We start from the raw sequence: 72,089 nt of genomic DNA, 5'->3' as shown, positions 1-72,089 counted from the left end.
TGTAATGGCAGATCATTCTTCCGATTTAAAGTCAGAGGTTCATGCAGCGTGCTCTGCAGAATCGTTGCACTCAATGTGACCTCCGATTTCTGCTCCTCCTCCCTCTCTTTTTAAATAGGTTGCAGATAGCACCAACGGAAGGTGATACTGCCTGGTTTCTCAGGCGTGATTAGGGGTGGATGCTAACTGAGACGACCGCACCTAATTTTGCGACCGGGGCACGAACGGGTCATTGCACAACGACCGACGTCATGATGTATCTGAAAGTATACAGCGAGGCGGTAGCGTTTTGCGCTGCCACAAAACCAGCACCAAATTTCCCGGTGGGGCGCTGGAAGGTGCGTCGCCAGGTGGTAAGCAATTCCAGATGTATTACCACTCCTCCAGGGCACTCCAGGGCTACACCGCCCCCCGCCATTACTCCCCAAGCGCCATTCCCAGCTTCTGCTCTCCCCACCTACCTGAATCCATTCTGCTACTTGAAATGATTCCAGCCAGTGCATGCTGTGGTTATTTTTTGCCAGCAAATGCTGACATACAGACCGGATACCGAACACGGCATTAGCACGACTTGCTTACAGTTAGCATGCCTGCTGCACCTGCACTCCGGGGAGGGGGGGGGGGGGGGTGTGACCGAGCTGTGTGTCTGGGAGCCAACTTCATAAATTGTATGATCGTATAGTAATAAACTTTGAAAGATTAGGTAGAATTGTTTTTCTGTAATGTTCAAATTACTATCACGTATTTCCTTTCGGATTAGCTGGGAACTCAACTCCAATTCATTGACTGGTGGTAAGGATTAATTTTTCATTTTTTCAGATTTTAATCCACAGCGACTTTGTGTATAAAGATTAATCTCAGATTTGCATTCGTACCATCTGGAAAGTATGAAGCAAATCAATAGCCCAGATTTTCTGATCGGACATAAAACCAGCCATAATTGGAACTGTGTAAGAATTACCTGTAATAAAAATCTAATTTATTTATTCAGTCATTGTACATCTATAGCCCTGATAATATATTGCTCATTACATCGCATAAAACAATGGTTGGGAATTTCCTCCGAGCTAGTCCCGCTCCAGATTGGAGGCGGAAAGAGTGCCTTTGAGAAAGGATAGGAAATTGAATGGGCTACAGTGGCAGGAATATTCACTGTCCGATGCGATGGCAGCGGGGGAGCCCTGGAGTGCGGAACCCGGAAATTTCAGCAGTGCGTTTGTCAGTGGCTTTTTAACGAAGCCACTGCATTTGGATCTGACTTCCAGGTTTCTGAACTAATTAATGCTAACAGACGTGGTAATGTCACGCATGGATCCAATTTAGCTGAGGTATTTAAAGGAACACTGCAAAAATGACAGTTGAAGGTTTGTGGAGGTGGCAGAGAGATTGGTTGCAGAGAAAAATGGATTTTCAATGTACAAAAGCTGCCCCTCACTTCAGTGATGCCTCCCTGGACCTCCTGCTATGAGGTGTTTGGGCCTACAGGGACGTTTTACTTACTTCTGACAGGAGGAAGAAGACACCCTCAATTCCGAAAAAGGCATGGCTGGAGATAGAGGTGCAGGTCAGCAGCAGATGTGTGGTGGCACGCTCCTGGATACAATGCAGGAAGAGAGTTAATGACCTCATGAGGACAGGAAAGGCGAGTACAATGGCACATTCAGCTACGTCCTGATGTGTGTGTCAACCGAATCTCCTCACTCTGCCTTTACAAGCCTACTCCTGCACATCAGTCCTCACCAAAGTATATTGCAGGTGCATCCATCCCTCTCTGTCTATGCACTTCTTCACACCCCCATCTGATGATCCACCACTGACACGAACCCTCATCCTGTCACAGCTCTCCCATATAGTCACCCTCTACAGATGTTGCTCATCCATCCATTCTACTCATTCCATGACTCTCACTCAAAGGTCTCTTGTTTCCCTCTTTGCAGGAGAAGAGAGCACAGAAGACCCGAGAGAGGCAGCAAACTGGAGGTGGCCCTCCAGTCATAGCCACGCTCACAGCTGCAGAGGAGGAGGCACTTGAAATAAGTGGAATGTCGGCGTACATGGTGGGGGGAAATGGAGAGACAGGGAACTCCCAGCTACCTGGTGACAGAATTAAATATCACACAACCACATGGCATACAACAGTCACTCATGTTGACTTGAAGTCAGCGGCCTGTGAAATATGATCATGTGCATAATGTTCACTTGAAACATTCTCACCATGACAGTTCTAATTCATGTCTTTACTCTCCCATATTCCCAGCAAGTGTCCCAACAGGCGGTGGAGCCAGAGGAGGATGAAAACGCCTCAGTGGAGGTCGCTAACTATGAAGCCTCACCGCCATAGGATGCATGATGATGATGATGAGTCTCCGCCATTCTCTCTGCAAGCATGCACATCGCCGCTGGAAATCCTGCTAAAGCCTCCCACATTTTTTCCTATTCCTCTCGAATTAACCTCTTTGTTGATGGCACCTGAGGTTCAGCATCTCCGTCCAGCTGAACGAAGCTTGGAGTGTCCAGTGCCCTCTGACAAGGACTCTCCACAGCTGTCCCTGTCTCCATCATCTGCTCTTGGTCACCAGCAAGCACCAGCACAGGTATGTACACGTCGGTGGGACCACCAAATCAGATAGTTGTTTTGTCACCTGGTGTCACACAGATCACCTGTGACCAAGAGCAGATGATGGAGACAGGGACAGCTGTGGAGAGTCCTTGTAAGAAGGCACTGGACACTCCAAGCTTCATTCAGCTGGACGGAGATGCTGAGCCTCGGGTGCCATCAACAAAGAGGTTAATTCTGGAGGAAAAGGAAAAAATGTGGGAGGCTTTGGCAGGATTTCCAGCGGCGATGTGCATGCTTGCAGAGAGAATGGCGGAGACTCATCATCATCATCATAGGCAGTCCCTCGGAATCGAGGAAGACTTGCTTCCACTCTAAAAATGAGTCCATAGGTGGCTGAACAGTCCAATACGAGAGCCACGTCCCTGTCACAGGTGGAACAGATAGTCGTTGTGGGAAAGGGTGGGTGGGTCTGGTTTGCCGCACGCTCTTTCTGCTACCTGCGCTTGATTTCTGCATGCTCTTGCAGATGAGACTCGAGGTGCTCAGCACCCTCCCGGATGCACTTCCTCCACTTAGGGCAGTCTTTGGCCAAGGACTCCCAGGTGTCAGTGGGGATGTTGCACTTTATCAGGGAGGCTTTGAGGGTGACCTTGTGATGTTTCCTCTGTCCACCTTTGGCTCGTTTGCCGTGAAGGAGCTCCGCATAGAGCACGTGCTTTGAGAGTCTCGTGTCTGGCATGTGAACTATGTGGCCTGCCCAGCAGAGCTGATCGAGTGTGGTCAGTGCTTCCATGCTGGGGATGTTGGCCTGGTCGAGGACGCTAATGTTGGTGCGTCTGTCCTCCCAGGGGATTTGTAGGATCTTGCGGAGACATCGTTGGTGATATATCTCCAGCGACTTGAGGTGTCTACTGTACATGGTCCATGTCCCTGAGCCATACGGGAGGGCAGGTATTACTACAGCCCTGTAGACCATGAGTTTGGTGGCAGATTTGAGGGCCTGGTCTTCAAACACTCTTTTGCTCAGACGGCTGAAGGCTGCACTGGCGCACTGGAGGTGATGTTGAATCTCATTGTCAGTTTCTGCTCTTGTTGATAAGAGGCTCCCGAGGTATGGGAAATGGTCCACATTGTCCAAGGCCTCATCGTGGATCTTGATGACTGGGGGGCAGTGCTGTGCGGCGAGAATAGGCTGGTGGAGGACCTTTGTCTTACGGATGTTTCCCGTAAGGCCCATGCTTTCATACGCCTCAGTAAATATCTTGACTATGTCCTCGAGTTCAGCCTCTGTATGTGCGCAGACGCAGGCATCGCCAACTGGCATGATGTCGCAGGCCTTAGCTATGATGTCTTCCTCCATGGAAAAAGTGGCCACTTGTATGGAGAATCACATGCGGCAGTCAAACAAGTGCATGCTTCCTCTCACTAACATGATTAATGTCACCTTAACCAGGATGGATCAAAACCTAGCCTTGGCCGTTCATCGGCCGGATGTTGCAGCAAGGAGTTCTCCAGTTCATTGAGAGCAGCGAAGTGCGGGTGGACCATGAGAGGGATGATGGCGAAAGGAGACATGGAAGTGGGGACTCAGCTCAAAGCGCTTCCACTTCTCACCCGTTCCCCCACACCCCCTGAGTCAGAGCCCCACAGGCTGCCTCATGTCCTGATGCCCAAGTCTGCCCCTGCAGGGGGAAACATTTTTGACGAGACCATCACAGGCTCCAAAACCTAGAGGATAGCTGCCAAGAGCATCTGAGCAGTCAGGGCAGAGAAGTGAGCAGCCTGCCTCTATCTCTGTTGAAGCTGCAGAGGTTGCACATCGTAGAATCATAGAAATTCACGGCACAGGAGGCCATTTGGCCCATCGTGTTTGTGCCAGCCGAGAAAAAGAAATCCAGCTTAATCCCACTTTCCAGCACTTGGTCCATAGCCTCATAGGTTGCAGCACTTCAACTGCATATCCAAGTATTTTTTAAATGTGATTAGGGTTTCTGCCTCTACCACCCTTTCAGACAGTAAGTTCCAGACCTCCATCACCTTCTGGGTGAAAAAAGGTCTCCTCAACTCCCCTTTAATCCATCTATCAATCACTTTAAATCTATGCCTCCGGTTATTGGCATCTTTGCTGATGGAAATAGGTCCTACCCATCTACTCTATCTAGACCCCTCATGACTTTATACACCCCAATCAAGTTTCCCCTCAGCCTCCTCTGTTCCAAAGGAAACAACCCCAGCCTATTAAATCTTTCGTCATAGTTAAAATTCTCCAGTCCTGACAGCATCCTCGTAAGTCTCCTCTGTACCGTACCTCTGTAGTGCAATCGCATCTTTGCTGTAATGTGGTGACCAGAACTGTGTGCAGTATTTTAGCTGTGGCCTAACTAGTGTTTTATACAGTTCAAGCATAAGCTCCCTACTCTTATATTCTCATCATCATCATAGGCAATCGCTCAAAATCGAGGAAGTCTTGCTTCCACTCTTAAATTGAGTTCTTCGGTGGCTGAACATTCCAATACGAGAACCACAGACTCTGTCACATGTGGGACAGATAGTCGTTGAGGGAAAGGGTGGGTGGGACTGGTTTGCCGCACACTCTTTCAGCTGCCTGTGCTTGATTTCTGCATGCTCTCGCAGATGAGACTCGAGGTGCTCAGCGCCCTCCCAGGTGCACTTCCTCCACTTAGGTCTGTCTTTGGCCGGGGACTCCCAGGTGTCAGTGGGGATGTTGCACTTTATCAGGGAGGCTTTGAGGGTGTCCTTGTAATGTTTCCTCTACCCACCTTTGGCTTGTTTGCCATGAAGGAGTTCCGAGTAGAGCACTTGCTTTAGGAGTCTTGTGTCAGGCATGCGAACAATGTGGCCTGCCCAACGGAACTGATCAAGTGTGGTCAGTGCTTCCATGCTGGGGATGTTGGCCTGGTCGAAGACGCTAATGTTGGTGTGTCTGTCCTCCCAGAGGTTTTGTAGGATCTTGCGGAGACATCTTTGGTGGTATTTCTCCAGCGACTTGAGGTGTCTACTGTACATGGTCCATGTCTCTGAGCCATACAGGAGGGCGAGTATTACTACAGCCCTGTAGACCATGAGCTTGGTGCCAGATTTGAGGGCCTGGTCTTCAAACACTCTTTTCCTCAGGCGGCCGAAGGCTGCACTGGCGCACTGGAGGCGGTATTGAATCACATCGTCAATGCCTGCTCTTGTTGATAAGAGGCTCCTGATGTATGGGAAATGGTTCACATTGTCCAGGGCCTCACCGTGGATCTTGATGACTGCGGGCAGTGCTGTATGGCGAGGGCAGGCTGTTGGAGGACCTTTGTCTTATGGATGTTTAGCGTAAGGCCCATGCTTTCGTACGCCTCAGTAAATATGTCAACTATGTCCTGGAGTTCAGCCTCTGTATGCCTCGCCTAATAAAATAAATTATTCCGTATGTCCTCTTGATGTAAAAGATCCCATGGCACTATTTCGAAGAAGAGCAGAGGAGTTATCCCCATGTACTGGACAATATTTATCCGTCAATCAACATAACAAAAAAACAGATTATCTGGTCATTATCACATTGCTGTTTGTGGGAGCTTGCTTGTGCGCAAATTGGATGTCGCGTTTCCTACATTACAATGACTACACTCCAAGAAAGTACTTCATTGACTGTAAAGTGCTTTGAGACGTCCGGTGGTCGTGAAAGGCGCTATATAAAGTATTTCTTATCTACCTCTCCTGCCACCTTCAGGGATCTATGGATAGGCACTCCAAGGTCCTTCTGTTCCTCGACACTTCTCAGTATCCTACCATTTATTGTGTATTCGCTTGCCTTGTTAGCCCTCTTCAAATGCATTGTCTCACACTTCTCCGGATTGAACGCCATTTGTCACTTTTCTATAGGAGTTGTAGGAAAGGGAAGATGCAAGCTTATTAGATGTACATGGGTGTTTTAGACATGTCACAATATTAAGTTACTGTAAGTTTTGATGTACGTATAAAATTATTTCTTTGCACCACTTTCCAGTCTTGCCCATTCTTGCCTGCAACATGCAAACTGGCCTTTGCAGTTCTGATGAATGGTAGGACAATACTTAGCATGTCTGTGAAAAGGATGTTTTGTTGACCGCAGGACTTCTTTGTGCTGGGGTGGGATGGGGAGTTGTGGGGGGGGGTGGTGTTGGGGGGGGGGGCAAGTGTGTTCTGCATGTGGCTGCCAGATGGGTACAGTGGTGCAACCTAACTAAATGTTGCCATGATGAGTCCATCCTGGGCATCACAGGCAGCAATGTGTGTTGCTGCTGGTTCTGTTGATGCTCATCTTGGTCCTTATCTGAGGTCCAAGGTGAAACAGCATAAGTGGCACTCATGCTGATCTAATTTTTGACAGATTTAAAGTGGCAACCTCTAAAGTAGTGAGAGTGACCTCCAATATAATGAAAGTCATCTCCAAAGTTGTAGAAATCACCTGCAAAGTACTCAAAATAAACTCTCCGAACAATTGCTGTGAGCAAAAGCCTTTCACTTAGGCAAGGAAGCAGGTGCGTGGTCTCTTTTTGTTTGTCATGTTCTCAGCCCCTCAATGGCTACTGTGCTCTCGCCTTCTTTTCACTGGCGAGGTCCAGGAAGCTTGGGAAACCCTTGCCATAGAGGGAGTGAAATGAAGGTTCACCAGACTGATTCCTGGGATGGGGGATTGTCCTATGAGGAGAGATTAAGTAGACTAGGCCTATATTCTCTAGAGTTGAGAAGAATGAGAGGTGATCTTATTGAACTGTACAAAATTCTTACAGGGCTTGACAGGATAGATGCAGGGAGGATGTTTCCTCTGGCTGGGAAGTCTAGAACTAGGGGTCACAGTCTCAGAATTAGAGGTCGGCCATTTAGGGCCGAGATGAGGAGAAACTTCTTCACTCAGAGTTTGGTGAATCTTTGGAATTCTCTACCCCAGAGGGCTGTGGAGGCTCAGTCTTTGAGTATATTCAAGACTGAGATCGATAGATTTTTGGATATTAAGGGAATCAAGGGATATGGGGACAGTGCAGTGAAGTGGAGTTGAGATAAAAGATCAGCCATGATCTCATTGAATAGCAGAGCAGGTTCGAGGGGCTGAATGGCCTACTCCTGCTCCTAATTCTTATGTTCTTATGTTCTAAACCCCTGGACCCACAGTGAAAGTTGAAAACACCTGGTAAAAATCAGTTAACTACCTCTTAACTACCTCTTAGAACATAGGAACAGAAGAACATAAGAAATAGGAACAGGAACAGGCCATAAGGCCCCTCGAGCCTGCTCCGCCATTCAATAAGATCATGGCTGATCTGATCATGAACTCAGCTCCACTTCCCCGCACGCTCCCCCTAACCCCTTATCCCCCTATCGTTTAAGAAACTGTCTATCTTTGTCTTAAATTTATTCAATGTCCCAGCTTCCATAGCTCTCTGAGGCAACGAATTCCACAGATTTACAACCTACTGAGAGAAGAAATTTCTCCTCATCTCTGTTTTAAATGGGCGGCCCCTTATTCTAAGATCATGCCCTCTAGTTCTCGTCTCCCCCATCAGTGGAAACATTCTCTCTGCATCCACCTTGCCAAGCCCCCTCATAATCTTATACGTTTCGATAAGATCACCTCCCATTCTTCTGAATTCCAATGAGTAGAGGCCCAACCTACTCAACCTTTCCTCATAAGTCAACCCCCTCATCCCTGGAATCAACCTAGTGAATCTTCTCTGAACTGCCTCCAAAGCAAGCATATCCCTTCATAAATATGGAAACCAAAAGTGCACGCAGTATTCCAGGTGTTGCCTCACCAATACTTTATAGAGCTGTAGCAAGACTTCCCTGCTTTTATATTCCATCCCCTTTGCAATAAAGGCCAAGATCCCATTGGCTTTCCTGATCACTTGCTGTACCTGCATATTATCCTTTTGTGTTTCATGCACAAGTACCCCCAGGTCCCGCTGTACTGCGGCATTTTGCAATCTTTCTCCATTTAAATAATAACTTGCTCTTTGATTTTTTTTCTGCCAAAGTGCAGGACCTCACACTTTCCAACATTATACTCCATCTGCCAAATTTTTGCCCATTCACTTAGCCTGTCTATGTCCTTTTGCAGATTTTTTGTGTCCCCCTCACACATTGCTTTTCCTCCTATCTTTGTATCAACAAACTTGGCTACATTACACTCAGTCCCTTCTTCCAAGTCGTTAATATAAATTGTAAATAGTTGGGGTCCCAGCACTGATGCCTGCAACACCTCACTAGTTACTGATTGCCAACCTGAGAATGAACCATTTATCCCGACTCTCTGTTCTCTGTTAGTTAGCCAATCCTCTATCCATGCTAATATATTACCCCCAACCCCATGAACTTTTATCTTGTGCAGTAACCTTTTATGTGGCACCTTGTCAAATGCTTTCTGGAAGTCCAAATACATCATATCCACTGGTTCTCCTTTATCCACCCTGTTCGTTACATCCTCAAAATACTCCAGCAAATTTGTCAAACATGACTTCACCTTCATAAATCCATGCTGACTCTGCCTGACCGAATTTTGCTTTTCCAAATGTCCTGCTGCTGCTTCTTTAATAATGGACGGCAACATTTTCCAAACCACAAATGTTAGGCTAACTGGTCTATAGTTTCCTGCTTTTTGTCTGCCTCCTTTTTTAAATAGGGGCGTTACATTTGCAGTTTTCCAATCTGCTGGGACCTCCCCAGAATCCAGTGAATTTTGGTTAATTACAACCAATTGTTTTCAATTGCTAACCTGCCTCTCCCAAGGGCATTTCTCGCACGCTGCCAAACGTGCTCCAGTGAATTGCAGAAGTCAACGGGTTGGATCCAGGTTCCCGACATGCTATCAATTTCAGTGCTTTTTCCGACACACCTGCTCCCAAACCCACTCGCTGCTGCTAGTAAAAACTCCGCCCAATGTGTCTGAACTGGGTCAGCCCCTGTGAACTGGGGTGAGGGGCTCCACAAGAGAAATGACTGTTGAGTTACTTTTGGAGCAGTGATGGTCCAGTAGGTTTGGTGAAAATTCTAATATCACTTTATTTTTCAGCCACCCTACCTCTCAGTGACCCTCCCGCACCATCCCGCTGCCCCCCCCTCCCCCATCCCAGCCCACCTATTCCCTGGTGACCTACCCGACCATCCTGTCCCCTCATGCCCTCCCATTTGAATTTTCGAAGCCCACATTTTGAATTGCTGGTAAAATTTTATTTTTACATTTGCTCAATGCATCAGTTGCTTTTCCTCTACCATTTTTGCATTAAAAAAAAAAAATTCTGCCAATGCGCTCCTTCATTATTCTTGTTTTCTGCTGCCATTTAAATCACGCCATATAAAGTAGTGCAGATGGGAATTCCTTTGAGGGTTCCCAAAGCCTTGCGTGATTCAGAAAAGAAGACAAGTTCATGAAGAAACAACAAGTACAGGTGCCATGACACCTAAGGTGTTTTGACTCCATCCATCATTAACCTGTGACCTACAATTATAGACCTCTCCATGTGCACCTGAACATGGCAGAGGAGACCTGTCATTCCCGCCTCCACTTCAGAAGACAGGCTGTCACAACGTGTTACCATCTGCCGCACAATGACCTGCAGAACAACATCTGGAACAGAGACAGCTCTTCTCTTAGAAATAAAGGTTAACACAGCCACCCCAGGGGACTTCTGCCTGCAAAGCACATATGGATCAAGCAAATTGATATGTATGGTGCTTACATATAGTTAACTGAACACCTGAACACCTAATGGGTGTTAGCACATTGCAGCAATTACACTCCAAAACTCTCTTGTGTTATTTTTTGATGGAATATTGTAGAGTCTGAAAATAAAGCAGTTAGTTATTACCACATCAATTTGCGTGCTTTGTTGGACTTTGTTGTCTACTTCTGTCTCTCACCAAGACATGCATACCCATCATTTATGTTATTACTGATTTGTATTGTCTTCCTCTACCCAAACACATTAAACCTCGTCATGATTGCATCCTTCCTTGCCTTTGGAACTTCCAGCCATACACTCCTGCCTATATCTTTCAGTCCTCCGACTCTGACCCTGGTGCATCCCACTTTCCCTTCATTCGATGAGGATAGGATAATCGGATTCCCTAGCTGAAATTTTTGTTGGTGGATGATTCAGCCAACCGACAGAGAGACTTTGAGAGGTTCTTTATTTAGCAGTACAGCTAAAAATCTGAGGTAAATTACAAGCACACTTGTCCGAACTGTGGACATTGCTAGAGTCCAGTTGGCCGTGCCTATGGGAATAATAGGGTGCTTGTGTGAGTTCCATCGCGACCAAGACTTTTGGAGTGTATGTGGAGCGGCTAGAAATGATTTTCACTGTGAATAGTATCGTCAAAGTTCCCGATAATGAAAACCATAAGCGGAGGTTTCAGAAAGAAAATGGGCTATTTTCTTGACTGAAGCAGGCCGCCAGGTGTATGAAACCCTGAAAAATTTGCTTGTTCCTGTCAAGCCAAAGGACACTGATGGAGATTCTAACCAAGTTAGAACAGCATTACAGTCCTGAGACCCTGGAAATTGCTGAAAGTTATTGTTTTGAAATACGAAATCAATGAACTGACGAGAGTATCAATGAGTACATTGTAGCTTTAAAGAAACTATCCATTCAGTCATTTCAGAAACTTTCAGAACCGAGCATTGTATGACCACTTTGTTTGTGCGTTGAAAAATGAAGCAATCAGAAGAAATTTGTTGACAAACCTTAACTTGACTTTTGGTTTATCTTGCCAGACAGCTATTTCGATGGATATGGCTGTCCAATACACTCGAGAATTTTGCACCATTTCCAGTCATCAGACAACCAAGATGAATCACCTGCAGGTTAAAAGTAAAAGGCAGTTGGGCCCCAAGACCTCAGAAAACTGGCCACGTAACAGTACATTAAAGTCATGCTACATGTGTCTGGGACAACACCTCGCTGAAAGCTGTCAATATGTGAAGGCAGAGTGTTTCTACTGCAAGAAACTGGGCATCTTGTGAAGGCCTGCCAACTGAAGTGTAAACCAATGTTCAATGCTAGAAGTAGAAATCACCATACACTGCATAGCATTGAAGAGAAACAACAGGATGAGGAGGTTTATGGCATTTATCGCAAAAGGGATGGAGTATAAAAGCAGGGAAGTCTTGCTACTGTTGTACAGGGTATTGGTGACGCCACACCTGGAATACTGTGTGCAGTTTTGGTTTCCATATTTACGAAAGGATATACTTGCTTTGGAGGCAGTTCAGAGAAGGATCACAAGGTTGATTCTGGAAATGAGGGGTGTAGTATATGGAGAAAGAGTCAGACTGAACACTGAGCTCAAAGTAAAGTGTGACCTTAGTCTTTTATTGCAGGTCTCCAGAGTGCCTCTCCAACCCGTGAGGCCTCCTTAAATACCTGTGCTCCCAAGGGATTATGGGATCCCTTGGGACTCCGGGGAATGAGCCCTCTGGTGGCTGTACAGAGTAAATACAAGTCCACATATAGAACAACATTCCCCCCCAAAGTCAATAGTGTAACTATTTACAATATGAGTCGATCTGGGGCCCTTCTTGCCCTGGTTGATCGTCTCGGTGTGAAAGCTGGTGTTGTTGAATCATTTGTTGGGTCCTCGCTGGGCTGCTATGCAGTTGGCCTTGCTGGGCTGCTGGTGTGTTGGGCCCTGCAGGGCTGCTATGGATGATGGGTTCTGCTTCGTGGTCAACCGTGGTGTCAGTTGCCACTGGTGTGTATGTTGGGGGATCAAAAATAGTTGGGCGCAAGGTGGGTTGCTCAGGGTAGTCATTGAACCTGAGTTTGATTTGGTCCAAGTGTTTCCGGTGAATTAGTCCATTTGAAAGTTTGACCCGAAACACCCTGCTCCCCTCTTTGGCCACGACAGTGCCGGGAAGCCACTTGGGACCTTGTCCCTAATTTGATACAAATACAGGATCATTGACTTCAATCTCACGTGACACATTTGCGCTATCATAGTATGTACTTTGTTGAAGCCGCCTGCTCTCTACCTGTTCATGTAAATGAGGGTGAACTTAAGCCTTGTCTTAAGTGCTCTTTTCATGAGCAGTTCAGCAGGTGGGATCCCAGTGAGCGAGTGGGGTCTCGTGCGGTAGCTAAGCAGGACTCGGGATAGGCGAGTCTGCTTTGAGCCTTCAGTTAGCCTCTTCAAGCCTTGCTTGATGGTTTGCACTGCTCTCTCTGCCTGACCATTGGTTTAAATGGGAAGATGTGACATGTTTGATCCTGTTATGGGTCATGAATTCTTTGAACTGGTAAAACATGGTAGCACTGGTAAAACATGGCCCGTTGTCGCTCACCAGAACATCGGGTAAGCCGTGAGTGGCAAACATGGCCCGCAGGCTTTCAATAGTGGCAGCAGATGTGCTAGCCGACATTATCTCACATTCAATCCATTTGGAGTACGCATCTACAACCACAAGGAATATTTTACCCAAGAACGGGCCTGCATAGTCGATGTGTACCCTAGACCACGGTTTGGAGGGCCAAGACCATAAAGTTAGCGGCGCCTCCCTGGGTACATTGCTTAACTGCGAGCATGTATTACATCTGTGAACGCGGGACTCTAAGTCGGCATCGATACCAGGCCACCACACGTGGGATCTGGCTATCACTTTCATCATTACGATGCCTGGGTGAGTACTGTGGAGGTCATTGATGAAGTTGTCTCTGCCCTTCTTGGGGACCACTACTCAATTGCCCCAAAGAAGGCAGACTGCCTGTATAGACATTTCAGCTTTGCGCCGCTGGAACGGCTTTATCTCTTCCTGCATTTCCACTGGGACACTGGACCAGCTCTCGTGAAGCACACAGCTTTTGACTAGAGATAATAAGGGGTCCTGGCTTGTTCAGGTTTTGATCTGCCAGGCAGTGATGGGTGATTGCTCACTCTCAAATGCTTCCATACTCATGACTAGATCTGCGGGCTGCACCATGTCCACCCCCATGGTGGGCAATGGCAGCCTACTGAGAGCATCAGCGCAGTTGTCTGTGCCTGGCCTGGGGCGGATGGTGTAGTTGTATGCGGACAACGTGAGCGCCCATCTCTAGATGCGGGCCGATGCATTGGTATTTATCCCTTTACTCTCGTAAAACAGGTATATAAGTGGCTTATGGTCAGTTTCCAAATCGAATTTTAGCCCAAACAGGTATTGATCCATTTTCTTTACTCCATAGACACACGCTAACGCTTCTTTATCAATCATGCTGTCGGCTCTCTTGGCCTTAAACGGACCCTGGATGCATAAGCAACCGGTTGCAGTTTCCCGAAATCATTAGCTTGTTGCAATACATACCCGACGCCATATGACGACGCATCACATGCTAGTACCAAATGCTTACATGGATCATACAACACAAGCGATTTGTTTGAGCATAACAATTTTCTCGCTTTTACAAAGGCATTTTCTTGGCTTTTGTCCCAAACCCATTCGCCACCTTTATGCAGTAAGGTGTGCAGTGGTTCTAGCAGGGTGCTGAGACCCAGTAAGAAGTTAACAAAGTAGTTCAAGAGTCCCAGAAACGACCGCACCTCCATCACGTTCTGTGGCTTCGGTACATTCTCGATTGCTTCTGTCTTCGCGTTGGTGGGTCTGATGTCGGCCGCGCAATCCTCCTTCCCAGGAACTCACTTCAGGCACCAGGAAAAAGCACTCTGAGCATTTCAACCTGAGCCCCACGTGGTTGAGTCAACTAAGAACCTCCTCCAGGTTCTGCAGGTGCTCGACTGTGTTCCGACCTGTGACCAAGATGTCGTCCTGGAAGACCACGGGGTGCAGGACCGACTTCAGTAAACTTTCCATGATTCTCTGGAATATCACCGCCACTGGTCGGATTCCAATGGACATCTGTTATAAACAAAAAGACCTTTGTGCGTGTTGATGCAGGTGAGGGCCTTCGATGATTCCTCCAGTTCCTGCGTCATGTAGGCTGAAGTCAGATCCAGCTTCGTGAACATCTTTCCTCCCGCCAGTGTTGCAAAGAGGTTGTCGACTTTTGGTAATGGGTATTGGTCCTGCAGGGAGAAACGATTGATAGTTACTTTGTAATCGCCGCAGATTCTGACGGTGCCGTCTCCCTTAAGGACTGGGACAATAGGACTGGCCCACTCGCTGAACTCGATCGGTGAGATGATACCCTCTCTTTGTAGCCGGTCTAGCTCGATCTCTACCCTTTCTCTCATCATGTACGGTACTGCTCTCGTCTTGTGATGGATGGGTCACGCCCCCGGAATTAGGTGAATCTGCACTTTTGCTCCTTGGAATTTCCCGATGCCTGGTTCGAACAGCAAAGGAAATTTGTTTAAGACCTGGGCACACAAAGTGTCGTCAGCGGGCGATAGCGCTCGGACGTCATCCCAGTTCCAGTGTATCTTTCCCAGCCAGCTCCTGCCGAGCAGCGTGTGACCATCACCTGGTAGCTTGTGCACCGCTCCATCGTAAGAGACCTTTACGGTAGCACTGCCGATTACAGGAATCAGTTCGTTTGTGTAAGTTCTTAGTTTCGTGCGAATTAGAGTTAAGACTGGCCTTGAGGCCTTGTTGCACCACAACCTTTCAAAAGTCTTTTTGCCCATGATGGACTGGCTTGCACCCGTGTCCAGCTCCATTGACACCAGGAGTCCATTTAGTTCAACATTCAGCATTATCGGGGGACAATTCGTGGTGAATGTTTGCACCCCATGTACCTCTGCCTTCTCTATCTGAGGCTCTGGTTCATAGTGATCCTCCGTGGATCCTGTGCAAAGTGATGGTTTACTAATGACAATTTCTAGTGGCTTCTAAAGGTAAAATAAGATTACAAATTTAAGTTAAACTGCAATATTAAACAGATAGGATTCTTGTAGGTTTAACCAGAGACAAACAAGCAAGATAGCTTAGTTAATTGGACAGCTAGTAAAAACTAGTTCGCTAAACTAGCCAGTGGTGAATCAACCAGCAACAGAATAAAAAGAGGGGGCTTGGTGCAGTCTTGCTTGGAGTGCAGCGGCAGGTCAGAGTGCAAAGGTAAGAGTTTGGTAAGTGGGAGAGTTCGGGCAAGTGGGAGCGGGAGGTGTTGCTTTGTCTTGTTTTCCCCACCAGTGCTGACTCCCTGACCTGGGAAGAAAAAAGGAAACGAAGTGTGATGTCACGGCAAGAGGTTCGGGGATGTCGGAGCGGCCTATAAAGGCCCAGCGGCAGTTGAGAGGCGGTGGCAATCAGAGAGGTGGGAGTTCGGGGACGTCGGAGTGGCCTATAAACTGCAGCAGGGAGAGAAGGCAAAAAAGAAGTAGAAAGAAATTGAAAGGTGACGTCACAGCCAAGGGGGTAAGTGATAGGCTGGTGATTAGCGAGTAGTTTTTTCTTTTACCTTTCTTTATCAGTAAGTAACCTTTAACATTATTGTTGCCAAATTAAGTTAATCTAGGGGTTAAGACTGCATTGCGGCACTGGAGCTGCAGGTGAATTCACTCTGCAGCATCCACGATGCTGAGAATGACGTGAATAGTACGTTTAGTGAGTTGGTCTTACCGCATGTAAAAGTTACACAGCCAGATAGGGGATGGGTGAGCAACAGGAAGAGCAGTGGAAGGAAGGTAGTGCAGGTGTCCCCTGCAGTCATCCCCCTGCAAAACAGATACACCACTTTGGGTACTGTTGAGGGGGATGACTCATCAGGGGAGGGCAGCAGCAGCCAAGTCCATGGCACCATGGGTGGCTCTGCTGCACAGGAGGCCAGGAAAAAGAGTGGCAGAGCTATTGTGATAGGGGATTCTATTGTAAGGGGAATAGCTAGATGTTTCTACAGCCACAACCGAGACTCCAAGATGGTATGTTGCCTCCCTGGTGGAAGGGTGAAGGATGTCTCAGAGCGGGTGCAGGGCATTTTGAAGGGAGAGGGTAAACAGCCAGTTGTCGTGGCCCATATAGGTACCAACGATATAGGTAAAAAACAGGATGACGTCCTACAAGATGAATTTAGGGAGCTAGGAGCTAAATTAAAAATTAGGACCTCAAAAGTAGTAATCTCAAGATTGCTACCAGTGGCATGTGCTAGTCAGAGTAGGAATCGCAGGATAGCTCAGATGAATACGTGGCTTGAGGAGTGGTGCAGAAGGGAGGGATTCAAATTCCTGGGACATTGGAACCGGTTCTAGGGGAGGTGGGTCCAGTACAAACCGAATGGTCTGCACCTGGGCAGGACTGGAACCAATGTCTTAGGGGGAGTGTTTGCAAGTGCTGTTGGGGAGGGGTTAAACTAATATGCCAGGGGGATGGGAACCTATGCAGGGAGACAGAGGGAAGTAGAAAGGGGGCAAAAGCAAAAGATAGAAAGAAGAAAAGTAAAAGTGGAGAGCAGAGAAACTCAAGTCAAAAAGCAAAAAGGGCCACATTACAGCAAAATCCTAAAGGGACAAAGGGTGTTAAAAAGACAAGTCTGAAGGCTCTGTGCTTCAATGCGAGGAGTATTCGGAATAAGGTGAATGAATTAACTGCGCAGATAGCAGTTAACGGATATGATGTAATTGGTATCACGGAGACATGGCTCCAGAGTGACCAAGGCTGGGAACTCAACATCCAGGGTATTCAACATTTAGGAAGGATAGACAGAAAGGAAAAGGAGGTGGGGTGATGTTGCTGGTTAAAGAGGAAATTAATGCAATAGTAAGGAAGGACATTAGCTTGGATGATGTGGAATCTGTATGGGTGGAGCTACGGAATACCAAAGGACAGAAAACGCTAGTGGGAGTTGTGTACAGACCACCAAACAGTAGTAATGAGGATGGGGACAGCATCAAACAAGAAATTAGGGATGCGTGCAATAAAGGTACAGCAGTTATCATGGGCGACTTTAATCTACATATTGACTGGGCTAACCAAACTGGTAACAATGCGCGGAGGAGGATTTCCTGGAGTGTCTTAGGGATGGTTTTCTAGACCAATATGTCGAGGAACCAACTAGAGGGCTGGCCATCCTAGACTGGGTGATGTGTAATGAGAAAGGACTAATTAACAATCTTGTTGTGCGAGGCCCTTGGGGAAGTGTGACCATAATATTGTAGAATTCTTTATTAAGTTGGAGAGTGACACAGTTAATTCAGAGACTAGAGTCCTGAACTTGGGGAAAGATAACTTCGATGGTATGAGACGTGAATTGGCTAGAATAGACTGGCGAGTGATACTTAAAGGGTTGGCAGTGGATAGGCAATGGCAAACATTTAAAGATCACATGGATGAACTTCAACAATTGTACATCCCTGTCTGGAGTAAAAATAAAACGGGGAAGGTGGCTCAACCATGGCTAACAAGGGAAATTAAGGATATTGTTCAAGCCAAGGAAGAGGCATATAAATTTACAGAACAAGCAACAAACCTGAGGACTGGGAGAATTTTGTAATACAGCAGAGGAGGACAAAGGGTTTCATTAGGAGGGGGGGAAATAGAATATGAGAGGAAGCTTGCTGGGAACATAAAAACTGACTGAAAAGCTTCTATAGATATGTGAAGAGAAAAAAATTAGTGAAAACAAATGTAGGTCCCTTGCAGTCAGATTCAGGTGAATTTATAATGGGGAACAAAGAAATGGCAGACCAGTTAAACAAATACTTTGGTTCTGTTTTCACGAAGGAAGACACAAATAACTTTTCGGAAATACTAGGGGACCGAGGGTCTAGTGAGAAGGGGGAACTGAAGGATATCCTTATAAAGCGGGAAATTGTGTCAGGGAAATTGATGGGATTGAAGGCCAATAAATCCCCGGGGCCTGATAGTCTGCATCCAGAGTACTTAAGGAAGTGGCCCTAGAAATAGTGGATGCATTGGTAATTATTTTCCATCAGTCTATTGACTCTGGATCAGTTCCTATGGACTAGAGGGTAGCTAATGTAACACCACTGTTTAAAAAAGGAGTGAGAGAGAAAACGTGTAATTATAGACCGGTTAGCCTGACATCAGTAATGGGGAAAATGTTGGAATCAATTATTAAAGATGAAATAGCAGTGCATTTGGAAAGCAGTGACAGGAGCGGTCCAAGTCAGCATAGATTTATGAAAGGGAAATCACGCTTGACAAATCTTCTGTAATTTTTTGAGGATGTAACTAGTAGAGTGGACAAGGGAGAACCAGTGGATGTGGTGTATTTGCACTTTCAAAAGGCTTTTGACAAGGTCCCACACAAGAGATTGGTGTGCAAAATCAAAGCACATGGTATTGGGGGTAACGTATTGATATGGATAGAGAACTGGTTGGCAGACAGGAAGCAGAGAGTCGGGATAAACGGGTGCTTTTCAGGCTGGCAGGCAGTGACTAGTGGAGTGCCGCAAGTCTCAGTGCTGGGACCCCAGTTTTTTTACAATATACGTTAATGATTTAGATTAAAGAATTGAGTGTAATATCTCCGAGTTTGCAGATGACATTAAGCTGGGTGGCGGTGTGAGCTTTGAGGAGGATGCTAGGAGGCTGCAAGGTGACTTGGACAGGTTAGGTGAATGGGCAAATGCATGGCAGATGCAGTATAATGTGGATAAATGTGAGGTTATCCACTTTGGGGGCAAAAACACGAAGGCAGAATATTATCTGAATGGTGACAGATTAGAAAAGGGGGAGGTGCAACGAGACCTGGGTGTCATGGTTCATCAGTCATTGAAAATTGGCATGCAGGTACAGCAGGCGGTGAAGAAGGCCAATGGTACATTGGCCTTCATAGCTAGGGGATTTGAGTATAGGAGCAGGGAGGTCTTACTGCAGTTGTACAGGGCCTTGGTGAGGCCTCACCTTGGAATATTGTGTTCAGTTTTGGTCTCCTAACCTGAGGAAGGACGTTCTTGCTATTGAGGGAGTGCAGCGAAGTTTCACCAAACTGATTCCCGGGATGGCAGGATTGACATTTGAGGAGAGACTGGAGCAACTGGGCCTTTTTTCACTGGAGTTTGGAAGGATGAGAGGGGATTTCATAGAAACTTGCAAGATTCTGATGGGACCGAACAGGTTAGATACAGGAAGAATGTTCCCGATGTTGGGGAAGTCCAGAACCAGGGGACACAGTCTAAGGATAAGAGGTAAGCCATTTAGGACTGAGATGAGGAGAAACTTCTTCACTCAGAGAGTTGTTAACCTGCGGAATTCCCTACCGCAGAGAGTTGTTGATGTCAGTTCATTGAATATAGTCAAGAGGGAGTTAGATATGGCCCTTAGGGCTAAAGGCATCAAGGGGTATGGAGAGAAAGCAGGAAAGAGGTACTGAGGGAATGATCAGCCATGATCTTATTGAATGGTGGTGCAGGCTCGAAGTGCCGAATGGCCTACTCCTGCACCTATTTTCTATGTTTCTATGTTTCTATGTTAACAGGCTTAGCAGCTAGCTTGCACACTTGTTGGAGGTGTCCCATTGTTCCACAGCCCTTGCAAATGTATCCTTTGAATCGGCATGAATGGAAACGATGATCTGCTCCACAGCACCAACAAGGTGTTAATGGCCTTGCATTCATCACCCTTGATGGTGGACTCTGAGACATCTGCAGACGTGTAGCTGTAGGTATGTGTGACCTGCCCTGTACGTTATGATTCGAACACAACATCACTTTTTTCACAGTACTTGTAGCAGCACTTGGGTGCTGAGAGATTTGCTTCGTATTGTCGCTGGTGGCAATGAATGCCTGGACTATCGCGATGGCCTTACTCAAGGTTTGTGTCTCTACAGTCAAAGCTTGGGAAGTATGGTTTCGTGGCCAATGCCAAGTACGAAAAAGTCTCTGAGCATGTGCTCCAAATGTCCTTCAAATTCGCAATGTTCTGCAAGGCGTCTCAGCTCGGCGACATAACTCGCCACTTCCTGGCCTTCAGATCTTTTGTAGGTGTAGAACCGGTACCTCGCCATCGGAATGCTTTCCTTCGGCTTCAAATGCTCTCGGACCAGTGTGCACAAATCATTGTACGATTTCTCCGAGGGTTTCGCTGGAGTGAGCAGATTCTTCATGAGGCCATATGTTGGTGCCCCACAGACGGTGAGGAGGATCGCTCTACGTTTGGCAGCGCTCTCTTCCCCATCTTCATTGGCCACAAAGTATTGGTCAAGTCGCTCCACAAAAGTTTCCCAATCATCTCCCTCCAAAAAATTTTCCAGGATGCCCACTGTTCTCTGCATCTTTGGGTTCGCTATCTGTATCTCGTCGCCAGTTGTAGTGTATGGAGACAGAGTCAGACTGAACACTGTGAGCTCAAAGTAAAGTGTGGCCTTAGTCTTTTATCGCAGGTCTCCAGAGTGCCTCTCCAACCTGTGAGGCCTCCTTAAATACCTATGCTCCCAAGGGATTATGGGGTTCCTTGGGACTCTGGGGAATGAGCCCTCTGGTGGCTGTACAGAGTAAATAGAAGTCCACATATATAACAACGGGGTTGTCTTATGAGGAAAGGTTGAGTAGGTATTGCCTCTCCTTCTTGGAATTCAGAAGAATGAGGGGTGATCTTATCGAAACGTATAAGATTATGAGGGGGCTTGACAAGGTGGAAGCAGAGAGGATGTTTCCACAGATAGGGGAGACTAGAACTAGAGGACAAAATCTTAGAATAAGGAGCTGCCCATTTAAAACTGAGATGAGGAGAAATTTCTTCTCTGAGTGTTGTGGATCTGTGGAACTCACTGCCTCAGAGAGCTGTGGAAGTTGGGACATTGAATAAGATCACCTTTCATTCTTCTGAATTCCAAGAAGTAGAGGCAATACCTACTCAACCTTTCCTCATAAGACAACCCCGTTGTTATATATGTGAACTTCTATTTACTCTGTACAGCCACCAGAGGGCTCCTTCCCCGGAGTCCCAAGGAACCCCATAATCCCTTGGGAGCACAGGTATTTAAGAAATAGACGGTTTCTTAAACGATAAAGGAATAAGGGGTTATGGGGAGCAGGCAGGGAGGTGGACCTGACTCCATGATCGGATCAGCCATGATCGTATTGAATGGCGGAGCAGGCTTGAGGGGCCATATGGCCTATTCCAACTCCTATTTCTTATGTTCTTATGAGCTTCTGGAGATACATGTCATCAGGAGCATGAGGGTATCTAACAAAGATTTGCCATGTATCGTCATCCAAGTAAATGTTGCAGGAACCTGGATACCCATGGAAATCTATACTGGTACACCCATGATCGTGGTACCGGAATTGCTATATCTTGCCAAGTTGCGTGATTTTCCACTGGAGAAATCAAAGATAGAGCTGCGAAGCTACTCAGGAGAGCAAATTCCTGTGGTAGGACTTATCACCATACCGGTGAAATACAAGCATCAGTTTCATAGCTTGCCTCTCATAGTAGTGGCAGGAGACAAGCCTGCCTTGAAAGGTAGAAATTGTTTGGGATCACTAAAGCTGGATTGGAATGAGATTTTTCATATGGAAACAAAATTTGCATCGAAAGATGACATAATCAAGCAGTATCCAAAGTTGTTCTGCGAAACAGGTAGTCCAATCCAAGATTTCAAGTTGAGTGTCAGAGTGCAGAACCAGTTTATTGCAAGCCACGTCCCGTACCATATGCACTCAAGGATAAAGTTGAGCAAGAACTCAAAAGACTAGAGACTGAGAACATTATCTCTAAGGTAGAGGCTAACTAATTGGGCTACATCCATTGTTGTTGTACCTAAGTCAGATGGTAAGCTAAGATTATGTGATGATTATAAAGTAACCGTAAACCAAGTTCTATCCAATACATTGACAAATGTAGAAGATTTGTTCATAAGGCTGACAGGTGGCCAGATCTTCTCAAAGTTAGATCTTACAAATGCCTACATACAACTTGAGCTAGATGAGGAATCCAATTCATGCTTGCCTATAAATATAGGCCTATATCAATTTAATAGGCTACCATTTGGAGTGCCTTCCACCCCCGGTATATTTCAAGGGGTGATGAACCAGATTTTGTAAGGCATTGAAGTGGTAGTATGTTATGTAGATGACATACTCATTTCAGCACCAAACAGGCAAATCCATAATAATGTGTTGAATGAAGTGCTCAAACGGCTAGAAAAGCACAAGAGTACGAGTGACTGCTCACAAGTGTGAGTTATTTCAAATCTCAATGGAGTACTTAGGACATAGAGTAGACAAAGATGGTTAACATCTAACCAAGGGAAAGCTGGATGCAATTAGAAATGCACCCACTCCCAAGAATGTCACTGAACATTGATCATTTTTGGGCCTTTTGAACTATTATGGGAAGTTCTTACCAAATTTGGCTACAGTTTTACATCCACTGAATGAGCTGTTGAAAAAACAGGTCCATTGGAAGTGGCCAGAAGAATGCATGCAGCAATCAAGGAGTGTAAAAACCAATTGATAGAGAGTACCATGTTAGTTCACTATGACGTATCTAAGGAGATCAAGCCAGCATTTGATGCCTCTCCGTATGGAGTTGGGGCAGTGATCTCTCATGAATTAGTTAGTGGGGAAGAGGGACCAATTGCTTTTGCTTCACGCACTCTCACTACCAGTGAGCATAATTATACACAGATCGAAAGAGAAGCTTTGGCATTGACTTTTGGGGCCAAGACGTTCCACAAATACTTGTATGGTCGTAAGATTGCCATCGTTACTGACCATAAGCCCCTGACAGCAATTCTCCATCCGAAGTCCCCAGTTCCAACCTTAGCTGCAGCCCGAATGCAGAGATGGGCTTTGATTTTGTCAGCATATACATATGACATTGTGTACAGACGATCAGCTGATCACAGTAATGCTAATGCTATGTCCAGGTTGCCATCCCCATCACACGTTACACCCAATAGGAAAGAAGTGTTCTATTTTTCATACATTGATGAACTGCCATTCACAGCAGAAGAGATTGGTAGAGCAACCAAACGTGGCCCAGTTACATCAAAGGTATATGATTACCTTGCAAATGGCTGGCCAAACCAGGTATCAGAGGAAGATATTGATCCATACTTTGTTCGTAGGAATGAATTATCAGTGGATAAAGATTGCACATGTGGCGTACAAGACAGGTTATCCCAAATAAGTTCAGGTCCAAATTATTAGGAGATCTTCATGACCAGCACCTGAGAATGTGCTTGACCAAGAGATTTGCATGCAGTTACTTATGGTGGCCAGGTTTAGATAAAGATAGAGAGTACATCATTAGTCAGTGTACAACATATCAATTGGTAAGCATGAAATCACCATCAGTACCATTACAACCATGGAACTGGCCTCCCAGGGCTTAGCAAAGGTTACATGTAGATTTTCGTGAGCTAGAAGGACAGCAATTGTTCATTGTGAATGATAATCATTCAAAGTGGGTAGAGTGTTTCCGAAGCGGTAAATAACAACAAGTTAAACACTAGACAATTTGCGAACATTGTTTTCTTCATGTGGCCTCCCAGAAGAAGTTGTGTCTGATAATGGGCTGCAATTTTGTTCAGAATAATTTCCACAGTTCATGAGCAGAAACAATGTGAAACTTACCAAAGTTCCACCACACCACCCTGCTTCAAATGGTGCAGCAGAGCGCACAGTACAAATTGTAAAATGTGCCCTCATCAAGTAAATGTTGGATCCAAATCCAAAGAAACGGCAGTTGTTGTTGGACCACAAAATGGCACATTTTCTAATTACTTATCGTAATACTCCTCATACAACTACTGGTAGAACATTAGCAAAGTTGTTTCTCAAATGACAGCCATAAACCAGGTTCTCATTCTTAAAGCCAAACTTGGCATAGTCATTCGAAGAGAAACAATTAAGGCAGAAAGAGAATCATGATAGAGGTAGAGTAAGAGAGAGAAGTGTGAAATTGAATCAGCAGGTTAGAGTGAAGAACTATCACCACAAACGGTTTAAAGTGGTTATCAGGAAGTGTAGTGAAGATATGTGGCCCTCATACATATTTGGTCAAGATTTATGATCATAGAAAAGTTAGGTTTGTTCACATTGATTATATTTTACCTACAGATGTGGAAGGAGTTGAAAGTTGGAATGATTCAATTATTTCTGATGAGTCAGATAGTCTTATTACAAGTAGAGTACCATTAGCAAATGCTACATCAGAAGTACTAGAAACAAGTCCAAGAGAAAATCAGAATTAAGTCTGAATCCGAGTCAGGCAGACAAACAGTCTGAAGTTGTAGAGAGTCCAAATGTAGATCAAGGGTTGCTCTTGGAGAAAAACTCTCCTCAAGCTCAGCCAAGTTTGGAAAGTTCTGTTCGGGAGCGAAGGTATCCACTTCAAATCAGAAAATCAGAGGTTAAGTTTGATTTGTAAATGTGGCAAAATAAGTCTATGGGCTCGACTTTCCACTTCGATCGCTAGGGCCCAAAAAATGGGCGATGTTGCAGCCTTAGCGATGTTTCAGCTCTCAGGATCGCTGGAAGAGCGCCCATTTTTCGGATCGCAACATTCGGCATTTTTTTTCCGGCGGTAGCCCAGCGATAGCTCAGCGATGTGAAATGCGCCTTAGCGATGCGAGATAGGCCTCAGTGATGTGGAAGGCAAGGCGCCCCTAACAACGGCCTTTCTGCACATGTATTTCTTTTTGCAAAGAAGGCTTCCCGTGATTCGGGAGGTCAGGGGTCATCCAAGCATGCACAGAAGGTAAGGGGAGGGGGAGAGAGAGAGAAGAGAGGAGAGTCAGAGAGAGGAATCGGAGAGGAGAGAGAAAAGAAAGAGAGAATAAAGAGTAAGATCACAATATGACAATAATACAATTATAATACAGAAATGTCCGAAATAGACTCCGAACACAGTATCCGCGAAGTGGAGGGGAGGAGGAGAGCCAAGCCTTTTTCAGATCAAGGAAATGAGGTGTTGGTCAATGATGTGTAATCAAGGTGGGGCCAATTAACCCGGGGTGGGCATGGGAAACCTCCACCCTGGGCATACCATAAGATATGGGGCGAGATAGCCGACGTCGTCTCGTAGGCATCGCACGAGGCCAGGGGTTCAGGCCAGTGCCGCAAGCGCTGGAACAATGTTGTTGCATCTGCAAGAGTAAGTATTAAATAGTTTTTACATTGTAATGATCCACATAATATCTGGGATTGAAAGTAAATTGGTTATTTTTGCATAGATTCCCTGCTAAGATCTGGAGAGGGCTCGGAACCTGCGGCCTTTTTTAAGTCTAATTTTGGCACCGTCTCCTTTAGGGTTTCGTTGGTGGATGGGACATGACTGAGCAATGAGGGGTCCAGTCACCTTCTCCCAGACTCTGTCATTCTCTCTGGCCTGGAGACTGTATTCGATGTTTGTGTCGAGCATTAGAATGTAAACACGATCTTAGTTATAACCATGCACCAATTGCGGATACAAACCGTATTAGCATATAACGTTGGAAACTGTTGTTTTTCCATGACAGTACCTAGTCAATTAGCTTATGCCATGCTCTTGTCACGTTTGCAGAGGAAGATTTCTAAGAATCGAAGTGAGCAGAGGCGCACCAGAGGAGGCACATTTAACTATGCTCACGGACCTCGAGGAACGGGCTGCGGCCCAGGTGGGCAGCCACAGTCGCTCGGCCACCTGTGGTGGTGCAGATCTGCAGGTGCGCCACATGAGTAATACGTAAAGCAGTGCAGTAATGTAACAGAATTTCATTATAATATATGAATGATGTCATGTTATGCATGCAGCTTCTGTACTACTCACTGCCATTGTAGATGTAAATAGCCCCCTGTTGAACCTCGTATTGGTGAGCTCCAATTGCTACATCTGTAATGGAATTAAACGGAATGAATCCAGTACCCTCTTGACTCAAAGGAATGTGGATCAATCACCTAGTTCACACACACTTGTTTTGTATTCCTTTATGATCTTTAAACAAATGTTTTGTGCTTAAAACTGAATTAGTTTATTTTCCAGGCAATAACCACAACATAACACATTTAAAAAGGCAATGCAGTGTTATTTCTTTAGTCAGAAATGAAAACCTGGTAAAAACATCCGTTACAACTAGTTTTAACAAATCACATGTGAAACAAAACATATGTGGTGGTTTTTTGCATCACATTTTAGAAATGCAGTTTTATTAGCCGTTACAAGAGGTAGTCAACTCGTTTGTTGCACAGAGGTGTATCAGCCACAGTTTCTGCACTGCTCAGTTAATTCCTCCTCTACACAGGGAAAGTGACAAAGGTGTTGCCCTTTGAAAACAAAGCATATCACTTTATACACTGCAGGCCGCCTGATGTTTCCTCTAGTGGCGTAAAAGGATCTAGTCACATAAAACCGTCATGAACACCACCATCATCAGGCAGTCCCTCGAAATCGAGGAAGACTTGCTTCCACTCTAAAAGTGAGTTCTCAGGTGACTGTACAGTCCAATACGGGAATTACAGTCTCTGTCACAGGTGGGACAGACAGTCATTGAAGGAAAGGGTGGGTGGGTTTGCCGCAAACTCCTTCCGCTGTCTGCGCTTGGTTTCTGCATGCTCTTGACGACGAGACTCGAAGTGCTCAGCGCCCTCCCGGATGCTCTTCCTCCACTTAGGACGGTCTTGGGCCAGGAATTCCCAGGTGCCAGTAGGGATGTTGCACTTTATCAAGGAGGCTTTGAGGGTGTCCTTGAAACGTTTCCTCTGCCCACCTGGGGCTCGCTTGCCGTGTAGGAGTTCTGAGTAGAGCGCTTGCTTTGGGAGTCTCGTGTCGGGCATACGGACGATGTGGCCCGCCCAATGGAGCTGGTCGAGTGTGGTCAGTGCATCGTGCTGAGGATGTTGGCCTGAGCGAGGACACTGACGTTGGTGCGTTTGTCCCCACAGTCGATTTGCAGAATCTTGCAGAGGCAGCGCTGGTGGTATTTCTCCAGCGCTTTGAGGTGTCTACTGCCATGCACACACCTTCACCAAATGCTGAGATTCAATTAAATTTAAATCAATTAGAAATGTAATGTGTCCTGATACTTCATTTGGGATTGGGCAGATTAATTCAGAAAACCTGTTGTATTCATAGGGTTCGACTTTCCACTTCGATCGCTAGGGCCCAAAAAATGGGCGCTGTTTCAGCCTTAGCAATGTTTCAGCTCTCAGGATCACTGGAAGATTGTCCATTTTTCGGATCGCAACTTTTGGCTTTTTTTTTCCGGCGATAGTCCAGCGATAGCTTAGCGATGTGGATTGGGCCTTAGCAATGCGAAATGGGCCCCAGCGATATGGAAGGTAAGGTGTCTCTAGCAATGGCCTTTCTGTGTGTGCGTTTTTTTTGCAAAGAAGGTTTCCCGCGATTCGGGAGGTCAGGGGTCATCCACTCATGCACGGAAGCTAAGGGGACGGAGAGCGAGAGAGAGAGAAAGGATAGATTGGAGGTACAGAGAGGAAAGAGAGCCTACAGAGCCTAGAGAGAGTAAAAGTGAGAGTAGAAAGAAGAGATTAGGGATTAAGATTGAAATAAAAATGTCCAATGTTGAGGAGTCGGAGCGTGGCCAGGATGTGGAGGGGAGGAGGAGGGCCAAACCCTTCCCCGACAAGACCAACGAGGCCTTTGTCGGAGAGGTGCACTCACGCTGGGCCAATTAACCCGGGATGGGCATGAGAAACCTCCACCCCGGGTGTATCAGAAAATTTGGGGCGAGATCGCCGATGTGGTGTCCTCGGTGTCCCATGAGCCGAGGGGATCGGACCAGTGCTGCAAAAGGTGGAACAGCTTGGTTGCTTCGGCAAGAGTAAGTATTAACTAGATTTTATATTGTAGTGAACCACTGAATATGTAAATCTGCCAGATTGAAATTAAGCTAGTTATTCTTGCGTAGATTCCCTGATAAGCTTTGGACAGGGAACTGAACCTACGCCCTTTAAGTCTAATCTTGGCACTCTCTCCTTTTGGGTTACGTTGGTGGATGGGGCATGGCTGAGCACTGAGGGGTCCAGTCACCTTGTGTCACACACTGTGTCAGTCTCTCCGGCTGCTGTCACTTACACAGTGACCCAGCCTGGACTGGGGAGAGAGCTGCCCTGGCTCACTCTCTGCCCTGGCACTTTGGGACATTAGCTCCTGTCATTGCCGAGTTCACCAGCTGTCCTGATTCCCACTCTCCCCCCCCCCCCTGCCCCCCCCACCCCCGGGGGCCCTTCATGGAGATTGTAGTGGAGATGTTTGTGTCAAGCATTAGATCCTAAACATAATCTTTGTTGTAACCATGCATCAATTGTGGATACAAACCCGATTAGCATATAACGTTGGAAACGGTTATCTTTCCATGTTATTACCTAATCAATTAGCTTATGCCATGCTCTTGTCACGTTTGCAGAGGAAGATATCTAAGACGCAGGCTGAGCGTAGGTGCACAGGAGAGGGGCCCTGCCCAGCTCAGCATCCTGACAGACCTTGAGGAATGTGCAGCAGCATTTGTGGGCACCCACAGTCACTTGTCCACCAGCCGTGATGGTGCAGATCCCTCCCTTGCATCACGTGAGTAATGTGTAAAGCAGTGGTAATTCAAAGTAATGTAATGGCATTTCATTATAATATTTCAATGATGTCATGTTATGCATGCAACTTCTGTACTACTCTCAGGTTAACAACATAAGAACATAAGAAATAGGAGCAGGAGTAGGCCATCTGGCCCTCGAGCCTACTCTGCCATCATAAGATCATGGCTGAATTCCACATAGATGTACTACCATATGATATAATAATCTGTAACGTCTCTCGGCTCCCATTTATTGCAGTACTGTTGCTCCTCCTACGTAGCGCAGCGCAAGAATCATGTGTACCCTTCTGTCCTAATAAGCTCAATAAGCTCAATTGTGTTTTGCAGGTCCCACAATTCCGGTGGCGCAAAGGGAGGCCACACCTGCACCCCTACAGGTAATAATCACCACGGGTGCTGAGGACACTACTGACACAACGGAGCCCGAGCAGCAGGAGCAGGAGCAGGAGAGCGCAGAGGCTGAGAGCGAGGAGGATGCCCCTTGCATCCCAGCCAGTGTACCTGTGGCCACTTCGTCGTCTTCGACAGAAGAAGTAGCAGGCCCAAGTGGCTTGCAGCAGGTAACTCCAAGGCATACAGTGCCCACGCTGACCCCACGCAGGTTGTGTCAGCGAGGTCGGCACGCGCTAAGATGGGCAGATTGCAATGAGGACATGACCACACTGTGCAAGGAGAGCGTTGCCATAAGTCCTCCAGGCATTCGGTGGGTTGGCCGGGAACATTGGCAGGTTGTCTGCTCGCATATTGGAGGGTATGGAGTGCATGATTGTGGAAATGCGTCACAGACCGCTGCCATCCATGCCTTGCGGCATGCGATACTGTCAGGAGACGGCACTGCACTCCAAGGTGCTGTCCCACCAACCGCCAGCACAGATGCGAGTCAGGAGGAAGAACTTCCTTCTGGCTTGGAAGTCATTTCATCCGAAACGTATTCTCCTCCTCCACCCCCTGAAAGGATTCTGCCACTGTCACCACCCCCACAGCAGCAGGCCTTGAGGTCGCCTACTGCAAGTCGTTCTGGTCCCGTTACCCGATTACAACAGGGGGCTAAGATACGGGGGAGTGGAGGGGGGGTGGTATATTAGGATCTGGAGGGAAGCATGTCTGCAGGTAGGGAGGGGGGAGGTGTTATTGTTCTTATTACTCTTACTGTTCTTCTTGTTGTTGTTGTATTTTACATTTATTGTTGAGTGACTGTTGCGGGTGGGGTTGGTGTTGGAGTTAAAAAAAAATTAAATTGTTCATTTATTAAAATATTTTATTCCATTTTACAATTGTTGTGCAGTGTCTTATAATAATGTAAGGCAATGTAAAACATGAATACAATTGTTGGAAAACAATGGCCAGGCCAGGCAAGGATGAAACATAACGCAACTGCAAAATGTTGTCTTTCCGTAACTGTAACTGTCACCAATGTAAGTTCATGCAAAGCATTCATTTATGAGTTGCAGATGAAAGAATTTTGCAGCTGCGTAACTCCCACTGGGGTTTTTCCAGTCTTGGGGGTGGGGGGGAGCGTAGGAGCATGGGTTTATTACCAGGCTGATTGTCCTCCCTGAGGTCCTCGTCATCCTCCTCCTCCTTGTCGTCCTCTTGTCCTCTCTCCTGAGGTGGGCCGGCAGTCCCATCTGGCAATTGTTGTCCTCTCCTTATAGCTAGGTTATGCAACATGCAGCACACCACAATAAACTCAGCGACCTAGTCAGGGTGGTAGTGTAGGCTGCGTCCAGAGTGGTCCAGGCATCTGAAGCGCTGCTTCAGCACTCCAATTGTCTTTTTAAAGACATTGCGTGTAGCTATATGGCTTTCATTGTAGCACTCCTCGGCTTCCATCTGGGGATTACGCAGGGGGCTCATGAGTCAGCTGGCAAGGCCATATCCTTTATCCCCCAGTATCCAACCATGACCTTCTGGCTGACTGTTAAACAGGTCAGAGACAGTGCTCTCACACAAGATGTGCGCATCATGGATGCTGCCTATAAAATTAGCATTTACTACCATGATTATTTGGTTTTGGGTGACAACAAGCTGCACATTCAGGGAGTGGAATCTCTTTCGGTTACGAAACACCTCCGCATCCTGTAAAGGTGCTCTCGGGGCGATGTGCATACAATCTATTGCTCCCTGCACCTTGGGGAAGTTTGCTATTCTCAAGAACCCCAAAGCCCTCTTGGTCTGTGCCTCCCTGGTCATAGGGAAGTTTATAAAGTCCATCCTGCAAGCGTAAAGGGCTTTAGTCACCTGTCGAGTGCAGCAATATGTGACGTGCTGAGAGATACCACAAATGTCGCCAGCTGAGGCCTGAAAGGAGCCCAATGCGTAGAAAGTGCCGCAATAACCTTTACCTCAACGGGCAGTGCGGTTCTGATGGTGCTGGTAGGCTGTAGATCTCCTTTGATGAACTGGCATATCTCAGCGATGACCTCCTTTCGGAAGCGCAGCCTCCTAACGCACATGTTATCAGACAAGTTCAAGTATGATTGCTTTTCCCTGTAAGTGCGTCGGCTGTAAGGTCTCCTCCGCAGCAGCAGTCTACTATCTCTTTGATTGGGCACATAATGCTCTTCAATATACCTTCTCCCATCTTCAGTCTGCAGCAGATGATCATTCACCAATAATGGTAGAGAAATTACAGACCCCATCACTATTGCTATAAATGCCTTAAATTTTGTCCCCAATAGAAATGTGAGCAGATGATTGCCAAAGAGTCAGTAAGGCCCTTAAAATAACTCACAAATTGATTCTCCTCATAAGCCCCTTCTTCAAGCTTCCTCTCACTTCCTCCGACATTCAAAATGGCATCCATAGTGCCGAGTCCTGCCAAACGGTGCCAGTCGGGAGCAGCTTTTCTCCAGCGATCTCCAGCGATCTTCTCGGTGAGCGATCAGCCCGGCGATGTGTGGACAATGTGTTGAAAGTTGCGGTGGGTGATCACCTCGGCGATGTGAAATTCTTGTGTGCCGAAAGTTGGGCCGGCTATCTTCGGGTGATATTCTGGCCCAACTTTCCACTTTTAAGGTAAAATGGGCGATAGCCTGCCTATTTGGGTGATATATGGGCGATATCCCAGTGATCATCAAAGGAAAGTCCAGCCCCATATCTTTTGTTGTGTATAACCATGCAAGTTATGAATAATGATTATTTTGTTATGATTACTTCTTCATTAAGGAGTGAGAAGTGTAATAGGGCTCCACTAGTGGACTACTGTGGTAATGCAACTACTGATGTAAGTACAATAAAAGGTCATGCAACAAAGTCACACGATGACAGTTTCTGTTGGAGCCATCTTGGAGAGCGTGTTTTTTTAGAGATGTCGTAAGAATATATCACACGTTTACACATTATTCACACATGCTTGTATGTTATATATAGAAAAGAGGCAAGCTGTTAAATATAGAATTCATCCTACATTTGAGTGGAGAATTCATAGCCCCAGTAGTTAATACTGATAATAAAAAGCAGTGCAAAAGTCATCAACAATCCCTGTTTTGAAAACTGCAGCAATTTTCTATAATTACAAATAAGAAAGCTGATTCTTGTACATATTCTAACCAGTTTAGGAGCTGTAACCACACAAATTATTTGACTCCGGTGTATGTTCCCTTAAAAAATTCAATGGTGATGCCTTGAAACATAGGGGCTGTGTTTCAGGGCCCCAATTTAAATATTTTAATAATGTTCCCACTTGTTTTGGGTGGGAGAACTAGCTGCCTATTTCAAGATCTGCTCAAAAATTGAATTGCATGGCCTCAGACAGTCAGTGGGCAGTAATATTTTTTTAAATAATATTCATTTGCCAATCACCCCATTTTTCAGCATGAATAGGACGGTTGGCAGGTGAAATCACTCCAATAGTGTTTAGATTTATTAAAGTCTGGATTGTGGCATGAATTCCAATCTGTTGTTGATGATGGTTCAGGAATTTTACTAGCTTTTTTGGAATGGTGGTGTGATATCAGACCTGGCTGGATGAAATAATTCACACATCAGTCGACTGAACGTACTGCAATCTGGAGATATCACTGCTTCAGCCCATCAAACCAATGGACAACAGGGTACAATCTTTAAGAAAAGGTTTTTGGCAAGGCTTTCTTTGCTTGGCAGAAGAACCTTGTGCTTTTTCATTATAAAGACATCAGATATGTGCGATGTGAGGATATTTCAACATAACTTACACTATCAATTGCAATTACAAAGAAAAAACATTTTTCATAAAGGTGATTCCCCTTTAAATCTTCATTTTAATTTTACAATTTAACCTGTTTCAAATATCTGTCAGGTCATTTACACTAAATTGTGCATTCGCAAAATTAATTTGTCTATATTTCCAAGGCCAGATGTTACAAAATTCTACAATTAGTCAATATTCTGAGATTTGATGACAGATGTTAACAAATCTATTGACTACATGAAGTAATTCCTGAATAATAATTTTTTTTCTCTATTTACTGACTAGATTTACTCTAGTTGACACAGAAAGTGACATTTTCAATTTCATTTAATTAGGAGCATTGTAAATTTATGAAGAGTGCACATTGGGACCTTGTAATTAAAATACCTGCCTTAAGGTTCATAAATATGTAATTTATCAATGTTATAGTAAAAGATGGCACCAATGATTAACTATACATTTATCCAGCCCGGCTTCTTCACACATTTCATAAAATGTGTTGTCACAATACTCTTTTATGTTTTAATTTAAATTCTTTAGTTGCGTCATTTTTTGTGTACTTTACAAATGGACATGCATCTATTGTAGACAACCTTTGGTAGTTTTATTTCCCCACTTGTACTGTTCACACTGTCAGCAAAAGTAACTCACAGTTTGACACACAGAAGAAGAGTGTGTATTTCTCAGATATTGCAATTTACATGATTCCATAGCTCTGGTTAATAAAACCTATCGCTAGCAGATCACCCAGCAGCTGTATTGGTTACAGCATTGAATGCTACCCAACTAGGGGGGAGGCCATCTTAGACTGGGTGTTGTGTAATGAGAGAGGATTAATTAGCAATCTCATTGTGCGAGGCCCCTTGGGGAAGAGTGACCATAATATGGTGGAATTCTGCATTAGGATGGAGAATGAAACAGTTAATTCAGAGACCATGGTCCAGAACTTAAAGAAGGCTAACTTTGAAGGTATGAGGCGTGAATTGGCTAGGATAGATTGGCAAATGATACTTAAGGGGTTGATTGTGGATGGGCAATGGCAGACATTTAGAGACCGCATGGATGAATTACAACAATTGTACATTCCTGTCTGGCGTAAAAATAAAAAAGGGAAGGTGGCTCAACCGTGGCTATCTAGGGAAATCAGGGATAGTATTAAAGCCAAGGAAGTGGCATACAAATTGGCCAGAAATAGCAGCGAACCCAGGGACTGGGAGAAATTTAGAACTCAGCAGAGGAGGACAAACGGTTTGATTAGGGCAGGGAAAATGGAGTACGAGAAGAAGCTTGCAGGGAACATTAAGGCGGATTGCAAAAGTTTCTATAGGTATGTAAAGAAAAAAAGGTTAGTAAAGACAAACGTAGGTCCCCTGCAGTCAGAATCAGGGGAAGTCATAACGGGGAACAAAGAAATGGCAGACCAATTGAACAAGTACTTTGGTTCGGTATTCACTAAGGAGGACACAAACAACCTTCCAGATATAAAAGGGGTCAGAGGGTCTAGTAAGGAGGAGGAACTGAGGGAAATCTTTATTAGTCGGGAAATTGTGTTGGGGAAATTGATGAGATTGAAGGCCGATAAATCCCCAGGGCCTGATGGACTGCATCCCAGAGTACTTAAGGAGGTGGCCTTGGAAATAGCGGATGCATTGACAGTCATTTTCCAACATTCCATTGACTCTGGATCAGTTCCTATCGAGTGGAGGGTAGCCAATGTAACCCCACTTTTTAAAAAAGGAGGGAGAGAGAAAACAGGGAATTATAGACCGGTCAGCCTGACCTCAGTAGTGGGTAAAATGATGGAATCAATTATTAAGGATGTCATAGCAGCGCATTTGGAAAATGGTGACATGGTAGGTCCAAGTCAGCATGGATTTGTGAAAGGGAAATCATGCTTGACAAATCTTCTGGAATTTTTTGAGGATGTTTCCTGTAAAGTGGACAAAGGAGAACCAGTTGATGTGGTATATTTGGACTTTCAGAAGGCTTTCGACAAGGTCCCACACAAGAGATTAATGTGCAAAGTTAAAGCACATGGGATTGGTGGTAGTGTGCTGACGTGGATTGAGAACTGGTTGTCAGACAGGAAGCAAAGAGTAGGAGTAAATGGGGACTTTTCAGAATGGCAGGCAGTGACTAGTGGGGTACCACAAGGTTCTGTGCTGGGGCCCCAACTGTTTACATTGTACATTAATGATTTAGACGAGGGGATTAAATGTAGTATCTCCAAATTTGCGGATGACACTAAGTTGGATGGCAGTGTGAGCTGCGAGGAGGATGCTATGAGGCTGCAGAGTGACTTGGATAGGTTAGGTAAGTGGGCAAATGAATGGCAGATGAAGTATAATGTGGATAAATGTGAGGTTATCCACTTTGGTGGTAAAAACAGAGAGACAGACTATTATCTGAATGGTGACAGATTAGGAAAAGGGGAGGTGCAACGAGACCTGGGTGTCATGGTACATCAGTCATTGAAGGTTGGCATGCAGGTACAGCAGGCGGTTAAGAAAGCAAATGGCATGTTGGCCTTCATAGCGAGGGGATTTGAGTACAGTGGCAGGGAGGTGTTGCTACAGTTGTACAGGGCCTTGGTGAGGCCACACCTGGAGTATTGTGTACAGTTTTGGTCTCCTAACTTGAGGAAGGACATTCTTGCTATTGAGGGAGTGCAGCGAAGATTCACCAGACTGATTCACGGGATGGTGGGACTGACCTATCAAGAAAGACTGGATCAACTGGGCTTGTATTCACTGGAGTTCAGAAGAATGAGAGGGGACCTCATAGAAACGTTTAAAATTCTGATGGGTTTAGACAGGTTAGATGCAGGAAGAATGTTCCCAATGTTGGGGAAGTCCAGAACCAGGGGTCACAGTCTAAGGATAAGGGGTAAGCCATTTAGGACCGAGATGAGGAGAAACCCAGAGAGTGGTGAACCTGTGGAATTCTTTACCACAGAAAGTAGTTGAGGCCAATTCACTAAATATATTCAAAAGGGAGTTTTTTTTAGATGAAGTCCTTACTACTCGGGGGATCAAGGGGTATGGCGAGAAAGCAGGAAGGGGGTACTGAAGTTTCATGTTCAGCCATGAACTCATTGAATGGCGGTGCGGGCTAGAAGGGCTGAATGGCGGCTCCTGCACCTATTTTCTATGTTTCTATGTTTCTCTGTAAGAGTCAAATGTTCAAAAGTTGGTCTTGACTTTTGAATTCATTGGCCACCAATGGGGTAAGATTTACCTGTTCACTGCTAGCTACATCTTATGGGGAAAAACATTGTGACAAGGGCAGAGCCATCCTGCATCATAGGAGCACACCATTTATTTGAAGCAATATTGCCAGTAATTATTGCATACTGTGGTTCTCCCTTCCTCGTAATATGATTACGAGGAAGGTAGAACCACAGTATTATGATTACAACAGGCAGCAGTGGGAGATAGGAAAATAAATATATCTGTAAAACCGCTCACATTCATATCTTTTCTGCCAGAATTGCCAAATCTTTAGCATTCTGACTAATTTAGTAGATGTTCGTTTATATTCCGTACCTCTAATACCAAGTGTAACAAGCTCATGGATTTAAAAACAGAAAATGCTGGAAATCTCAGCGGGTCAGGTAGCATCTGTGGAGAGGGAAGCAGAGTTAACGTTTCGGGTCGATGACCCTTCGTCAGAACTGGCGAATGTTCAAAATGAACAGATTGTTAAGGAGCACTGAAAGGGGGAGGGGAGGAAAGAACAAAAGGGAAGGTCTGTGATAGGGTGGAAGACAGGAGAAATTTGAGAGACAAAAGGGATGATGGGCCGACTTGAGATGGTAATAGTAGAAGTTAGAAATAGAATAGTTTAGATAGGGTGTGAATGGCAGGATAATTATCAGCTGCAAAGAGAGAGAAAAAGTACATTATAGCAAAATATGGGCAGAGGTTAAGGTCTGAAATTGTTGAACTCGATGTTGAGTCCAGAAAGCTGTAAAGTGCTTAAATGAAAGATGAGGTGCTGTTGCTCAAGCTTGCGTTGAGCTTCATTGGAACAGTGCAGGAGTCCGAGGACGGAGATATCAGAGTGGAGAATTAAAGTGACCGGCGATTAGAAGTTCAGGATCACGCCTCCGGATTGAACAGAGGTGTTCCGCAAAGCAGTCACTCAATCTGCGTTTGGTCTCCCAATGTAGAGTAGACCACATAGAGAGCAGCGAATACAGTATACTAAATTGAAAGAAGTACAAGTAAATCGCTGTTTCACCTGGAAGGAGTGTTTGAGGCCCTGGACAGTGGGGAGGGAGGAGGTAAAAGGGCAGGTGTTGCATCTCCTGCGTTTGCATGGGAAGGTGCCATGGGAAGGGGAGGGGGTGCTGGGGTGATTGTGGAATGGATCAGGGTGTCGCGGAGGGAGCGGTCCCTTCGGATGCTGAGAAGGTTGGAGAGGGGAAGATGTGATTGGTGGTGGGATCACGATGGAGATGGCTGAAATGGTGAAGGATGATCTGTTGAACGTGAAGGCTGGTGGGGTGAATGGTGAGGACAAAGGGAACCATGTCATGGTTCTGAAAGGGAGGGGAAGGTGAGAGCAGAGCTGCAGGACATAGAATGGACACAGTCGAGGGCCATGTTAACCATGGTGGAGGGGAATCCTCAGTTGAGGAAAAAGGAAGACATATCAGAGGTACTAGTGTGGAAGGTGGCGTCTTCAGAGCAGATGCGACAGAGACGGAGAAACTGGGAGAATGGAACTGAGTCCTTACAGGATGCGAGATGGGAGGAAGCTGTGGGAGTCAATGGGCTTATAGTGAATGTTTGTCAATAGTCTATCCCCTGAAATGGAGACAGAGAAGTTGAGGAAGGGAAGGGAAGAGTGGGAGATGGACCATGTGAAGGTGAGGGAAGGGTGGAAATTGAATGCAAAGTGAATGAAATATTCTAGTTCAGGGCGAGAGCAGGAAACGGCACCGATACAGTCATCAATGTATCGGAAAAAAAGGTGAGGATCATGGCCAGGCAGTCTTGGCGTTGTAAACAGGTTGGACTGAAAGGATTTAAACATGGAGTTTTGAGGGAGATGGGCAAGGAACTGGGTGGTGACAACACATTTGCGGATCTCAGATGCCTGAGCAAAAGGAGCCATTAACAATTTTGGCTAGCATGGGATTCAGGTGGGGTAATTGAGTGGAGTAAGCTTATGGATTTCTTCATCTCTGAGATTGAAACCATCAGTGCAGCTACTTCTATCAATCCCCTTCCCCTTCTACCCCATCCCCCACCCCCCAGTATCCCATGCACTCTTGTTCCAATCCTCAGTCATTCTGCAGTTGTTTTCTCATCTCCCTCCGACCCTTTCCAAGCTCATCTCCTTCATGAGACCGACCGCATTACTCTCTCAATCCCATCTCCATCAATGCCTGACAACTCAATTACCCCAAAATTGTTAATGGCTCCTTTTGCTCAGGCACCGCCGCTCTCTTCTTCAAAACTGCAGTCATCACCTCCCTCCTCTTCATCCATCTTCTCCAACTATCACCACATAGCTAACCTTTGGTATCTAAGATCCGCAAATGTGTTGGCACCACCCAGTTCCTTGTCCATCTCACTCGAAACTCCCTGTTTAAATCTTTTCAGTCCAACCTGCTTACAACACCAAGACTGCCTGATCAAAGTTACAAAAACATCCCGTGTGACTGTGTGGCCATGAAGCATTATCCATTCTTTGTCCATCTCAACCTCTCTGTAACATTCGATACCATCAATCACACCATTCTCCTCCACATCCTCGCCTCTGCTGTCCAGATTCGTGGGACTGCACCTGCATGGTTCCACTCGGACCATTCCCAACCACAGCCAGTACATCTCCGTAAATGCCTTCTCTTCCTGCCACAAGACAGCCTTTGGACTGCGGAGTACATAAAAATCTATCCTTGGCCCTCTTCTCTTCTTATCCAGATGTTGGACCTTTGATAACATCATCTGCAGGAATAGGGTAAGCTTCCATACTTCTGGAGTTGACACCCACCACTCCTTCACCCCTATAGCCGTCTCTGTGCTGTCAAGTTGCCTGTTAGACATGAATTCATAAATGAGTCAAAATTTCCTCCAACATCAGGAAGACTAAAGCTATTGTTTGCAGCCCCTGCCAAAAATTCTGCTCCCTGGCAGTTTGTTCAAGCTAAACCAGACCATGCAAAATCGCAGCATCCTTTTTAACCCAGAGCTGGAATTCAAACCCTACATACATGTGCATGAAACACAAAAGGATAGTATGCAGGTACAGCAAATGATCAGGAAGGCCAATGGAGTCTTGGCCTTTATTGCAAAGGGGATGGAGTATAAAAGCAGGGAAGTCTTGCTACAACTATACAGGGTATTGGTGAGGCCACACCTGGAATACTGCATGCAGTTTTGGTTTCCATATTTACGAAAAGATTTCCTTGCTTTGAAGGCAGTTTAGAGAAGGTTCACTAGGTTGATTCCAGAGATGAGGGGGTTGACTTATGAGGAAAGGTTGAGTAGGTTGGGTCTCTACTCATTGGAATTCAGAAGAATGAGAGGTGATCTTATCGAAACGTATCGAAACGATGGAAGCTGGGACATTGGATAAATTTAAGACAGAAATAGACAGTTTCTTAAACAATAACGGGATAAGGGGTTATGGGGAGCAGGCAGGGAGGTGGAGCTGAATCCTTGATCAGATCCGCCATGATATTGAATGGCGGAGCAGGCTCGAGGGGTCATATAGCCTACTCCTGGACCTATTTCTTATGTTCTTATGTTCTTATACTGTCCCATCAGCAAACCACTTGTACCTCCACAATGTTGCCTTCCTCTGCCCCTACCCATTGTCCCTCAATTTTCAGCCATCTCTCCTAACTCCATTTTATGTATTTCCCCTCCAACAGCTGCCCATCCCATCCCCCACCTTAACACACATTGTGGAACATTTTCTACATTAAAGGTACTGTATAAATGCAAGTTGTATTTTTGTGCTTTCTCTGCAATTTCTGCTTTTTTTTCTTCTTCATGAATTTAGCAGATAAGTTATGTTAATAAGGTTGCAGGAGTCAAAAGATACTTCCCCATTATGAGTGAAGGACAGTGTAAAGTCGTTGAGATGGTGAAAGGAGTCATACTAAAAAAGCTAGAAATGATGATAAAATAACTAAGCCAACGTGTGGATGTTGAATGGAGTGGGGGGAAAGGTCAAATGGGGGTGGTGATAACCACGCACAGACAGGATGACATCAGTTGTTATTGGTATTTAGAGATCTGACACTAAAAAGCTAAATGAATCTCAATTTACGTACAAACACCCTATACACAATAGCAACATTCAATACTATCTTGATAACACAATAATCAGATTCTAGGAGTAGATTAAACATGTATGTGCATATTAGCATAGTAGCATCCTGGAGGTTTTTTATAACTATCATTATTTCTTTCATTTTTCATAAATTTTGTTAGAAAATAAATACTGACCTCACTGATTTATAGTGCAATGACATGTATGTATCATTATTTTTCAACAATATTGCAGAAATTTGCAAAGGCATTATTCATTTGAGAGTTCATTAATTATGCAAATGAGTTGCAATTAACTAATCTGTTCAGAGGATGCAATTTACATAATATTACACTTCATATTGGTGAAGTAATAATAAACTGCTTTTGTGCAATTTTAACAGTCATTCATATGAATTTAAAAAGCACATGGGGTATCTAAGAGTTTGTTACTACTATCAAAAGGGATGTTTTAATTTCTAAATAAAATATCTATTTTGAATGAACTATATAATTATGCTAATGATAGCTGCTATGGATACCTTGATACCAAGCTTTTTTTGTTGGCATTTGAAGGATTCATGCCAAACCTACTTAGTGTAAATTTGCACAATATCCACATCGTTTGTAGTCACAAAGATGAAGGTAAGCAGAGGAACAGCTGCAGAATATGACTTACCATTACCAGAAATTGAAATGTCATTTTACTATCTGTTCAGATGAATTTACTGTATTTTCTGCATTCACTTTTTAAAAGTTGGATATCTTCCAAGTAACGCAATGTTAGGTAGTATTGTCAATAAATATGATTACGTTGAAGTCTGCATAATTTGTCAATATTTTCTGAAAGCTGTTTTCTGTAGAAGTAAACGAACAATCTGCAGTTGCTTCCAGATTGGAGGGCTTGGAGCATACAGGAGGCTCTGGAAAATTTTGGATTGCTTTTATACATCAGTACAATTTCCTCAATATTTTTGTAAGATCAAGACTCATCTAACCTCATTGCAGTTGCATCTTGTTATGCCACAAGATAGTAAGAATCCTGTATTCTCAGTTGTTAACTATCTGTTAGCGAACTCAGCTAGGTCTTACCCCACTACCCATCTAATATTATTTTTTACATTTGCATGTTGTTGCCTTTCTGTACATCCAGTCAATGTAAAAGTGGTTAATTTTATCAAGGAAAATAAAACCATGTTTTCTGTGACATTCATGGGTATATTATAGGCACTCCTACATTTTAAGTTCTAGCTGAGGTCTCATCTGCATTCCCTGAAGCCTCAAACCCTACCTACCATCATTGAAATAAACTTGACTTCTCAGTAAATCTGTATGCAAACTACTCAAGGCGATGTGGTTGACATGGTGTTAAACCAATGCTTACTTAATAGGAAGAGCAAGCAAATTCCAAACTGGTATATCTGCATTTTGACGACCAGCAATAATTCAATAATTCCTTCCCCAACTGCTCAGCTACTCAAACACGATTTATTTCTAATTGATGACATATCCTCAACACAATACAATAGCAAAATACTGCAGATGCTGGAATCCAAAACAAAAACAGAAAATGCTGGAAACACTCAGCAGGCCAGGCAGCATCTGTGGTGAGAGAAACAGTTAATGTTTCAGGTCTGGGACCCTTCGTCACCACGGATGCTGCCTGGCCTGCTGAGATCACATATCCAATGGACTTGATTTTCTTTCAAATCCTTGGTATCAAAAATGTTAATATTTGTAACGAATGCACTGCTAGTGGATGTATGTACTAAGTCATGGAATATGGGCTCTCTCTTATCTTTGTTGTCTTTGTGTTGCTGTTTCTGTCGCTTTCTCTTCTCTCGAATGCTTCTTTTTGCTTCCCTTTCTATTTTTTCCTTTTCTTTTTTCCTTCTGGGTAGGAAATGGTGGGTGGCATGGCATTTTGTAGTGGAGAAAGGAGCCACTGAGGGCTCTACCCCAGTACCTTTAATGTAGAAAAACAACCTAACGCACTTCAGAGAGGCGTAATCAGCCAAAAATGTGTTCTGAGACAAAAGAGGAGATATTAGGAGGGGTGACCAACAACTTAGTAAAAGAGGTGGGTTTTTAAGGAGGAGCTTAAAGAAGGAAAGGAGTTGAAGAGGAGAAGGCGTTTAAGGAGGGAATTCCAGAGTATGGGACCGAGATGGCAGAAGGCATGGCCGCTAATGGTGGGGCGAAAGCAGGAGAAATGCACAATTGTTCAGACTCAAAGGAACAGAGAGTTCGAAGGGGGGTTGTAGGGCTAGAGAGTTGCAAAGATAGGGAGGGGGAAAGCCATGAAGGGATTTAAACACAAGGATGCAAACTTTTAATTTGAGATATTGGGGGACCAGGAGCCAATGTAGGTCAGCAAGGAGATGGGTGTTGGGTGAGCGGGACTAAGTGCGGGATAGGATACGAGAAGCAGAATTCGTAAGAGGGTGGAGAATTTAAAGTTGGCAAGGAGAGATTTAGAAGAATAGAGGCTGGAGGTGATAAAGGCATGAGATGAGGGTTTTAATGACAGATGGGCTAAGATAGAGGCAGAGGCAGGGGAGGGCGATGTTACAGACGTGGCTGGTCCTTGTGATAGGGAGGATAAGGAGTTGGTAGCTTAGCTTGAGGTCAAATAGAACACTGAACCTGTGAACAGTCTCTTTCAGCCTGAGACAGTGGCTGAGGAGGGAGATAGAATTAATGGTGATTTCACCATTTGAATGTAATCAGACAACTAAACACATGGCCATTAGTCTGAGGGAATGGTGATTCATATCACGATAACGTGAGAATATTCTGCAGATGTAGATTTTCCTATTGAATCTTATAGGAAAAATGCTTTACACTTGCTTTATCATGACTTAAACCAAGGTGTGATATAGAAATATGGCTAGGAAACTTTGACAATTATTAATTTTAGGCATAAAGTTTTTACGACAATTGAGTTCCATTATAGCCATAGTGTAGATCTTAAAAAGGCAATCTTAAAAAGGCAATGTTGCTTCCATTGCTTCATCAGTCGAAGTATTTTTAAAACATTTTACAAAATTAGTTTTGTGTATACACTAATTTGCACTAAAATATTTACTGCTTTAAAATGGTATGCATATGCACAAAAATATTAATAATTTCCCCATATTATAGAACATATTGAGTTGTAATTCTAAAATGTTATTCTTAAATAATTTTGGTGGTAAACAGTTATCAACTATCAGATCATACCTGTTCTGACAAACATGCAAGGAAATTAACTGCATCTAGTGCATCAAAAAAAGTGAATCGAGGACAAGAAGTTACCTTTTATCACAGGAACTAACCCTTTGACTTATCCATGCTCCTAATGCTGAGTTTTGTTTCCTTGCATTCAACCAAGACTGATATTATCAATCTCTAAATCAGCCATTGCTTGCAAAAACAACACAGTAAATTTACTGAAGCAATTTATCACATGATTGACTCTTACAACTATTTTAAACATACAATTAACCAAGTGCCCCCCTTGTTAAAGGGGCACAACTATTTTAATTAAACTATAAATCAAGTGCCCCCTAAAAAAGGGGAACTCAAACCAGCAAATTAACAAATTAAACTTTAGATATTAAACAGTCAAATTAAAATTTGGTTGCCGGGAGTGATGATGCACTCCAGTCCCTCTGGCACCCACCAATACTGACACTGAAAGGTATAGTCCTCACAGATGTTATTGTTATATGTTTGGATTATTACTGTAGATATTATTCTCAAACTTTGTATCTCAGACCACTCCTGTAGTCTGACCAATATTTAGGTAATTTGTAGCAAGCCTCAGGATCAAGCCCTTGTTTCTGTTTTTCAGCTACTGGTAATATCACATGCCCTCGTGACCTTTCTTAACTTCAAAAAAGAGTAGAATAAACTGTTCACAAAACTATGCTTTAAACTAAATAGTGGGGGGAGGGTTCAGGTGAGGGGAAATTTAAAAAGTCAAAGAGAAAGGAGAAGGCAATAGGGCAGGGTAGCCATCATCATCATCATCATCATCATCATCATCATCATAGGCCTCCCTTGAAATCAAGTAAGACTTACTTCCACTCTAAAAGTGAGTTCTCAGGTGGCTGTACAGTCCAATGCAGGAATTACAGTCCCTGTAACAAGTAGGGCAGAAAGTAGTGAAGGAAAGGGTGGGTGGGGAGCTTGATTTGCCGCACGCTCCTTCCACTGCCTGCGCTTGGTTTCCGCATGCTCTTGCGACGAGACTCGAGGTGCTCTTCCTCCACTTTGGGCGGTCTTGGGCCAGGGTTTCCCAGGTGCCGGTGGGGATGTTACACTTTATCAAGGAGGCTTTGAGGGTGTCCTTGAAGCATTTCCTCTGCCCACCTGGGGCTCGCTTGCCGTGTAGGAGTTCCGAGTAGAGCACTTGTTTACGGAGTCTCATGTTGGGCATGTGGACGATGTGGTCCGCCCAATGGAACTGGTCCAGTGTGGTCAGCGCTTCGATGCTGGGGATGTTGGTCTGGGCGAGGACACTCACGTTGGTGCGTCTATCCTCCCAGTGGATTTGCAGAATCTTGTTGAGGCAGCACTGGTGGTACTTCTCCAGCGCTTTGAGGTGTCTGCTGTATATAGTTCACGTCTCTGAGCCATATAGGAGGGCAGGTATCCCTACTTCCCTGTAGATCATAAGCTTGGTGTCAGAGTTGAGGTCCTGGTCTTCAAACATTCTCTTCCTCAGGCGACCGAAGGCTGCGATGGCACATTGAAGGTGGTGTTGGACCTCATCATCGATGTCTGCCAAGGTATGGAAAATAGTCCACGTTGTCCAAGGCTGAGCCATGGATTTTGATGACCGGGGGAAAGTGCTGTGTGGTGGGGTCAGGTTGATGGAGGATCTTTGTTTTACGGATATTTAGCGTAAGGCCCACACTTTTGTACACCTCGGTGAAGGTGTTGATGATGACTTGGTGTTCAGCCTCTGAGTGTGCACAGGTGCAAGCGTCATTCGCGTACTGTAGTTCGATGACAGAGGATGGGATGACCTTGGATGTAGCCTGCTGGAGGTGACGTAGGTTGAACAGGTTCCCATTAGTTCTATAGTTTAGTTCCACTCCAGCAGGGAGCTTGCTGATAGTGAGATGGAGCATTGCAGCAAGGAAGATTGAGAAGAGCGTTGGTGCGATGATGCTGCCCTGCTGGACTCCGGTCCGGATGCGGAGTGGGTCTGTGGTGGAGTCTGTTGGTCAGGACCATGGCTTGCATATCATCGTGGAGCAGGCGGAGGATGGTGACAAACTTTTGGGGGACAGCCGAAACGGAGGAGGACGCTCCATAGTCCCGCACGATTGACAGTGTCAAAGGCCTTTGTGAGGTCAAAGAAGGCCATGTACAAAGGTTGCTGCTGTTTCCTCCATTTTTCTTGTTGTTGTCACGCAGGGTAGCCATAGGGATCATGATAACCAGAGTGTGATAGGAATGGACAGAGCGTATAAACATAAGGGTGCACCAGAAAGTAAAGTCAGAGTAGGGAAAAATGGTAAAAAGACAAAATTAAAAGCTCTTTATCTGAATGTCGCAGTATCGTAACAAGATAGCTGAGTTGACGGCACTAATAAAATAAATGGGTATGATCTGACAGCCATTACAGTGACATGGTTGTAAGGTGACCAAGGCTGGGAACTGAATATTCAGGGGTATTTGACATTTCAGAAGGATAGGCAGAAAGGAAAAGGAGGTGGGGTAGCTCTGATAATAGAGGATGAGATCAGTGCAGTAGTGAGAAATGATAGTGGCTCAGAAAATCAAGATGTAGAATCAGTTTGGGTGGAGATAAGAAATAATAAGGGAAAGAAGTCACTGGTGGGAGTAGTCTCTAGGCCCCCTAACAGTAACTGCACTGCAGGACAGAGTATAAATCAAGAAATAATGGAGGCTTGTAAGAAAGGTATGGCAATAATCATAGGCGATTTTAATCTTCTTATAGATTGGACAAATCAAATTGGCAAAGGTAGCCTTGAGAATGAGTTCATAGAGTGTATTCAGGATGATTTCTTCGAACAATATGTTGTGGAACCAACCAGGAAGCAGACCATTTTAGATCTCGAAATGTGTAATCAGATAGGATTAATTAATGATCTCATAGTAAAGGATCCTCTCGGGAAGAGTGATCATAGCATGTTAGAATTTCAAATTCAGTTTGAGAGTGAGAAACTTGGGTCTCAAACTGGTGTCCTGAACTTAAATAAAGGCTACAAAGGTGTGAAGACAGAGTTGGCTAAAGTGGACTGGGAAAATAGATTAAAGGGTAAGACAGCAGAAAAGCAGTGACAGACATTTAAGGGGATATTTCATAAGTCTCAGCAAAGATATATTCCAGTGAGAAAGAAAGACACTAAGAGAAGGAAGAATCATCTGTGGCTAACTAAGCAAGTTAAGGATGGTATCAAATTGAAAACAAAGACATACAATGTTGCGAAGATTGGTGGTAGGCTAGAGGATTGGGAAATGTTTAGAAATCAGCAAAGGATGACTAAAAATATAATAAAGAGAGAGAAGATAGATTATGAGAGTAAATTAGCAAGAAATATAAAAACAGACAGTAATGAGCTTTTACAGGCATATAAAAAGGAAGAGAGTAGTTAAGCAAACATTGCTCCCTTAGAGGATGAGACTGGGAAATTAATAATGCGAAACAGGGAAATGGCAGAGACCTTGAACAAATATTTTGTATCGGCCTTCACGGTAGAAGACACTAAAAGCATTCCAATAACAATAGATAATCAAAGGGCTATAGGGGGGGATAACTTAACACAATCACTGTCACTGGAGAAAAGGTACTAGGCAAACCAATGGGACTAAAGATGGACGTTCCCTGGACCTGATGGCCCGCATCCTAGGGTCTTAAAATAAGTGGCTGCAGAGATAGTGGATGCATTGGCTGTAATTCCCTGGATTCTGGAGAGGACTCAGCAGATTGGAAAACTGCAAATGTAACACCCCTGTTTAAGAAAGGAGGGAGACAGAAAGCTGGAAACTATAGACCAGTTAGCCTAACATCTGTCATTGGGAAAATGCTGGAGTCCATTATTAAGGAAGCAGTAGCAGAACATTTAGAAAATCATAATGCAGTCAAGCAGAGTCAGCATGGTTTTATGAAAGGGAAATCATGTTTGACAAATTTGCTAGAATTCTTTGAGGATGTAATGAGCAGTGTGGATAAAGGGGACCCAGTAGATGCAGTGTATTTGGATTTACAGAAGGCATTCGATAAGGTGCCAATGAGCCAAAGATGGGCAGTGGAAACGTTACAAGGACACCCTCAAAGCCTCCCTGGTGAAGTGCGACATCAAAACTGAACCTGGTAGACCCTGGCCAAAGACCGCCCTAGGTGGAGAAAGTGCACCCGGGAGGGCGTTGAGCTCCTTGAATCTCAACGCTGCGAGCGTGAAGAGGTCAGGCGCAGGCAGCGGAAGGAGCATGTGATAAATCAATGTCACCCCCCTTCCCCCGACGAATATCTGTCCCACCTGTGACAGGGTCTGTGGCTCTCATGTTGGACTGTTCAGCCACCAAAGAACTCACTTTAGGAGTGGAAGCAAGTCTTCCTCGATTTCAAGGGACTGCCTCTGATAACATAAAAGGCAAATGCACAATATAAGAGCTCATGGGAGTAATATTTTAGCATGGATAGATGATTGGCTTACTAATAGAAAACAGAGAATCAGGATAAATGGGTCATTTTCAGGCTGGCAAACTGTAAATAGGGTGCCACAGGGATTAGTGCACGGGCCTCAACTATTTAAAATCTAGACCTCAGGCAACCAAACATCTAAATGGAGGTGAGGCATGCTGCGTGGCAGATGTAAGAGCATCTCCAGCACGGCTGATGAGCCAATAGGAGTAGGAGTGCTTCCACCAGGCCCACCAAGCAAACCTGTTTCCCACTCCAGGCAATCACTACCCCCACATCCCTGAGCGATCTGATCCCCCGCCATCACCGACACCCCCACCATCACTAAACCCCCCCGCCATCACCGACCCCCCCGCCATCACCGACCCCCCCCCGCCATCACCGACCCCCCCAGTCATCACTGACCCCCCTGCTATCATCGACCCTTCCACCATCACTAAAACCCCCCACCATCATCGACCCTTCCGCCATCACTAAACCCCCCCCGCCATCACCGACCCCCCACCATCACCGACCCCCACCATCACCGACCCCCCCCGCCATCACCGACCCCCCCCACCATCACCGATCCCCACCATCACTGACCCCCCCGCCATCACCGACCCCCCCCGCCATCACAATCCCCCCACCATCATCGACCCTTCCGCCATCACTAAACCCCCCCACCATCATCGACCCTTCCGCCATCACTAAACCCCCTCCACCATCACCGACCCCCCCACCATCACCGACCCCCCGCTATCACTAAACCCCCCCACCATCACCGTCCCCCCCACCATCACCGACCCCTCCACCATCACCGACCCCCCGCTATCACTAAACCCCCCCACCATCACCGACCCCCCCACCATTACCGACCCCTCCACCATCACCGACCCCCCGCTATCACTAAAGCCCCCCACCATCACCGACCCCCCCCCATTATCACTGATCCCTACCATCACCGACCCCCCACCATCACCGAGCCCCCACCATCACCGACCCCCACCATCACCGGCCCCCACCATCAGCGACCCCCCACCATCACCAATCCCTACCATCACCGACCCCCCACCATCACCGGCCCCCACCATCACCGACCCCCCACCATCACCAATCCCTACCATCACCGGCCCCCACCATCACCAATCCCTACCATCACTGATCCCTACCATCATCGACCCCCTACCATCACCGACCCCCACCATCACCGACCCCCCACCATCACCGACCCCCACCATCACCGACCCCCACCATCACCGATCCCCACCATCACCGACCCCTCGCCATCACTGCCCCCCACGCCTTCACCGATCCCCCGCCATCACTGCCCCCCACGCCTTCACCGACCCCCCCGCCATCAGCTATCCCCCCCCACCCCCGCCATCACCGACCATCCCCCCATCCCCGCTATCACTGCTGCCCCGCCATCACCCACCCCACACTTTCAATGGATGTAATTACAGGAAATCTGAAATAAAAACAGAAAATGCTGGAAATATTTAGCAAGTCAAGCAAAGACACACTTTAGTTCCAGGCTTAACTATTCCTCCTCAGAAGATAGAAAAACAAAAGTCATATCTTCTGCGTCAAATTTCAATATTCACCAAACTATAGACAAGGTACTTGAATATCAGCCTTGACATGGTGGTTTGTTGATGGCTCTCCATGGAGTGTCTCTGACCTATCTATCTCTTTCTGATGGTTTCAGACAGACTATTCAATTTGAACAAGACAGCCTGATAGATACTTTTAAAAAAATGTCTGAGACAAATTAAGTTTAAATACGCGTGAGTTAAAAATAATTTCTGTTTGACACTTATGCTTGACAATTGTTATTTGTAATTTTTCTGTCTGGTTTGGCACAATACACTCTGGGTATTGTAGTTTTACAGGAACATGATGAAAACTCCTTTGGTGCAACTAACTCAAAAACAGAATTTCTCCACAGGAACTAGAACTCATCTCTTAATTTTTACTTTGTTGTTATGTAAACGGGTTGTTGTGTGTACTCTGGTATTGTTATTCTGCAAAAGGCGAAAGGTGAAAACCTATATTTCTTTCATACACGCACAGAATTTGTAAATAGTGCATAGAAATTTCCAGCACTGAACCCAGATGAAATTTTCAATTTAGGCCCCAGGCACCAGACAAAAATGTGAAACTTATGTGGGGAGAACTCCTAGTTTCGTGATATGTGTCTACAATAGAGAACTTCATCCTAAACAAGAGAAACTGTATCAACAGTTAGTAGTAGAGGCCCCAAGTTTCCACATGATTTGCTCCTGATTTTTAGGAGCAACTGGTGTAGAACGGAGTATCTTAGAAATCGGAATTCTCGTCATTTAGTTTGCTCTAGTTCTAGTCAGTTAGAACAGTTTCACTTTGGAACAGAATTTTTTTTTCAAAAGGGGGTGTGTCCGGCCACTTACGCCTGTTTTCAAAGTTTCGTCAGTGAAAACTTACTCCAAACTAACTTAGAATGGAGTAAGTGAAGATTTTTGTACGCTCGAAAAAACCTTGTCTACACTTTAGAAAATCAGGCGTAGGTTACAAATCAGGCGTAGGGAATGGGGGAGGGGGGGTTTAAAGGGAAGTTTACAAACATTAAACACTTCAGTTTTACAAATAAAGAGCCATCATCAATAATAAATGATAAATACATCAATAAATCAACCAATAAATCAATCAAAAAAAATTAATAAGAAATATTTTTTTTTTTAAATCAATAAATAAAACATTTTCTACTTACCGACTGCAGCACCGGGAGCCCTCCAACAGTGTGCTGGGATGACCTTCCCCCCCCCCCCCCCCAGTGTGTCTCTGTCAGTGTCTCTATCTCTCTGTCTGTCTGTGTGTGTCTCTCATTCTCTGTCTGTCAGTGTCTGTGTTTCTGACAGCGAGGGGAGGGGGAGGAGGGGTGTAGAGGGAGAGAGGGGGGGAGCAGAGGGAGGGATGGGGGAGAAGGGGGATGGGGGAGAAGGGGGGGGAGGAAGGGGGGGAGAAGGGGAAAGGAGAAGGGGGGGGGAAAGGAGAAGGGAGAGGGAGGCTGAATGGGCCGGGCCCGAGACTTCGGGCGGGCCCGTCCCCAGCACCAGATTTACAGGTAGGTGGCGTCGGGTCGGGGGGGTGGTGGGAAGGAGGTCGGGTCGGGGGAGGGAGGGAGAGGGAGGTCAGGTCGGATCCAGTCCGGGGGTGGGGTGGAGAGGGGGGGGAAGCTGGAGTCGTGTCGGATCCAGTCGGGGGGGGGGGGGGCGGACGTGGGAGTCGGGTCGGGTCCGGTCCGGGGGTCGGGGGGGGGGAAGCGGGAGTCGGGTCGGGTCGGGTCCGGGGGCGGGGGGGAAAAGCGGGAGTCGGGTCTGGAGGTGGGGGGGGGGGGGAAGCGGGAGGCGGGTCGGGTCGGGTCGGGTCCGGGGGCGGGGGGGGAGAAGCGGGAGTCGGGTCGGGTCTGGAGGTGAGGGGGGGAAGCGGGAGTCGAGTCGGGGCGGGGGGGGGGGAGCGGGAGTCGGGTTGGGTCCGGTCTGGAGGCGGGGGGCGGGAAGCGGGATTCGAGTCGGGTCGGGAGGAAGCAGGAGCTGGCCGTGGGAGGAGCCTTATTCACACAGCCCCAGTGAGGCCATTCGGCCAGGGCTAGGGGCTGCGTGCTTCGGGCCCCTCCCACACACTTTCGGGCGCCTGGAGCTACTGCACTTGCGCGCCCACTGTAGCACGCATGTGCAGAGGTCCCGGCATTGTTTTCAGCACAGGGACCTGGCTCCGCCCCCCTACAGCTCATGCTGCGCCGCGCCAAGGGCCAGAGGACCTGCAGGAAGGTGGAGAATCTGGAGGGTTTTTTTAGGCGCACTTTGTGGCGCAGAAAACGGGCGTCCAGGTCGGGACTGTGCCGTTCTAGGCGTGGTTCGAAACTTGGGCCCTTAGTATTGGACTTGGGTGGGGAGGGGCGGTGGGGGGTGGGGGAGGTGTGGGAAAACCCTTATTAACCACTGGCATTCCTGAAGGCCTTTGCTGCTCATCCAAATTCATTCATTCATCAATGCGATTATGGCTACAATAGTGAACAATTATACAGAATTGTTATAATACAATGTTATACTGTATTATATCAGGTTTCTCAGCCTAATGCTGCCTCCAGCTAATTACATCCACTGAAGCCCAAGCCAGTAAATCATCACAGCTGACTGACCAACTGAGATAAAGCATAAGCCTTGTTTATCTTTGGCTTTGTGAAGTGCCAGTGCTTTGCCTCTCCTGGCCTAGGTCTGCATTGCTAAATATAACTGAATGCAAATCTAATGAAGTCAAGAATTAAATATTTGTGGTTCCATTTGTAAATTGTAAAATGATGTATGTTTAAAAGGAGAAGAAAAATCAAGCAAGCAAACATTAATTTCTCTGCATCAAGAGGAAGTTACCAGCTGTTTGTAGAAAAGCGTTGAAATTCACATTACTGGATGAAAGTTTAACCAAGTTATAATGTATGTACCTGTGAGCATGCAGAGTTGTTGCATTGTGAGTGGCTTAGCCAGTTACGTAAAGTTCACAAGACTCAATAAAACCCCAGTCAGCTGGGCTAGGTCGTCCAGGTTGAGGCACGCAGTTGTGAGCCTAGTGGATGAACTGGTAATGTGTAGTCTGATTGGTAAACCTTTGTCAATATACCAAAAAGTTCTCAATAGTAATATGTTGCTATGAATGCTTAAGCAAAGAACCCATGAAGCAAATACATTACACAAGTGTAGATTTGTCTATCTGTTTTTAAAATCATCTTTGTTATCCACTGATATGTGACTCAACTTTCGATGGTCTCATGTATGTACATTCTGTTTGTAGCCACCAGATGGTGTCATTGTTGGAGGCCACTGAGCAGCACACAGGTGGTGCTGCTCAGATATAAAAGGCCAGCCATTTTGAGAGTCAGGCACTTTGGGCCCTAAATAAAGCAGAGCCAAGGTTGCAGCTTGCATAGTTAAACAGTACTCAGTTTGAACCTTTATTGCATACATAACATTTGGCGACGAGAATACAAGAACCTTTGTTTGCAAAATGAGCACGATTAGATTTTTAGAGCGATTTGTGGAGGGAGGAGATTGGGCAGATTTTGTGAACCAGTTGAACCAATACTTCGTGGCCATCAAAATGAAGGGGGTCGACGATGCAGATCAGCGCCGGGCCATGTTCCTCACTGTGTGCAGTTCAAAGATCTATAGTCTGATAAAGAATCTACTCATACCTAGTGATCCAACAGAGAAAACATACGAGGAGTTGTGTACATTAGTGCGGGAGCACCTCAAGCCAGACGACGGCATCATCATCTCAAGATACAGGTTTTATACACACGTTTGATCAGATGGCCAGTGCGTGGCGGAATTCGTTGCCGACCTGAGACGTCTAGCGGGACCGTGCAAGTTCAGGACGGTGTTGGCAGACATGCTGCGGGACTTCTTTGTTATCGGTATCAACCACGAGGTGATCCTGTGCAAACTTCTGGTGGTGGAGGAGTTGGATTTAAAAAGGGCCATCCAGATCTCTCAATCATGTATGACGACGGACAGGAGTCTAAAGCAAATAGCGGTGAAGAACCGAACCCCGGCAAGTACTGTAAATGCGATGATTCGGCATTCGGCAGAGCGGCACATGGCAGGGCCTATCCAGCTGCGTTCACAAAACCTGTTGCTGCCCAAAGTCCGCCAGCAGGAATGTATCCAACTTCTCCGTGTTGGCATTGTGGGGGAAATCATCGGCACCAGCAGTGCCGATTTAAGCAATATAGTTGCAAAGGCTGTCTGAGAGTGGAGCATCTCCAGCGCAAGTGTCCGCAGATGAGCAAGCGAGCTGCGACACACCACGTGGAGGATGAGAGTCAGACTAGCGCGGATCCGAATACGCAATCCAAGATGCCAGAGGAGGAAGTGTATGGACTGTACTCCTTCATAACCAAGAGTAAGCCAATTCTGATTAACGTGAAATTTAATGGGAGACCGGTATCGATGGAACTGGACACGGGCGAGTCAATCGATCATGAACGAGAGGGCATTTTATAAGCTGTGGGATACTAAGACTGTGAGGCCCAGGCTGAGCCCTGTTAACACCAAGCTGTGCATGTACACCAAAGAACTGATAAAGATGCACAAATTAACATGTCATATAACGGTGCGGTTCACAAGTTACCGCTGTGGATTGTTCCAGGCAATGGCCCATTGCTGCTCGGCAGGAGCTGGTTGGAAAAAATCAGATGCGACTGGAATGACATAAAGGCCTTGTCATTGGAGGTAGATACATGTGCCCAAGTATTGAGCAAGTTCCCCTCGCTGTTTGAACCGGGTATCGTCAACTTCACGGGAGCCAAGGTGCAGATCCACGTGGACTCAGATGCAAGACCCGTCCATCATAAAGCTCGGGCAGTGCCGTATATGATGAGGGAGGAGGTCAAATTTGGACTGGACAGACTCCTGCATGAAGTGATCATTTCACCGGTCAAATTTAATGAATGGGCTAGCCCAATTGTTCCTGTGCTGAAAAGTGATGGCGCAGTCAGAATCTGTGGAGACTACAAGGCTACGATCAACAGGGTTTCGAAAAAAGATCAGTACCCGCTACCGAAGGCTGATGACTTGTTTGAGAAGCGAGCCGGAGGAAAGTCATTCCCAAAACTGGACTTGACATCGGCCTATTTGACGCAGGAATTGATCAAGACGTTGAAGAGACTTACGTGCATTAACATGCGCAAAGGACTGTTTATTTACCACAGGTGCCATTTTGGAATTCGCTCGGCTGCAGCAATATTCCAGAGGAATATGGAAAGTCAACTGAAGTCCGTTCCCAGAACCGTTGTGTTCCAAGATGACATCCTGATCACCGGTCGTGACTCCAAGGAACATCTGAACAACCTGGAAGAGGTTCTACTGCGTTTGGAAAGAGTGGGACTCAGACTGAAACGCTTGAAGTGCGTCTTCATGGCACCGGAGGTCGAATTCCTTGGGAGGAAAATCGCCGCTGATGGCAACAGACCTACTGACGGGAAAACCAAGGCCATCAAGAATGCATACAAGCCGCAAAATGTGATGGAGCTGTGTTCGTTCCCGGGTCTACTCAACTACTTTGGTAACTTCCTACCTAAATTGATCACCTTACTAGAACCATGCTATTGAGAAAAGGCAACAACTGTGTGTGGGGCGCATCGCAAGACAGAGCTTTCGAGAAAGCCATCAATCTGCTTTGCTCGAACAAGCTGCTGGTACATTATGACCCATGTAAATGTTTAGTTTTGGTCTGTGAAGCATCGTCATATGGAATTGGTTGCCTACTCTAACAAGCCAATGAGTCGGGGAAACTTCATCCTGTCACGTATGCATCCAAAAGTTTGTCTAAAGCGGAAAGAGCCTACAGCATGGTAGAAAAAGAAGCTTTAGCATGTGTGTACGGTGTTAAAAAGATGTTTGGTCTAAGGTTCGAAAGAGACTGATTACCAGCCGCTCATTTCATTGTTTTCCAAGAGCAAAGGTATCAATACCAACGCTTCATCCCGCATCCAAAAGTGGGCGCTGACATTATCTGCCTATGATTATGTCATTCGCCACAGACCTGGCACGGAGAATTGTACTGGTACTTTGAGCTCGTTGCTGTTGTTCACACCGGAGGTGGAAATGCCACAACCGGCGGATCTAATGTTAATCATGGATGCTTTTGAGAGTGAAGGAACCCCTGTCACGGCTCAACAAGTTAAGACCTGGACCAGCCAGGACCCAATTTTATCAGTGGTAAAGGGTTGCATCCTCAAAGGAGATTGGTCTGCCATACCTAAGCAAATGTGCGAGGAAGCCAAACCATATAGTCGTCGCAAGGACGAACTGTCTATTCACGCAGATCGCATATTGTGGGGCAATCGCGTTGTACTGCCCAAGAAAGGGAGAGAGAAGTTCGAGCGTGAGTTACACAGCACACATCGAGGTATAGTGATGATGAAGGCCAGCGCCAGATCCCATGTATGGTGGCCAGGAATTGATTCTGAGTTGGAAACATGCATGCATCAGTGCAACACCTGCATGCAGCTCAGCAAAGGACCAGCGGAATCGCCGCTGAGTCTGTGGTCGTGGCCATCCAAACCTTGGTCCAGGATCCATGTAGATTTTGCAGGTCCCTTCCTGGTAAGATGTTTTTAGTGGTGGTGGACGTTTATTCGAAGTGGATAGAATGCATAATCATGTCATCCAGCATGTCCACGGCAACCATAGAGAATCTCAATGTCATGTTCGCAACACATGGTCTGCCTGACATAGTGGTGAGCGACAATGGGTCATGCTTCACCAGTCAGGAGTTTCAGGAGTTTGTGAAACTCAATGGCATAAAACATGTAAGGTCAGCACTGTTCAAGCCTGAGTCCAATGGGCAAGCAGAACGTGCAGTACAAATTATCAAGCAAAGCATGAGGAGAGTAACCCAAGAGTCACTGCAGACCCGCTTGTCTTGCATACTGCTAAGTTACAGGACAAGACCCCACACACTCACAGGGGTCTCGCCTACTGAACTCATGATGAAAAGTGGTCTTAAGACCAAGTTATCTCTTGTACACCTGGATTTAAATAATCATGTTGAATACAGAAGACAAAGTCAGCAAGGGTACCACGACCGTGCAACTGTGTCACGTGAGATTTCTGTTAATGATCCTGTATATGTGTTGAACCAAGGTCAGGGTTCAAATGGATCACTGGTACAGTCATGGCCAAGGAGGGCAACAGAGTATCCGTTATTAAACTCAAGAATGAGCAAACTTGCAGGAAACACATAGATCAGACAAAGCTGAGGCATACAGACGAGCCAGAACAGTCGGACGAAGAAACCATCGATGACCAACCAATCTACCAGCAGTCTTCAGAGGATTCAAAGGTCATCAATGAACCCGGAATTTCCATCACAGACCTGTTCAATAAAAATGGACACTTGCAATTCCTGACATGGCCACTGCCATCCCCAACAAGTCAGTCATCCAACCATCAGCCACAACAGACCCAAGGCTGGAATCAAACTGAGACGGTCAACCCGGGAGCGCAAAGCACCGGACCATCTCAATCTGTGAAAGACTGTGATGAGATCTCAGAGGGGGCATTGTCATGTATGTACATTCTGTTTGTAGCCACCAGATGGCGTCATTGTTGGAGGCCACTGAGCAGCACGCTGATGGTGCTGCTCAGGTATAAAAAGCCAGCCATTTTGAGAGTCAGGCACTTTGGGCCTAAATAAAGCAGAGCCAAGGTTGTACCTTGCTTAGTTAAACAGTACTCAGTTTGAACCTTTATTGCATACATAACAGATGGGATGTGTCTAATTTATAAGGGTAGGTTTTGATCATGGTGGCTTTGCTATTAATTCGAGGAGGTAAGGAATTCTCTCAATGGTGGTGATAAAAAGGTATTTGTATGGCCTAGGGGAGGCCGATCAACTGGGACCAGTTACTTTATTAAGAGTGGAGCCCTCTTCCCTGAGGTTGTGCTGGGGTACAGTGCTCTGGTATCTCATCCAGATTCTTTATGTGTGAGCCTGGAAAGCAAGCATTGGTAGAATATTTGATCATTTGGTTAGTCACAGCAGAGTTTTCTCCCCTCGTGTGGCTCTGCACCCTTTTAGCCACATTTTGAGGATTGGAAGGGGCTGGTTTGAGGGCATACATGTGTAGTCACCCTGAGAGCAAGTAGCATTATGTGTGCTTATTCCTGGCATGTACTGGTACTGGGCTTCACATGCAGACTGATCTGTGGGGAGGCTGACCTCTTTGTCCCAATGAGATCAGTGAAGCCCCATGATATGCTTGCTGCCCAGAACAGACACTCTTTCCAATCTGGTGCCCCAGGCCTCTATGTCCACAGTCTGAGAATGGGGCTGAAAAATAGGCAAGCATATCATGGAGCTTCACTGATCTCATTGGGATTCTGCTATTCCTATTTACAGCTCTTCTCGATTCATCTTTTGTTTCTTTACTTTCATTGTCCCTCCTTTGCCTTGCACCATCATCCCTTTTGTCATCCTGCATTCCACCCTATCATAGACCTTCCCTTTTGTTCTTTCCTCCCCGCTACCCACCTCTGTATCTGCTTAAAGCCTGTTACATCTGTAACATTTTCCAGTTCTGATGAAAGATCATCGACCTGAAACATTAGCTCTGTTTCTTTCTCCACAGATGCTGCCTGGCCTGCTAAGTATTTACAGCATTTTCTGTTATTATTTCAGATCCAGCATCCACAGTATTTTGGTTTTATATACAGGATAACTCAGCCGTCTCCATGCAGAACACGATGGGTGTGATGATATGTGTGCATACAAAATAATCAGGTTCTATAGGAGGCCTTCAATGTATGACTGTGAGTGAAGGAACACTTCCACTTGAAGGCTGTGGTGTGAAAGGCATTTTGCTGCCTCCTGGGTATTAATAGTACATAATAAAAGCACTTTAAAACTGTGTGAGGGAAGATTGCTGTAAGCCGCAGAATTGCTTAGTAAAATGTATTCCAAGAAGATGCAGCTGCTTCCTCTTATTTTGCCTGCCCTAGTAATGCCATTACACCTTTTCTCACACTGAGCTGCCGTAAATGTAGTGGTTGAGTTAGAACTGGCTGCTCCTCCCATTGCTGCTCTCCTTGTGTCACTCCCTGCCTGCCTCCCCTCGAATACTTCATGGAGAAGGACTTCGATAGCTTTCTCTTCATGGGTTAGCTGATGGAAGATAGAAGAAGGATGTTGGAGATCAGCAGACCCGAGAACATATGTGCAGACTTTGAACCATTTACCCGTCATTGACTGAGAAAAGCTGCCTCAGTAGAGCGTGGAATCTGTTATGTATGCGACACCTTGTAACCAGCATTCTACCGCCACCAGAGGGCGCATCTGTTGGAGTCCCAAGGCATCGCTTGGGAGCACTGCATATAAGCAGGCCTCCCATGCTGTGCCAGCACTCTTGAGTCAGAATAAAAAGACTAAGGTCACACTCACTCATATAGATTGGGCTAACCAAACTTGAAGCAATACGGTGGAGGAGGATTTCTTGGAGTGCATAAGGGATGGTTTTCTAGACCAATATGTCGAGAAACCAACTCGGGGGGAGGCCATCTTAGACTGGGCATTGTGTAATGAGAGAGGATTAATTAGCAATCTCGTTGTGCGAAGCCCCTTGGGGAAGAGTGACCATAATATGGTGGAATTCTACATTAGGATTGAGAATGAAACAGTTAATTCAGAGACCATGGTCCAGAATTTAAAGAAGGGTAACTTTGAAGGTATGAGGCGTGAATTGGCTAGGATAGATTGGCAAATGATACTTAAGGGGTTGATTGTGGATGGGCAATGGCAGACATTTAGAGACCACATGGATGAACTACAACAATTGTACATCCCTGTCTGGCGTAAAAATAAAAAAGGGAAGGTGGCTCAACCGTGGCTATCAAGGGAAATCAGGGATAGTATTAAAGCCAAGGAAGTGGCATACAAATTGGCCAGAAATAGCAGTGAACCTGGGGACTGGGAGAAATTTAGAACTCAGCAGAGGAGGACAAAGGGTTTGATTAGGGCAAGGAAAATGGAGTAGGAGAGGAAGCTTGCAGGGAACATTAAGAAGGACTACAAAAGCTTCTATAGATATATAAAGAGAAAAAGGTTAGTAAAGACAAACGTAGGTCCCCTGCAGTCAGAATCAGGGGAAGTCATAACGGGGAGCAAAGAAATGGCAGACCAATTGAACAAGTACTTTGGTTCGGTATTCACTAAGGAGGACACAAACAACCTTCCGGATATAAAAGGGGTCAAAGGTCCAGTAAGAAGGAGGAACTGAGGGAAATCCTTATTAGTCGGGAAATTGTGTTGGGGAAATTGATGGGATTGAAGGCCGATAAATCTCCAGGGCCTGATGGACTGCATCCCAGAGTACTTAAGGAGGTGGCCTTGGAAATTGCGGATGCATTGACAATCATTTTCCAACATTCCATAGACTCTGGACCAGTTCCTATGGAGTGGAGGGTAGCCAATGTAACCCCACTTTTTAAAAAAGGAGGGAGAGAGAAAACAGGGATTTATAGACCGGTCAGCCTGACATCAGTAGTGGGTAAAATGATGGAATCAATTATTAAGGATGTCATAGCAGCGCATTTGGAAAGACGTGACATGATAGGTCCAAGTCAGCATGGATTTGTGAAAGGGAAATCATGCTTGACAAATCTTCTGGAATTTTTTGAGGATGTTTCCAGTAGAGTGGACAAGGGAGAACCAATTGATGTGGTATATTTGGACTTTCAGAAGGCTTTCGACAAGATCCCACACAAGAGATTAATGTGCAAAGTTAAAGCACATGGGATTGGGGGTAGTGTGCTGACATGGATTGAGAACTGGTTGTCAGACAGGAAGCAAAGAGTAGGAGTAAATGGGTACTTTTCAGAATGGCAGGCACTGACTAGTAGGGTACCGCAAGGTTCTGTGCTGGAGCCCCAGCTGTTTACATTGCACATTAATGATTTGGACGAGGGGATTAAATGTAGTATCTCCAAATTTGCGGATGACACTAAGTTGGGTGGCAATGTGAGCTGCGAGGAGGATGCTATGAGGCTGCAGAGTGACTTGGATAGGTTAGGTGAGTGGGCAAATGCATGGAAGATGAAATATAATGTGGATAAATGTGAGATTGTCCACTTTGGTGGTAAAAACAGAGAGACAGACTATTATCTGAATGGTGACAGATAGGAAAAGGGGAGGTGCAACGAGACCTGCATGTCATGGTACATCAGTCATTGAAGGTTGGCATGCAGGTGCAGCAGGCGGTTAAGAAAGCAAATGGCATGTTGGCCTTCATAGCGAGGGAATTTGAGTACAGGGGCAGGGAGGTGTTGCTACAGTTGTGCAGGACCTTGGTGAGGCCACACCTGGAGTATTGTGTACAGTTTTGGTCTCCTAACTTGAGGAAGGACATTCTTGCTATTGAGGGAGTGCAGCGAAGGTTCACCAGACTGATTCCCGGGATGGCGGGACTGACATATCAAGAAAGACTGGATCAACTGGGCTTGTATTCACTGGAGTTCAGAAGAATGAGAGGGGACCTCATAGAAATGTTTAAAATTCTGACGGGTTTAGACAGGTTAGATGCAGGAAGAATGTTCCCAATGTTGGGGAAGTCCAGAACCATGGGTCACAGTCTGAGGATAGGGGATAAGCCATTTAGGACCAAGATGAGGAGAAACTTCTTCACCCAGAGAGTGGTGAACCTGTGGAATTCTCTACCACAGAAAGTTGTTGAGGCCAATTCACTAAATATATTCAAAAAGGAGTTAGGTGTAGTCCTTACTACTCGGGGGATCAAGGGGTATGGCGAGAAAGCAGGAATGGGGTACTGAAGCTGCATGTTCAGCCATGAACTCATTGAATGGCGGTGCGGGCTCGAGGGGCCGAATGGCCTACTCCTGCACCTATTTTCTCTGTTTCTATGTTTCTAATTCCACAGTACTCTGTCACATTGCTTTATTTGAGACATAAAAACTGCCGATGATTAATAGATAATGAACCATCACGCGAAAATGCAGAGAACTGTTGGTATCCTGGAGAAATTCTCAGAAGGTGATGATTAGGAAGCCTTCGTGGAGCGACTCGACCAATACTTCGTGGCCAACAAGCTGGAAGGGAATGAGAATGCTGCCAAACGAAGGGCGATCCTCCTCACCGTCTGCAGGGCAACAACCTATGGCCTCATGAAGAATCTTCTTGCTCCGGTGAAACCAACAACCACATCATATGAAGAACTGTATACACTGGTCCACGAGTACCTAAATCCGAAGGAGAGCGTTCCAATGGCAAGGTATCGATTTTATACATGTCAACAGTCTGAAGGCCAGGAGGTGGCGAGCTACATCGCCGAACTGAGGCGTCTTGCAGGACATTGCGAATTCGGTGGATTCCTGGAGCAAATGCTAAGAGACTTTTTTATGCTTGGCATTGGCCATGAGGTTATCCTTCGCAAACTATTGACTGTTGAAACACCGAACCTGAGCAAAGCCACAACGATAGCCCAGGCATTTATGTCCACCTGCGATAACACCAAACAAATTTCGCAGCATAAGGATGCATCGGCAAGTACTGTGCACAAAGTAACGTCGTTTTCAGGCAGGAATGCATATGGCAGAATGTACATGCCTGCAGCTGCACGACCTCAGATGACTCAGTGTTCACCATCAAGTGTTAATGCAAGGCAATTAACACCTTGTTGGCGCTGTGGAGATGATTATCAAGCCCATCAATGCTGCTTCAAACACTATGCATGCAAAGGCTGTGGAACAATGCGACACCTCCAGCGAATGTGCAGATGAGCTGCAAACCCTGCAAACCACCACATTGCTGAGGAAGACCAATCCATGGCAGATCAAACTGAACTAGAGACTCGAACCGAGGAGGCAGAAGTGTACGGGGGTGCACACCTTCACCACGAAATGTCCACCGATCATGTTAAAAGTTGAACTGAACGGATTTCCAGTATCCATGGAATTGGACATGGGTGCGAGTCAGTCTATCATGAGCAAAAAGTCCATCGAGAGGCTGTGGTGCAACAAGGCACAAAGGCCCAAGCTGAGCCCTATTCATACCAAGCTGAGAACTTACACTAAAGAGCTGATCCTTGTAATTGGCGGTGCAGCAGTAAAAGTCTTCTATGATGGAGCGGTGCACGAACTACCACTATGGATTGTACCAGGAGATGGCCCCACACTGTTCGGCAGAAGCTGGCTGAGAAAAATCCGCTGGAACTGGGACAACATCCGAGCACTTTGATCCGTCGATGATGCCTCATATGCCCAGGTTTTGAGCAAGTTCCCGTGTTGTTTGAGCCAGGCATCGGAAAGTTCTCTGGGGCGAAGGTGCAGATCTACTTGGTTCCCGGTACACGGCCCATCCACCACAAGGCACGTGCGGTGTCATGCATGATGCGAAAGAAAGTGGAAATCGAGCTGGACAGGCTGCAATGAGAGGGTATCATCGCGCCGTTTGAGTCCGATTGTTCCGGTTCTCAAAGGCGATGGCACGGTCAGAATTTGTGGGGACTATAAAGTAACGATTAACAGTTTTTCGCTGCAGGACCAGTGCCCGCTACCCAAGGCAGACGACCTATTTCCGACACTGGCAGGAGGGAAGACGTTCACCAAGTTGGACCTGACCTCGGCCTACATGACGCAGGAGATGGCGGAATCTTCGAAAGGCCTCACCTGCATCAACACGCAAAAAGGTCTGTTCATCTACAATAGATGCCCGTTTGGGATTCGATCGGCTGCGGCTATTTTTCAAAGGAACAGGGAGAGTCTGCTAAAGTTGATTCCGCGCACCATGGTTTTCCAGGACAACATATTGATCACAGTTCGGGACACCATCGAACACTTGCAGAACCTGGAAGAGGTTCTAAGTCAGCTAGATCGTATGGGACTCAGGTTGAAACATTCAAAGTGTGTTTTCCTAGTACCAGTGGTCGAGCTTTTAGGGAGATGAATCGCGCCAGACGGCATCAGACCCATCGACGCCAAGACGGAGGACATTAAAAATGCCCCGAGACCACAGAACATGATGAAGCTGCGGTCATTCCTGGGATTCCTCAATTATTTGGGTAATTTCCTACCCGGGTTAAGCACCTTGCTAGAACCTCTACATGTGTTGCAAGGGAGATGACTAGGTATAGGAGAAATCACAAGAGACTGCTTTTGAGAAAGCCAGAAATCTGTTATGTTCCAACAAACAATTTGTTCTGTATGACCCATGTAAAAGTTTAGTGCTAGCTTGCAATTCGTCTTCATACGGGGTCGAGTGTGTGTTACAACAAGCGAATGAATTGGGAACATTGCAACCGGTCGCTTATGCGTCCAGGAGTTTGTCCAAGGCCGAAAGGGCCTACAGCATGATTGAAAAAGAAGCTCTGGCATGCATTTACGGGGTGAAAAAAATGCACCAGTTTGGGCTTAAGTTCGAGTTTGAAACTGACCATAAGCCGCTCATGTCGTTATTTTCAGAGAGCAAAGGTATTAATACCAATCCTCTGCTCGCATCCAAAGATGGGCGCTCACGCTGTCTGCATATAACTATGTAATTCGCCACAGACCAGGCACAGAGAACTGCGCTGATGCTCTCAGCTACCATTGCTCACCACCGGGGTGGAAATGGCACAGCCTGCAGACTTGCACTTGGTGATGGATGCATTTGAAAACGAAAAGTCACCCATTACAGCCCGCCAGATCAGGACCTGGACCAGCCAGGATCCTTTACTGTCCCTTGTAAAAAAAACTGTGTCCTCCATGGGAGCTGGTCCAGCATCCCAGCAGAGATGCATGAAGATATCAAGCCGTTCCAGCGGCGCAAAGACGAAATGTCCATATAGGCGGACTATCTTTTGTGGGGTAATTGCGTGGTTTTGCCTAAAAAAGTTCATACGTGACCTACACAGTACCCACCCAGGCATAGTAATGATGAAAGCTATAGCCAGATCCCATGGGGCCAAGTTTTGGCCTGAGTTGCTCCTGTTTTTTTGGAGCATCTGGTTTAGAATGGAGTATCTTAGAAATTGCAATTCTCAGCATTTAATTTGCTCCAGTTCTAGTCAGTTAGAACAGTTTCACTTTGGAACAGAATTTTCTTTTCAAAAGGGGGCGTGTCCGGCCACTTACGCCTGTTTTCAAAGTTTAGGCAGTGAAAATTTACTCCAAACTAACTTAGAATGGAGTAAGTGCAGATTTTTGTACGCTCGAAAAAACCTTGCCTACACTTTACAAATCAGGCGTAGGTTACAAATTAGGCGTAGGGAACGAGGGGGTGGGGGGGGTGGAGAGAGGGGGGGAAGGGAAGTAATTGAATTCTACAATCATTCAGCAGTCACTCTTATACAAATAAAGATCCAACCTGAATAAAAATTTATAAACAAAGCAAAGATTAAATATTTCATGTTCCTACCTGTGTGAAGCAGCAGCAGCCTTTGAGCTGCTGTGCTTCAGGCAGGCATTCCATGTTGGAGACAGGGGTGGCGTCAGTGTCTCGACGGCAGCCCAACAGCGACAGCAAGCAGCTTTCGAGCTGCGGTGCTTCAGGCAGGCCTTCCTTCCATCAGTGGCTGGATGGCAGCCGAAGGAACAATAGCAGCCTTCGAGCAGCGAAGGGGACTAAGGCCATTCGGCCACGCGATAGGGGCGGCGTCAGTGGCTGGCCGGCAGCTGAAGATACAGCAAGCATCCTTCGAGCTGCGAAGGGGACTAAGTCCATTCGGCCACGCGATAGGGGCGGCGTCAGTGACTGGACGGCAGGCAAAGACACAGCAATCAAGCAGCCTTCGAGCTGTGAGGGGGACTGAGGTGATTTGGCCAGGGACAGGGAGAGGCAGCCACATAGACAGCTTTATACTAAATTTGCAGAATGGGTGCTGCATTGTCAACACCATGTATTATGCAATGGTTCGCCATTAATTCACTGCATAGGAGAGAATTGATTAGAGCTCACCGCACCAGGAACGTCATAGCCCGTAGGTTGGTGGGCAGGAGAACTTACCCACGTCGACAATATCGAGCCAGGCGCTCGTACCTGGACATGAGCGAGGCTGATTGTGTGAAAAGGCTGCGTTTCCGCAGAGAAGTTGTCGCTGAGATTTGTGATATGCTTAGAGCAGATTTGCAGCCCAGAAGCAGAACGCCAATTGCCCTGTCTGTTGCAGTGAAGGTAACAGCTGCACTTTCTTTCTATGCCTCTGGATCGTTTCAGGCTACAATTGGAGATGTGTGTGCCATCTTTCAACGTGCAATACATGGCTGCATTTACTAGGTCACGTCTGCACTTTATGCACGAAGGAATGACTTCATCAATTTCCCAATGGCCGCACAAGCGATCCATGAGAGGGCTCTGGGCTTCTTCAGGATTGCCGGCTTCCCAAAGGTACAGGGCTGCATTGATTGTACCCATATAGCCTTGCAAGCAGCTGTGGAGGATTCTGAGCAGTACCGAAATGGGAAAGGTTTCCACTCTATCAATGTGCAGCTCGTGTATGACGACAAGCAGCGCATCATGTCTGTCGATGCGAGATACCCTGGCAGCACCCACGATGCATTCATCCTACATGACAGCGTTATATCTGACATGTTTGAGCAGCAGCCAGAAGGGCAGAGCTGGCTACTGGGAGACAAAGGATACGGCCTGACCACCTGGCTCATGACGCCCCTACGCGTGACACGGACAGAAGCTGACCGTCAATACAACATGGCACACATTGCGACGCGCAGCATCATTGAGAGGACCATTGGCACATTGAAACAGCATTTCCGATGCCTGGACCATTCAGATTGTCGGTCACTTCACTGGTGTGTGCTGCATGCTTCATAACTTAGCCATCATGAGGCAGCAGGAGCTGGTAGTGGAACCAGAAGACCTACGTGAGGGTCCAGTGCATGATGATAATATTACGGAACAGCGGGATGTGGATGATGACGACGATCAGGAAAGCATGCAAGTGCCTGATGCCGGAGCACGAGGTTGGAGGAGGGCCGTCCATCGTGCCCCTTTAACGATTGCTCGAGCCTTGCGCCAGCAGCTCATCCGTGAACGCTTCAACTACTGATGCCTGAGGGCTCTGCGACAACTGTTGCGCATGGACATGTTTATTCTTTGCAGTTGTTCCTAAGTTGTGTTGTGTTAATGGAACATGAAACAGTTTTAATGAAAAAATATTTTATTGAAAAGTTAACGTCACTGTAATAAAATATTTGTTGCATCAAACTATACTTTTTAATATGACTCTTGAAGATCACTTAAAAACTTTAAGATCACTTATAAACTTGTAAAGTTACAAAAGTTACAAAACAATCTCAATGTGAAAAATCTTACACTCTTAAGATCACTTAAATTTCAAGATCACTTTTTAGATGCAAAATTAAATAAGTTACAGAATGTGAGAGCATTTACACTATAAGATCATTCAAAACCCTGAGATCACTTATAAGTTGTAAAGTTACAAAACTTACAAAACAGTTTCAATGTGAAAAATCTTACACTCTGAAGAACACTTAAACTTCAGGATCACTTTTTGGTGCAAAATTAAATAAGATACAAAATGTGAGAACATTTACACTATAAGATCACTTAAAAACCCTTAGATCACTTATAAATTGTAAAGTTACAAAACTTACAAAACAATTTCAATTTGAAAAACGCTACTACAGCTACATCAAGAACAAGAACAAAAGCAGCAAAGAAAGGCTGCAACCATCTCTCATCCATAGCTCAGTGAATGTTCACTTCTTCATGGGGGTGTCATTTGATTGGCTGGGCTGTGTGCCCTTATTGCAGCAGCTACCTCAACCAGGCCCTCCCTGACGGCCTGTGCCGTCGATTCCACTCCCTCGGACATTCCCTCCCTAAGTTCCCGTGTCATTACTGCTATTTCTTCCGTCAGGACTGTCAACTCTTTACCCACTGCACTGACGCCACCGATGAGTGATTGGGTAAGCTCATTGGTCTCCATACCCAATGCCACAACCTGAGCCGCATCTGTTGCACACTGAATCTCAGGAGAGCGTGTCTCCAATCTCCTTCTCCTCTGCCTGGGTCTGCTCGTGGCACCACTACACTGGGAGGTGCGGGCAGGGTCGGTGGGACACTCGGTGTTGCAAGTGGCACCACTACACAGGGAGGCGTGGGCTGGGACTGTGGGACACTCTGTGTTGCTGACGGCAGAACTAGGGAGAGAGGCTCGGGCTGTAACGGTGGGATGCTCTGTGTTGCAGATGTCAGTACTAGAGAGAGAGGCTCGGGCTGGAACGGTGGGACGCTCTGTGTTGCAGACGGCAGAACTAGAGGGAGAGGCTCGGGCTGGAATGGTAGGACGCTCAGTGTTGCAGACGACAGCACTCGAGTGCAAGCCGTGGGCTGGGATGGTGGGTGAATGGGTGTAAACTGCTCCATGATATCAGCAGCAGCACTGGGACCCGCAACGTCGGAATCAAAACCATAGTAGGTAGAACCAGAACCTATGCGAGTGGGAGGCACAGGCTCGGACGGTAGTGCACTGACTGTAGAATGCTGCATTATACCAGCAGCACCACTGGGACCTGCAACATCGGAATCAAAACCATGGAAGGTAGAACCAAAACCTATGCTAGGGGTTGAAACTCTGATGCCCCTTGATGGGGGCTCATAACCATTAATTTGGAAGCTCTCCCCTGCAGACATTTCAGTCATCGCTGCCATCATCCAGTCTGGTTCGTCCGCATCTGGTTGTACTGGTTCTTCTTCTATATCCTCAGGATCCTCAGGGTTGGCAGCAGCAGCAGCATCATCATCATCATCATCAACATCATCATCATCATCATCATGCACTGCAAAATACATCAGAACAGTCAAATGTTTAACAGCAAGGAAGGGGGCCGGATGGGTGGCATGAGTACTCTCACACATAGCAGGCTAGGCAGCAGGTTGATTTAAAGGGCCACGATGCATTTTCAGGACTTACAATCTTCCTCGCGTGCGGGCCCAGCTTGTGCTGTACTGATTGCTTTTCTCCATGTCCGATTCATCATAGCAGCTACCCTTTGTTCCAAGGCTGTCAGTGGAGCAGATTGGGCGTGCCTCCTCTTGTCCGAGTTGCCTCCCTTTTGTTGTGGGCCAATTTCTTCTGCAAAGAGTAAAATATAACATTTTACAGAGTGTGTCAGTCTGCAAGGTGGGACATACAGATAGCCAAGTTACAATTATGATTACATCAAAAATGGAAAATATTACTTACACTAACTACTTGACCAAGGTTGTGCCATTTCTTTTTACACTGACTTCCAGATCTCATGGTATGCACCACTGTGCAGTAATCTTCTGCAACTTGGTTCCAGCGTTTCTTCATTTCTTTTGGTGGCACTTTTATGCGACCTCTGTTGCTGGTATCTAGCTCCTGCCATCTCTGCTCAATTACATTGACTAATGTCTCTACTTCCTCATGCAAGAAATTCTTTGTTCTTGGTGGACGTTGATCCATTGCAAAGTTGAATTGGCACTCTTATTTCTCAAAACACAAAGTCCTTAATTTGCATGCACCAATGCAGCACCTGTTCTGCAAGTTTAGCAGTGAAAAGCTGCAGTCACTGATTTCAGCAGGTGATTTATTCAGCAGTGCTGCTAAAAGCACTCATTCACACACAAAAATATCACTAAAATTAAATCACCAGCCTTTCCAGGGGTCCACGAGACAAATCTTCATTTTTCCTCTAGTCCCTTTAAAAATGGCCGAGTGCCAATGTTTATTTCCTACTATGCATGCGTGCACGCTCCAACGCGCATGCGCAGGGTTGCCGGCATGACATTGCCTTATTTAAATTAGGCCCGCCCCCCCACTGCTTGTAGAATCGGCGCGAGTGTCTGGCTCCGCCCCCCGTTGTTCTGTGCGCGCCGCGCCAAGCTGCTGAAGACCTCCGAGGAGCCGGAGAATATCGGAGTTTTTTTCGGCGCACTTTCCAGCGCAAAAAACGGGCGTCCAGCTCGGGGCTGCGCCGTTATAGGCACGGCCCGAAACTTGGGCCCCATATGTGATGGCCCGGCATCGACTCAGATTTGGAGTCTTGCATGTGCCAATGCAAAACTTGCTCTCAACTGAGCAATGCACCCAGGGAGGCACCACTAAGTTTGTGGTCATGGCCCTCCAAACCGTGGTCTAGGGTCCATGTTGACTTCGCTGGCCCGTTTCTAGGCAAAATGTTTTTGGTTGTTGTGGATGCTTATTCAAAATGGATTGAGTGTGTAATAATGTCTGTAAGCATGTCCACTGCCACCATCGAAAGCCTACGAGCCATGTTTGCCACACACAGCCTGGCTGATGTATTGTCAGCGACAATGGGCCGTGCTTCACCAGCTCTGAATTTAAGGAATTCGTGACCCGCAATGGGATCAAGCATGTCTCATCTGCCCCGTTCAAGCCCGCATCCAATGGCCAGTCAGAATGGGCAGTCCAAACCAAAGCTTGAAACGTGTGTTGGAAGGCTCCCTGCAGACCCACCTGTCCCGAGTCCTGCTCAGCTACCGCACAAGGCCCCACTCGCTCACCGGGGCTCCCCCTGCCGAACTGCTCATGAAAAGGGCATTCAAAATAAGACTCTCTCTAGTTCACCCTGATCTCCATGATCACGTCGCGGGCAGGCAGCATCAACAAAGCATGTACCATGATGGCGCAAATTTGTCACGCGATATTGAAGTCAATGACCCTGTATTTGTACTCAACTATGGACATGGTCCCGAATGGCTTGCTGGCACTGTCATAGCCAAAGAAGGGAGTAGGGTGTTTGAGATGAAACTTGCAATTGTCTAACTTGCAAAAAGCATTTGGACCAAACCAAACTGCTATTCTTAGACAGCCATGAGCAACCTGAAGAGGACACCACCAACTTCGACCCTCTGATACACACACAACTGGCAACAGACATCACGATTGACCACGAAGCTAAACTCATCATCCCCAGCAGCCCAGCAAGGCCAGCTGCGCAGCAGCACAGCGAAGGCCCAACCAACTCATCTGTGTTTGTACCGAGACAATTGACTAGGGAGCGGAAAGCCCCAGATCGTCTCACCCTGTAAATAAGTGTACGATTGACTTTGGGGGGGAGTGGTGTTATGTATGCAACACCTAGTAACCAACATTCTACCGCCACCAGAGGGCTCATCTGTTGGAGTCCCAAGTGATCCCAGCATCCCTTGGGAGCACTGTATATAAGCAGGCCTCCCATGCTGTGCCGGCACTCTGGAGTCAGAATAAAGAGACTAAGATCACACTTACTCAAGTCCACAGTACTCTGTTACATTGCTTTATTTAAGACATAACAGAATTCATTGAGAAACAATCGACTATTAAGAAAAGGACATGTTGAGTACTGCCCTGCCCTTAAAGACTGCCCTGGGAAAGTGATACATCAGTATTTTCACATTGAAGTACAAAATAGTAATTTTATTTTGGATATACATTGTCCTGTACTGCTTCTGTTTTTTTGGGTTCAAATCCTTGCCTCACCCTATGCTGCTTCTGCTTTTTCAGGGTGTAAATCTTTAAAACATCTTTCCAATTCTGTAATCTGGTTTTGAATCCTCCTTTTTTTCTTACAGCATTAACCAATAAGTAGTTCCCGTAACCTGGGCTCAAAAATAGCACTTCAGCGTGAGTCAGAAGGTTGTGGGTTCAAGCCCCACACCAGAGACTTGAACACACAAGCTAGGCTGACACTTAAGTGCGAAACTGAGCAAGTGTTGCATTGTAGGAGGTGCTGTCTTTCAGATAAAATGTTAAACCAACGTTCCATCTACCCTCTTAAGTGAACATAAAAGATTCACTGATACTATTCAAAGAAGAACAGAGTAGAAGAGGCGATAGAGAGTGACAACATGAACTGGTGGGAGGAGAGTGACAGCATAAACTGGGAAACATGGGAAAAGTGATAGCATGAACTGGGAAGAGGGGGAGGAGAGTGACAGCATGAAATGGTGGGAGAAGAAAAATGCTATGAGATAGGGGGAGAAGAAAGCTCTAGCATGACTGTGGAAGAAGATTGGTAAACTATAGTATGAATAATAAATATGTTCTGTGACAGCCATATAAAGAATTTATCAATTAGATTTACCAGCAGATAGTACTAATGCATATTCACAGTAGCCCATAATTTTTCTCCACAGAAACAAGGAAAATCACCCAAATTCTTGCCACAATCGTCTTCTATGCAAGTAATGAAATGTTGGATTTACTTGTATCTTAAGTTATGATTGTGTTTCAGTGTGAGTACATAGGTACATATCAGAGTCCGATGTTTTGGGTTGCTTTTAAGTTGTCAGTTTTTGGGGGATTGTGTTAGCTTTCTGAAAGCTGCTGATCAGATTTGTTCATTTCTTGGCTGGCGTGTACACTGGTATTAGTGCGATTAGCAGCTATTGTCTATGCTTCAGGATTGTAGTGCTATAGAAGCAGAAATCTCATTTGTACTTTATATTCAGGCTGCAGACACAGAAGACTATAGGGCCGTGAAATTCAGCACTTTAGTGCCGGGTG

This window comes from Pristiophorus japonicus, chromosome 3 (assembly GCF_044704955.1).
Source record: "Pristiophorus japonicus isolate sPriJap1 chromosome 3, sPriJap1.hap1, whole genome shotgun sequence".
Taxonomy (NCBI): Eukaryota; Metazoa; Chordata; class Chondrichthyes; family Pristiophoridae; genus Pristiophorus; species Pristiophorus japonicus.
Note: the sequence above shows the minus strand (reverse complement) of the source record.